Source organism: Silene latifolia, chromosome 1 (genome assembly GCF_048544455.1).
Source record: "Silene latifolia isolate original U9 population chromosome 1, ASM4854445v1, whole genome shotgun sequence".
Lineage (NCBI taxonomy): Eukaryota > Viridiplantae > Streptophyta > Magnoliopsida > Caryophyllales > Caryophyllaceae > Silene > Silene latifolia.
In genome coordinates this window covers 37,579,577-37,651,665 of record NC_133526.1, presented here as the reverse complement: position 1 = coordinate 37,651,665, position 72,089 = coordinate 37,579,577, and the positions used below count along the sequence as shown (strand labels likewise).

The 72,089-nt window shown below is 34.8% G+C and overlaps 2 protein-coding genes and 1 long non-coding RNA gene across 3 annotated transcripts; all 3 read left to right on the top strand.

Annotated features, from left to right (window-relative positions):
- Nucleotides 1–36,652: 36,652 nt before the first annotated feature.
- Nucleotides 36,653–37,224, top strand: LOC141587455 (uncharacterized). The gene is made up of 3 exons (XR_012519774.1): nt 36,653–36,721; nt 36,805–36,929; nt 37,145–37,224. It is a non-coding gene; the product is annotated as an uncharacterized LOC141587455 (long non-coding RNA).
- Nucleotides 37,225–37,555: 331 nt separating this feature from the next.
- On the top strand, nt 37,556–49,171 carry LOC141644184 (uncharacterized). Its single transcript, XM_074453656.1, has 10 exons — nt 37,556–37,731; nt 37,844–37,964; nt 38,068–38,183; nt 38,339–38,345; nt 42,681–43,566; nt 43,650–44,102; nt 44,373–44,631; nt 45,879–46,171; nt 46,798–47,310; nt 48,924–49,171. The coding sequence occupies exons 1-10, from the start codon at nt 37,556–37,558 to the stop codon at nt 49,169–49,171; spliced, it is 3,072 nt and encodes a 1,023-aa protein (XP_074309757.1).
- Nucleotides 49,172–49,615: 444 nt separating this feature from the next.
- Nucleotides 49,616–58,583, top strand: LOC141603785 (vacuolar protein sorting-associated protein 2 homolog 3). The gene is made up of 11 exons (XM_074422924.1): nt 49,616–49,864; nt 50,063–50,107; nt 53,202–53,236; nt 53,331–53,381; nt 53,527–53,631; nt 53,746–53,817; nt 53,954–54,025; nt 54,123–54,203; nt 57,280–57,315; nt 57,405–57,460; nt 58,198–58,583. Exons 1-11 carry the CDS (start codon nt 49,831–49,833, stop codon nt 58,247–58,249), a joined length of 639 nt encoding a protein of 212 aa, XP_074279025.1. The 5' UTR covers nt 49,616–49,830; the 3' UTR covers nt 58,250–58,583.
- The last annotated feature ends 13,506 nt before the right edge of the window (nt 58,584–72,089 follow it).

Sequence of the window (72,089 nt, the reverse complement as noted above, 5' to 3'; positions counted from 1 at the left end):
CAAACCCGAAGTCTGTGGAGAGGCTCGTACCAAACAAGAGTAAGGCCGATTCCTAGTCCATTTTCTCAAGTAGTGAAGGCCCTTGATACAAACAAGAGTAAGCATCGTGGTATGGATGACGTCAATCGCTATCCATCCTTAGGCCCAAATAAGAATTAGGACCGTTTAGACGGGATGATTGGTCGTGTTGGACCTTTAGTCCTTACTAATTGTTTTGATAATGACAGTAATGATTTGTATGTGGACTTAATATATAAACATATGCGTGTAATTGTGTGCTTAAGTTTTAATTTAGAAAGGAACAATTACAATGACGCAAGCTTGAAGTTTGGACCAAGGAGGTACAACTTCAAATACATTTGATCGATGCATTCAAGCAAGATCAAGATTGGAAATCAACCACGAGACTCAAGATGAGAGACTTGTGAAGAGACGATTCGTTCATCAAGATCTCTGAAGATTAGATAGTATAGGTCGTCATTCGGTAATGGTTTTACTTTGTTTGATTTAAAGGTTAGTGAAGTTATGACCTAATAGCCATAACTTCATTGCTAGACAAAAATGATGCGTTAATTTTTGGAAAATATATTTTTAAGTGATTTATAAAATAAGAGAGTATTTATTTTAATTGGAATTAATTAATAAGAATTTAAGTTAAATAAAATATTGGTTTGTAACACGATATTTATATCGTCATGCAACCTAGGGCTTTAACTAAATTCTATCTCGATTTGTTGTGGGCTATAGAAGCAAGAAGTGGACCGAAGGAGCCCTAGAGGCCGGCCAAACCCTAGGTGGCCGAACCCTAGGTGGGCCGAACACTAGGAGGCCGAAACCCTAGGGAGGCCAAAACCCTAGGGAGGCCAAACTCCTCCTTCCTTTTGCTTCTTACTTGTTCATCAAGTTGTTAGGGATTTATTCTTCCAGAACATTCCTATGCCCTAATTCCAGAACATTCCAAACCCTAATTCACTCTACTATAAATACTCTCATTCATTCAACATTAATTGTTGACACACACATCTACAAATTTCAAGAGAGAAAAATATTTTAAGCAAAATCATTTGAGCTTTAATTCTTATTTTCCAAATTTGCTTATACAAAAATTGCGCATCAAATTTGTCAATCACTCGAAGAAAAATCGTTATAGGATACTAAGTACACAAGGATAGTATACTCACTCGCATAACGTGAGATTAGTATTTGTCGTTGTACTTTTCTTATTAACGTAAGAGCAACCTAGAGTATTTAGCGATACTCAATCTGAGTTATAATCATATAGTTGATTATACGAGTGGATTGATAATTTTTGTAATCCGGAGAAAGGTACTAAAAATTATTAATCGAGAATAGTGGACGTAGGTTTCGACTTGTGAAACTGAACCACTTCAAAAATCCCGTGTGTCTCTCTTTCTCTCTCTCTTTATTATTGTTATTTCGATTTTGCATTTATTGTTAATAATTTAATTAGTTGATTTTAATCAATAAAATCAAGTAATTAATTTATATCATATATTTCGAAAAAGCGGTCATCGTTTTTAATACTCAATTCACCCCCCCTCTTTCGTATTCGATCAATAGACTCCTCAATTGGTATCAGAGCCTCGTGCTCTTGATAGCCTAATGACTAGAGTTGATCGTTTTTTTTTTGTAGTCTATTTATCGTCTTTTCCGCTGCATTTATTTTTTATCAAATGGATTCCAAACACCTAAAGTGTCCTATATTCAATGGGAAGAACTATGGTTTATGGAAAAATATGATGACCCACTTCATTAAGGGAAACGACTGGGAGTGTTGGTTGATTATCAAGAATGGTCCGAATAAGATCTTACTTGCAACCAGTAATGGCACTACCGTCGAAAAGAAAGAAGAAGACTATATTGAGGCGGATTATAAAAAGGCTGAGAAGAATTCAAAAGCAATAAGCTTATTGCAAAACGGTATGATTGCCACTGAATTCGATCGTTTCTCAACCAGTTCATCTGCCAAGGAAATATGGGATGGTCTAGAATTAGCCTATGAGGGAACCACTGTTGTCAAAAAGCAACGTATGGCATTACTAATGCGAAAATACGAGCTGTTTGCCATGGAGCAAAACGAGTCAGTTGATAACATGTCCTCTCGCTTTTCTAGCATCATCAATGAGCTAAAGAATTTAGGAAAAACTTTTGACTCCGAGGAAATTGCTAGAAAAATACTCAGAAGTATGTCTCGTAGATGGAGACATAAAGTATCTGTCATAGAGGAATGTAAGGACCTAACTTCATTATCCTATCCGGAGCTACTCGGAACCTTAATGGCTCACGAGATTACTCTGAATCAGGATGAGGAGGAAGTTAGCACAAGCAAAAAGATGGCCTTACAAGCTGAGTCTAGCAAGGTTGATGATTCTTCAGATATTGAAGATGAAACTGCGTTGCTTATTAAACGTCTTAAGAAAAGGTCTTTCTTTCAAAATCAAAATAAGACAAATAACAAATCAAAGTAAACTCCCAAGAAAACTTTTGAGTCAAAAGGGTCTTTCTCTAATAGTGGATGCTTCAAGTGTGGTGATAATGATCACATGATCAAAGATTGCCCTATATGGAAGAAAATTATAGACAAAAATCAACGTGACAAAACAAAGAGAGAATTCAAGCAAGTTATGATGGCATACTGTTGGGGAGACTTGGACTCTGAAGATGGTGAATCCGAAGAAGAAGAAGAAGAAACTGCCAACGTTTGTCTAAGTAGCGTCAGTCTTGACCTATTCTCCGAAAGTGACAATGAAAGCAATGCTTCAAATGCTGAGAAGTGTCTTGTTGGAAATTCAGATTCAGATTCAGAGGATGAAGAGGTAAGTTATCTTGAAATTAAAAAGCGAGTTAAGAAACTTTCTAAGGATAATTTAATTAAGTGTTGTGAACAATCCCTTGATCATTGTCATGAACAAAGTCTAGAGTTAAAAGACCTTAAGGAACAGATTTTAGATATTGCTGAGGAAAACCAACTTCTGAAAGCCAAAGCCAAAAAGCTCAAATCTAAAGTTATGGCTACTCCAGCTATAACTTCAGACATGACGAATGCTGAGAAGAACGCTCTTGAATCAAAAGTTAAGGCTAGTGATGCCATAACTTCAGAGCTTAAACTCAACATTAAACATCTTCAAGCTAAAGTTACGGCTAGTGATGCCATAACTTCAGAGCTTAAACTCAATATTAAGCATCTTCAAGCTAAAGTTACAGCTAGTGATGCTATAACTTCTGAGTTGAAGAAAGTCAATGAGATTTTAAAAGATGAGCTTAATGACAAAAATAGTGTGGTTTCCGAACACAAGAGAGAAATTGTATTTCTCTCTAAGCAATTAGAAGAAGCTAGTAAAAGTATGTCTCAACTTAAGGTACAACATGAAAATGAGAAACGCGTCTTGAATGAACGTTTTGATAAATTTCGTGAAGACTTTGAGAAAGGTAGTTCTTCCAAGGATTCAAATATAGATCATTCAAAATGTGAAAAAGAAATTGAGTCCTTGAAAGAATTACTTTTACATGCACGAAAAGTTCATGATAAGTGGGAAGGAAGCACAAAGGTTTTAAACTTCCTTACTGAACAATCTGATAATAACATGAAGATGGGACTTGGTCATGAATGCTATAGTCGTAGAGACCATGATAAATGCAAATCTAATCCTTCTGAAAATGATTTCAGAAAAAGAAAATACGTTAATCTTCCAGAATACTTGATTTGCAATTACTGTGGCTCTACTGGACATATACAAGTCAATTGTGTCAAACTTGCTTGGGATAAGAAAAAGAATGTTGAAACTGTTAAGACTTGCGATTTCATAGTGGAAGATGATGTCTCTACTATAGATGAACCTAACGACAACCAAGAACGCAATAATGAGTTTAGATGGACTTATGATATGGCTTTTGATTACTCATCTGTTCCTTCAAAATCAAACAAAATAAATGAGAATCGAAAGCATACATTCAAGCCTAAAGTTCATAACTCTAAACCTAAAGCGTCTCATGAAGGTACTAGACCTAGAGCTACTTTCGATAGAACAAAGCCTAGAGTACCTTATGTTCCGATTGTTAGACAAAGACCAAAACAACCCAATGTTAAAGCCAAAAGAATAATAAGACAAGTATGGGTTAGAAAGGATCAAATATATAGAATTACTAACCATAAAGGACCCAACTTAGCTTGGGTACCTAAAAGTTGTATTTGATTCATTTGCAGGTAGAAGTGAAAGAAAATAATCTATGGTATCTCGACAGTGGATGCTCGAGACACATGACAGGAGACAGAAATCTTTTTCTTTCACTAGAGCCCTTCTTTGGTGGCAAGGTTACCTTTGGAGATAACAAGAAGGGTATGATTATTGGAAGTAGGAAAAATTGGAATTTCAACCTCTCATTCAATCGATAAAGTATATCTGGTAAGTGGTCTTAAACATAATTTACTTAGTATTTCTTAATTATGTGACAAAGGAAATAGAGTTGTTTTTCATGCCAATGTTTGTCGTATCATAATTGAAGGTACTAGTAATGTTTTACTTGAGGGTCACCGTATGAGGAATGTGTATATGATTGACTTAAATGTTGTCAATACAAATTCCTTTGCGTGTATGAAAGCAACCTCAGATGAGTCTTGCTTGTGGCACAAGAGGTTTGCACACATTAGTCCAACTATTCTAAAGAAACTTAAGTCCATGGATTTAGTTGAAGGCTTGCCCTCAATTAAATTCGAGCAAGAGACAATGTGTGACTCATGTGCCCGCTGCAAATATGTTAAATCCTCTTTTAAACCTAAAAGAATAGTTAGCACTAAATGACCACTTGAGATGGTACACATGGATTTATGTGGACCTATGAGAATTAGAAGCCGTGGTGGATCAAAGTATGTATTTGTTCTAGTCGATGATTACTCAAGGTATGTCTGGCCAATCTTTCTTTCCTCTAAAGATGAAACTTTCGATGAATTTGTGGTATTAATGAAGCTTGCCCAAAATAGATATGATAATAAGCTTGTTTCGATTCGGACGGATCACGGCACGGAATTTGATAATAAATTATTTATAGAATTTTGTAGGGAAAATGGTGTGGGGCATAACTTCTCCGCACCACGTACCCCACAACAAAATGGTGTCGTTGAACGTATGAATCGAACCCTAGAGGATATGGCCCGTACTATGCTTTTGTGTAGTGGCCTTCCTATAAGCTTTTGGGCAGAAGCTGTTAGTACCGCATGCTATATGCATAATAGAGCTATGATCCGGCCTATTTTGAAAAAGACTCCCTATGAACTTTTAAGAGGGAGAAAACCCAATATATCACATCTCCGTTGCTTCGGGAGCAAATGCTTTGTTCACAATAATGGAAAAGAAAATTTAGGAAAATTTGACCCCCGAAGTGATGAAGCTGTTTTTCTGGGATATTCGGATCATAGTAAAGCTTACAAAGTGTTCAATAAAAGAACCTTGCGCATAGAAGAAAGTGTTCATGTTTGCTTTGACGAAGATAATGTGTTTAATAAAGTTGAACAGGAAGAAGAGGATCCAGATGAGCCCGATTTCTTTCTAGCAAGAAATGAGCCCTTAAATGAAGATGAAGATATTCAATGTATCAAAGATGAACTAGAAAATTCTGCAAACGATCTTAAGAGAAGTGATGAGTCCATAGTTAATGATACTATCGACCGTTCCTTAGATAAAGAAAAAGATCTTGAAGTTATACCTAATGATGTTGTAACTTCCGATCCAAATCATGATATTTCTAATGAAGTTAGTGATACTTCTGAAGAAAATCCCGAGTTCAACTCAGGGGGAACAAATCATGATTCCACGTCTGCAGATGGTGTAAGTTCATCAAATGATAATGAGCCTAGAGTTCTCAAAAAGTGGAAACATCAAAACTCCCACCCTTTGGACAAAATCCTAGGGGATCTAGAACAAGGCATTAAAACTAGAAGGTCCTTGAATAATTTCTGCTCGTTCTTTTCGTTCCTATCAACCATTGAACCTACCAATATTAAAGAAGCTCTTGCTGAACCTGATTGGATAACCGCTATGCAAGATGAGCTTCAACAATTCGAACGCAATAAGGTATGGCACTTGGTGCCACGACCTATTGATCGAACTGTTATTGGTACAAGATGGATGTTCAGAAATAAATTGGACGATGCAGGACTTATTACAAGAAACAAGGCTCGACTAGTTGTCCAAGGCTACAATCAACAAGAAGGGATCGATTATGACGAGACCTTTGCACCCGTAGCAAGACTCGAGGCTATACGTCTCATTATTGCCTTTACTGCTCATAAAGGAATGAAACTATTCCAAATGGACGTTAAGACAGCATTTCTTAATGGTTATTTGGAGGAAGAAGTCTATGTAGAACAACCTCCCGGATTTTTAGATAGCAAGTTTCAAAACCACGTTTATAAATTAGACAAAGCTTTACATGGTTTGAAACATGCTCCAAGGGCATTGTATGACAGATTATCCAAGTTTTTGTTACAAAATAATTTTACAAGAGGATCTGTCGATAAAACCTTGTTCCTAAAATCCGAGGGTTCAAATTTACTTGTTGTGCAAATTTATGCAGACGATATTATATTCGGTTCTACAAATGAAAAATTGTGCAAGTATTTTTCTGATCTAATGACTTATGAGTTTGAAATGAGCATGATGGGAGAACTGAAGTACTTTCTAGGCTTACAAATTCAACAAACAAAGGAAGGTATAAAGATTCACCAACAGAAATATATCAAGGAACTGATTCGAAAGTTCGGTATGGAAAATGCAAAATCATACGATACACCTATGGTACCTGAGAAGAAGATGACTATAGATGAACATAGTAAGTGTGTCGATGAGACTACATATCGAGGTATGATTGGTTCACTTTTATATTTAACTGCAAGTCGTCCTGATATAATGTTTAGTGTATGTGTCTGTGCGCGATATCAATCGTGTCCTAAAGAGTCACATATGATTGCAGTTAAACGTATCTTGAGATATTTAATTGGTACGTCTAATTTATACTTATGGTATCCACTTGAGTGTAATTTCGATCTAGTAGGATATTCAGATGCAGATTATGCAGGATGTTCTTTAGATAGGAAAAGCACTTCTGGGTTTGCTACATTTGTTGGACCTTGTATTATTACATGGGGATCAAAGAAACAAAATTCAGTTGCAATGTCTACTGCTGAAGCCGAGTATGTCTCTGCGGGACTGGTATGTTCTCAATTACTTTGGTTAAAGCAACAACTATGTGATTATGGTATAAATGTAGGTCGTATGCCTATTATGTGTGACAATACGAGTGCTATAGTAATTTCTAAGAACCCTGCCCAGCACTCGAGGACCAAACATATAGATATTCGACACCATTTTCTACGAGATCATGTAGAGAAAGGCAACATTTCACTTGAATTTTGTAGTACTGAAAGGCAATGGGCTGATATCTTGACTAAGGCATTAGCTAGAAAACGCTTTGAGTTATTGAGACTTGAGATTGGTTTAATTAGTGATAATTAAATCCGTCATAATTATGTCTGGGAACCTGAATGACTGGCTAGGAAGATGAGATTGTACGATTGTGTCCGTATATTTTTGTTGCAAATTTAATTATGTTAAATAATATTTATTTTACGTGTTATATCTTGCTTATGTGTACGGGAATATTTTATATTCTGCATAATCACATTCCTTACAAAAATTCGACAAAATCTACAATAAATTGCCTAAATATAATAAAGATATTTCTATCTTATTATATTCCTACACAAATCCTGCATAAACTCCATCACAAGATTTTCTTTCCTAATCTTACATCTAATAGGAGATAATGCCAAAAAAAAAAAGGAAAGTGCGAAAAAAAAAAGGGGGCACGAAAAAAAAAAAAAAGAAAGGTGCCGAAAAAAAAAGGCATTAAAGAAATAAGGAAATTGGTATTATTCTCTATCTTTTAAGGAATCCTATTCTTACCTAAACTCAAATTCCTTATGCTATATATACCCCTTTAATCTCTCCATAATTCTCATCAATTTTAATCATCTAAACCCTAATTACCTTTTACTACTATCTTCAAATTTAATAATGACTAATCAACCTACAACCCGTTTTCAATCAAAGAAACATGTTGTTATTAGAAAGAAGGTAAGCCAATCACCGCCAAGAACCCGCTCCACCTCACTGGCCGACACCCCACGCTCCCCACGGTCCGCCGTCGACCAACCCGCCAACCTCACAAAACGACGAAAATTGTTTAAGGGTAAGGGAAAGTTGGTTTCGGAAATTGAGGTAAGTTCAAAGACTGAAAATTATATACTTCAAGATGGTTCTTCACGAGTTATTTACGCACAGCATATGGATGATTACACCAACAATGGACTGAATAATCTTAGATTAACTCAAGTAGAACGAAGAGATGTCAATCAAGTTGCTCAATATCGCATTCACGCAGGACGAGTATATTCGATTGATTGGTTAAAGAAATATAAAGCACTTGGGTTCTTCAGAAATTTTCTCAAAGATCAAGGATGGGAAAATATTGTTGCTGTAAGTGGTCCTGTCTTTCCTATTGAGATATATTAATTTTATGCTTCTGTTCATTTTAAGGAAGGAAATTTATTTGCTGTGGTTAATGAGACTTCTATAAAAGTCTCACCTGGTGATTTCTGCGACTTGGCTCGAGTTCCTGGAGGAGGAATCGAAATCAATCCAAGCGTAGAATGGGGAAGTATATTACCTGAAAAAAGGTTGATAGTGAAACGGTATTTCAAACAAGATGCAACTTCGTCTGAGACTATCTTAACTGCGAAGTTGTCGCCAACATTGAGGTTCTTTTTGAACTTTCTTTGGAATACCATTGTTCCTCGAAAAGAAGGTAGAGATAAATTCGTGGCTCATGAGATGATTATTATGAAGGCTTGGCTTGAAGGAGAAAAGGTTAGTCTACCCTTGCTTGTGTTTCATAAAATTATACAAGCTAGTGTAACGGCTAAGATGGATGATTTAGCTTCTACTTTAAGTTTGCCTTATGGGAATTGGATCTCACGAATTTTAGAGAAGAAAGGAGTAATTGGGAAGCATAGTTATGGAGTTATCACAAATAACGAGATGAGCAATCTTTATCTATCTTATATGAAGCTCGTTATTAATGGCAACGAATTAGGTTTTGAGACAAAAGGAGAAAAAGGAGGAAAAAGTAATGTGAGCTTTGAGATGTTGGATTCTAAGATGGAATTGAATTTCTCTTCTATTCTTGGAAGGATTAATGAGCAAGACAAGAAATTAGAAGAGTTGTTTGATCTAATTAAAAAGGAAAGGAGAGTTGATACTAGTGGACCAAGTGAAGTGAGCTCGGCTCGTATAAACACCGTGTTGTCACGGTTTGATACACGACTCGACAGTGTTTTTAAGGCCGCCGTACGAACTCACTCCGAGTCTACTCAAATGAAGGAAGGTATGGCTAGTTTGGTTAACTTTGGTGATGAGCTTTTGCAATCTGGGAAGGAGATGAGGTCTGAGATGCAAACTATATATGAAGCAGTAAAAGCTATGACTTTGAGGATTGGTAACTTCGATACTCGATTGACTGCCCAAGCTGCACTTCTAGACCATTGTCATGCGCGACTCGAGGACTTGGAATATCGAACCCGTCCTAGGTCCAACCCGCCAAGCCCACGCTACCCTTGACCATCTTGCCCTAATCCATTCAACCTAGCCTTATCTTTTTAATTCCTTTGCTCACAATAAAAATCCATTCTTATGGATATTAGCTTTTTCAATTTCGCATTATTCCTTTTGTGATTGCAAGTTTATAATATTATTATGCTAATTAAGAACTAGATTGCGTTTAATATAATATGTTTTCATGATTAATTCTTGTCTCATAATATATTATTCTGGTCGTTTTATGTTTGTTCTTATCTTTTCAATGATGCCAAGAGGGGGAATTGTTTTTATGATTTGCGACCGTCTCAAGTTAATTCTCTCATGGCGTTCTATAGTTATAACTTTGAAGAGATTATTAGTTTCTACGCTCAACTGTTCTATAATTTGGGAAGTATTATGTTGAGAGGGAACTAGACTTAGACACAAATCATAGGAGACTTGTCATCATCAAAAAGGGGGAATTTGTTGGACCTTTAGTCCTTACTAATTGTTTTGATAATGACAATAATGATTTGTATGTGAACTTAATATATAAACATATGCGTGTAATTGTGTGCTTAAGTTTTAATTTAGAAAGGAACAATTACAATGACGCAAGCTTGAAGTTTGGACCAAGGAGGTACAACTTCAAATACATTTGATCGATGCATTCAAGCAAGATCAAGATTGGAAATCAACCACGAGACTCAAGATGAGAGACTTGTGAAGAGACGATTCGTTTACTGAAAGATTAGATAGTATAGGTCGTCATTCGGTAATGGTTTTACTTTGTTTGATTTAAAGGTTAGTGAAGTTATGACCTAATAGCCATAACTTCATTGCTAGACAAAAATGATGCGTTAATTTTTGGAAAATATATTTTTAAGTGATTTATAAAATAAGAGAGTATTTATTTTAATTGGAATTAATTAATAAGAATTTAAGTTAAATAAACTATTGGTTTGTAACACGATATTTATATCGTCATGCAACCTAGGGCTTTAACTAAATTCTATCTTGATTTGTTGTGGGCTATAGAAGCAAGAAGTGGACCGAAGGAGCCCTAGAGGCCGGCCAAACCCTAGGTGGCCGAACCCTAGGTGGGCCGAACACTAGGAGGCCGAAACCCTAGGGAGGCCAAACTCCTCCTTCCTTTTGCTTCTTACTTGTTCATCAAGTTGTTAGGAATTTATTCTTCCAGAACATTCCTATGCCCTAATTCCAGAACATTCCAAACCCTAATTCACTCTACTATAAATACTCTCATTCATTCAACATTAATTGTTGACACACACATCTACAAATTTCAAGAGAGAAAAATATTTTAAGCAAAATCATTTGAGCTTTAATTATTATTTTCCAAATTTGCTTATACAAAAATTGCGCATCAAATTTGTCAATCACTCGAAGAAAAATCGTTATAGGATACTAAGTACACAAGGATAGTATACTCACTCGCATAACGTGAGATTAGTATTTGTCGTTGTACTTTTCTTATTAACGTAAGAGCAACCTAGAGTATTTAGCGATACTCAATCTGAGTTATAATCATATAGTTGATTATACGAGTGGATTGATAATTTTTGTAATCCGGAGAAAGGTACTAAAAATTATTAATCGAGAATAGTGGACGTAGGTTTCGACTTGTGAAACTGAACCACTTCAAAAATCCCGTGTGTCTCTCTTTCTCTCTCTCTTTATTATTGTTATTTCGATTTTGCATTTATTGTTAATAATTTAATTAGTTGATTTTAATCAATAAAATCAAGTAATTAATTTATATCATATATTTCGAAAAAGCGGTCATCGTTTTTAATACTCAATTCACCCCCCCCCCCCCTTCTTTCGTATTCGATCAATAGACTCCTCAGGTCGAATGGGTTGAGTTGGGCCTAGGAAGGCCGAATAAAACGGTCTAGGAAGACCGAGTTATGAAAACCGACAATTGTCTTGTACAAATTATTCCCTAACCTTGTTCAAGTTTCACCCTTGCTACACGTAAGTGTATTATCCCCAGCGGAGTCGCCAAACTGTGGACAGCGGGGGTGCCCACGGGGGCGTTTGGGAGGAAGAGAACAAGCGTTTGCATTTTTGTTGGAGTCGCCACCAATTTTTATGGGAAATTGGAACCGTTCGAATACCTCGTGTCATGTCAAGACACAAAGTAGAGACATGAACACCAAGAACTCGTTACCCTTAGCATTCTATGTCTAGAATGACTCTCGTGGATGTCAATGAACACGGGTGTTCACGAAGATCTGGAGTAAGGGGTGAGGGTACGTATTAGGAAGCTCTTTTGATCGAACACCTAATCCCGCCCGCCTCGATAGCGGCCTCTACTAATGATTAGGGACATCATTTATACTCGATATATCGTCGATTATATGCATGCAATGCAACATCCAAGTTTTAATCCTAACATGTGAGAATTAGACTAAGTCGGTTAACACGCAATTTAGCATACAATTGGGTCAAAGTAGGATTTAATGCTCAATTACATGTGAAAACATACAAATGATACAAGAAATACGATAAATACAATGAAATAAAATTACAATAATGAAAATTACAATAATTACATCGGATTAGGCGATTTATGTCGAAAATACCTTTAAAACGGATAATTTGAGAAAAACGAACAAAAGAATGAATTAACGAACACAACAGAAGGTGATAATATGAATAATAGTCAATTATACGTAAGCTAATTAAACTAGGTCAAGCAACAACGGAGTTCAGGGACAGAACTCATCCTGGAACAGGCGCAGCAGGACTGCGCCCTCTGGAAGAGGCGCAGCAGTTGCTGCGTCTGTTCCAAGGATGAGTTCTGGCTGTGAAGCCGGAACTGCAAATCGTTAATGTAAATTGATGATTTTAAGGATTGATTAATACATTTACTCGGATGGAAGTGATTAATAGATTATTTGCATGTGATTGAAGGTCATAAAAAGCAATAAAACATGGATAAGACGGATGCAAATGAATTATTTACATGAATGAACGACTGATTAGTGACATAAGTGAATGAAATAGATTAAACATAACGAATTAATGACAAATTAATGACGAACATGCGACGAATATGACAATAAGCAGATGGAAATATATCAAAGGAGTGAATAACAGAAACCTGATATGAACAAATCGAATCTCTACAACCTGGATTGAGTTTAATGACAAAAACCCGCAAATATGAGATTATAAGGGATTTAAGTCGAATTTAATGATGAATTAGACGTGAAATTAGTGATGATTATATCGAAGAATTAACAAGAACAAATGAAAAACGAATAAAAGCAAACAAATTAACAGAGGATGAAGGAAGAAGAAAGGAAGCAGGAACTGCGGCAGCCTCACGAAGAGGCGCAGCAGGAACTGCGCTCCTTCGAAGAGGCGCAGAAGTTGCTGCGTCCTTTCTGACGGTCTGTCTTCTAGAAATCCGTAAAAAGAGGTTTTAAAGCACGGTTTTATAAATTGGTTTTAATAGATGTTTTCGACATAAACCTTACATTAATGATACAAAAAGTAAATAACAATAAATAAAAGAGAGATTATACACCCTCAGACTTACATGTTTGACGAAACGAGAAGGACTAAGTTATCGATTAGCGATGCTCGACTCGAACTATAATGCAAATACGAAAGTGCCCTCGTAAGAGGAAAACGATTAAGTTAATTAAGTTGATTGATGTGGAGTTGGTCAAATTGGTCGGTCATGCAAACGAGGCTGGTACTCAGAAGGATCCGAGCTTACGTGGTCGAAAGTTCAAGCACGTAGACGCCAAAAAGTAAGAACAAAGGTCTCGAATGCAAAGGGAGAAGAGAAGGGCGGACACTCGCGTGAGAAATATGAGGAGCGAAGGCTCCTATTTATACTAATCACGTGAAGGAATTAGGGTTTCGGAGACTCTTTGGAAGTGAATCTCGGAAAGATATGAAAAAGAAACGAGAAATACGCAGAAAAGGACCTGGGAAGAGGCGCAGCAGCCACTGCGTCTCTTGGAAGAGGCGCAAAGACTGCCTGCGCGTCTGTTCCCAAGTGGTTTCCTCCTGCGGAAGAAAGATTTCCGTGTTTAAGTTATGGTAGGACGGAATAATTTGGTTTCCTTAATATTTTATGTGAATATTTCGGGAAATTGTTTACCAAAGGATAAAGATTATGAAATATTATAAGATATGGAATAGAAATATTCGGAACATTCCAGAACATTCTGACTCGGGATTTAACGGTTATTAGAAAATGAAGACGGTTTTAGGCCCGGACTCCAAATGTACTCTAATTACTGTCAAAACGACCGTATCGGCACGTAGATGACAACTAAGAGGTAGACATTAATTTTTGAGCAATCACTTGACGATAAACTTACGAATTGTCACAAATCGTTCCGCGTAGCAAACATGCGGCCCAATCATCACCGGGTGGTTTGCGAGAGGTGCAGAAACGAGGTATCTACATATAGCATCCTTGGCTATAACATTGAAGATTTGTGAAGCATCGTTCAAGTAATGTTATAGCGGCTTGAGCTATAACATTGAAGATTCTTAAAGCGTCATAGTAACTGTAACAAGTTTCAAGTATGATGATCACTCAAGCAAAAGGCTCGATCAAGTATATAACAAGCTCAAGATGAAGAGTTTATGATCAAGATAAAGAGATGATCCTACATTGAAGATCTCCAGGAAGATTAGATAGCGTAGGTCATCATCTTATAACGGTATTTAAAGAAATGATTTTGGTAAGTAAAGTTATAGCTGTTATGGTTATAACATTACCTACCAGACTCAATGTTATAGGTGATTTAGCTATAACATTGAGCTGCAATATTAAAAACGCACGACTTGTTTTTTAAATTATTTTGAAAATAGTTTTTCAAATCTTATCTTTATATTCTTTAAATGAAAAACCTATTTTATAGTAGATTGAAGTTTGCACTTGAATTGGGTTATGAATAGATAATCACCCTTTAGTTAGGCCGACTTTGTGTGACAACTTATGGGTTGTTACTAGGTGGCTAACTAGTGTTTTGTGCTAACTCATAACCCTAATTTGTTTAACCTAATATCCTACTAGGGTTTCACGTTGGATGTAGTGGGCTTATGGGCCGTCTCCTACACGTGTAAAACTCCTTGTGCAAGTAAAGATTAGGGTAAATCTAAATAAGATTATTATTAAAGATATTTTATATCTTTATGGTTATTTAGATTTATTCCATATCTTCTAATAAGATATTACTAGGTTAAATAATAAGATTGGATCTCCTACTTACTATATACTTCACACGTGATCTATATAGTATCTAGGGTTTTATGGTAAAGATCTTAAATAAATATTTGTTAGAGATATTATATCTCCTTATATTTATTTTATGTCTTTTACCTAAAATATTGTTGGATTAAAATGGGAAAAAGATAGATCTTATTTATTCCTTAATCCACACGAGATCCACGGCTATATAGGGTTTAGGTAAATATCTTAGATAAAATATTTGTTAAAGATATTTTATCTTCTTATATTTATTTCATATCTTTTGCTAAGATATTATTAGAATAAATAAATGGATTAAGATCTTTTTCTTGCTTGGATAAGATTCATGGTAAATCAAAATAATATTTGTTAGAGATTTCTTATCTCCATATATTATTTTTATTTTATTCTTCCAAGATTTTGAGTTGTAAATGATTAAATAAGGTTTAACCTAATTTCTTCCTTGTGCATCAATCCACACGACATCTAGGGTTTCTTAGATGAAAACCTAGATCTCCTCTCTACTATAAATACTACACATGATAATTCATTTAAACTACTTTTCAATATTCGAACAAAACATCATTTGCAAACGTTTTTAATTTTATTATTCTTTTTGCAAGTTAAAATTGTTTTTGAAAAGTCGTGTGTTATCTTATATTGCAATTATTTCTAAGTATCGTCATAAGATAATAGCGCTTAAATATTGTTTCTTACTCGTTCATATTGTGAACACTAGAAGAACAATCAAGCACTTTCTTAGTAACTTAAGATAGTCAAAACCGAATATCTAGTGATATTCAAATTGAGTTATAGCTAGAGTTAGCTATACGAGTTGGGTTGATAATTTTGTAATCCGGAGAAAGGTACTATAATTATTAATCGAGAATAGTGGACGTAGGCTTCGACGTGTGAAGCTGAACCACTTCAAATATCGTGTGTCCTTGCAGTTTTTCTTTTCGTTCATTTCATTACGTTCTTAATCACTTAGTTAATTAGTTAAAGTTTAATTAATAAACTTTAAGTAATTAATCATTGATATAAAATAAAAAGTAGGCATAAGTTTTTAAATACTCAATCCCCCCCCCCCCTCCCCCGAGTATTTCGGGTGTGATAGACTCTTCAATTGGTATCAGAGCCTCGTGCTCTTGATTGCCTAACCGCAAAGAGGCTAGATCCGTCTATCTTTTTATTTTATTTTTATTTCGGTGCCTTACACGTGTGAAATGGATTCCAAGTATCTTAAGTGTCCCGTCTTTGATGGGAAGAATTATGGACTTTGTAAAAACATGATGACACACTATATAAAAGGACATGATTGGGAGTGTTGGACGATCATTAAGAATGGACCAACAAAATTTTGGTTGCATCTTCGGAAGGCGCTACCTATGAGAAAAGGAAGAAGACTATATTGAGGCTGATTACTAGAAGGCTGAGAAAAACTCGAAAGCGATAAGCCTGATACAAAACGGCATGACATCGACTGAATTCGATCGTTTTTCCTCTTGCACTTCGGCCAAGGAAATATGGGATGGTCTTGAGTTGGCCTATGAAGGAACGTCGGTTGTAAGGAAATATCGCATTGACCTGTTGATTCAAAAATATGAACTTTTTAGAATGGAAAAGAATGAATCACTTGATAGCATGTCAGCACGATTTTCTACTATAATCAATGAGCTCAAAAATCTTGGTAAAACTTTTGGCTCCGAGGATATTGCTAGAAAAGTACCTAGGAGTCTAACCAAGAAATGGCGTCCCAAGGTCACGGTTATGGAAGAAGTCAGAGATCTCACTTCTCTTCCTTATGCAGAACTTATTGGTGGTCTCATGGCTCATGAACTCGTCTTGGAAGACGATGAGGCCGAGGCCAGTAACACTAAGAGCATGGCTTTATAAGCTTCGGCTAAGGAAGAAGAAGATGTTGAAATAGAGGACGAAACGGTTTTGTTTGCTAAACGATTTAACAAACGAGTCTTCAGAAATAAGTAAGCAAAATCGTTCAACAACAATAACAACAAGTTCTCTAATAAGAAAACTTCTGAGTCAAATAATACATTTGATAATAGAGGATGCTTCAAGTGTGGAGAATCCAGTCATATGATTAAGGATTATCCCACATGGGAGAAAATTAAAGACAAAGCAAAACGTGAGAAGTCCAAGAAGGAATTCAAGCAAGTGATGATGGCATCATGCTGGGGAGATCTCGACCCTGAGGACGACGAAGCATCTGAAGAAGAAGAAGTTGCTAACCTATGTCTAAGCAACGTCAGTCTTTGACCTCTTCTCAGACAATGATAAAGATAGCGTGGACTCCTACTGCTGCTTCCTAGGAGATTCCGATTCAGAAGAAGAAGAAGAGGTAAGTTATCTTGAACTTAAGAAAAGTGTTAAGAAATTGCCTAAGAATGCTTTAATTGAATATTTTGAGCAATCTCTTGATAAGTGTCACGAACAAGAGATGGAATTGAAAGACTTGAAAGAACAAATTCTCGATATTGCTGAAGAGAATAATCTCCTTAAAGCAAAGGCCAAAAAGCTCAAATCTAAAGTTACAGCTAATATGGCTACAACTTCAGATACGACAAATGTTGAGAAGAAGGCTCTTGAGTCTAAAGTTATAGCTAATGAAGCTATAACCTCGGACCTGAAACTCAACATTAAGCATCTTCAAGCCAAAGTTATAGCTAGTGAAGCTATAACATTGGAATTGAGGAAAGTCAAATAGCTTCTTGAGTCCAAGGCTACGGCTAGAGAAGCCGTGATCTCAGATCAAAAGAAGGAGATTGAGACTCTAACTCAGCAATTAAAGGAATCTAAAACCGTTCTTTCAAATACTAAAAGAATGCATACCGAGACGGTACGAGTTCTTAATAATAAAATCCAGAACTTCTGTGACAATTATGAAGAGACTCATCCTCCCAAAGTCGTAGAGTCAGACCATTCCAAATGCAACAAAGAAATAGTCCTTAAAAGAATTAATCTTGCATGCTAGAAAGGTTCACGAGAAATGGGAAGGTAGCACGCGTATTCTAAATTTCCTAACTGAGCAATCAGATAATAACGTGAAAATGGGATTAGGGCACGAGTGCTATGGTCGTACAGATCACTCTAAATGCAAATCAACCCCTTCCGAACGAGATTTCAGAAGGAGAAAATATACAAATTTACCAGAATATTTGATTTGCAATTACTGTGGTCCTACTGGACATATCCAAGAAAATTGTGTTAAATATGCTCAGGATTTAAGAAAAGGAATCAATTTTGTTAAAGCATCTGACACTGCTTTCGAGGAAAGTAATTATACCCCATCTGAACCATGTACCAATGAAGAACGCAAGAATGATCATCGTTGGTTCTACGATATGAGCTTTGATGTCAAGAAGGCTACCAAATCAAAACAAACACCTAAACCTAAAGAGTCCTTCAAAACCAAAGCTCCTCCAAAACAACCTGAAAGACCACAACATAAGGAACCCACAACTCAACCTAAGACGGTTCCTAAACAAACCCATTTGCCTCCAAAACGTAAAGTTATAAAAAAGGTTTGGGTTAGAAAAGATCAAGTTTTTAGAGTGACTAACGTCAAAGGACCCAACTTAGCTTGGGTACCTAAAAACTGTATCTAATTATTTTGCAGGTTGTGGTGAAAGAAAATAACCTATGGTACCTTGATAGTGGATGCTCAAGGCACATGACTGGAGATGTAAAATTATTTCTTTTAGTTGAACTCTTCGATGGAGGTAAGGTCACATTTGGTGATAGCAAGAAGGGTAAGATCATCGGTGTTGGTAAAGTTGGAATATCCTCTTCTCATGCTATTAGTGATGTTTATCTTGTTAGTGGTCTCAAACACAATTTATTGAGTACCTCTCAATTATGCGACAAAGGAAATAAAGTTGTCTTTCATTCAGATTCTTGTCGAATAATAATTGAAGGAACAAGTAGTGTTGTGCTTGAAGGATATCGTAGAAGGAATGTTTATATGATTGATCTAAATAATATTCCTACTAATTCATTCACATGCATGAAAGTAACGACAGATGATCCGTGCCTTTGGCACAAAAGATTTGCTCACATAAATTCAACAACGTTGAATAAACTAAAGAAATGAGATTTGGTTGAAGGACTTCCCTCAATCAAATTTGATCAAGAAACATTATGCGACTCATGTGCTCATTGCAAACATGTGAGATCATCTTTCAAACCCAAGAGAATGGAAAGTACCAAGGAACCACTAGAACTCGTGCATATGGATCTTTGTGGCCCAATGAAGGTAAGAAGTAGAGGTGGATTCAGGTATGTCTTCGTTCTAGTTGATGACTACTCTAGATATGTTTGGCCTATATTTCTCTATTCAAAGGATGAAACTTTCGAAGAGTTTGCAGTTCTAATGAAGCTTGCCCAAAATAAGTATAAGTCAAAATTAGTTTCCATTCGTACGAATCATGGCACCGAATTTGATAACCATGCTTTTATAGAATACTGTAGAGAGAATGGTGTTGGGCATAACTTCTCAGCACCACGAACCTCACAGCAAAATGGTGTTGTTGAACGTATGAATAGAACATTGGAGGATATGGCACGCACGATGTTGTTGTGTAGGGCCTACCTTGAAATTTATGGGCCGAGGCTATTAGTACTGCATGCTATGTTCATAATCGAGCTTTGATTAGACCCATTCTCAAGAAGACTCCTTATGAGCTTCTTAGGGGACGTAAACCTAACATATCACATCTACGTTGCTTCGGGACTAAATGTTTTGTTCATAATAATGGCAAAAATAGATTAAGCAAATTCGATCGTAGAAGTGACGAAGCGGTGTTTGTCGGTTATTCTAATCATAGTATATCATATAAGGTTTTCAATAAAAGAATCTTATGCATCGAAGAAAGTGTTCATGTTGTTTTTGATGAGAATAATATGTTTGATAAAGCTAAACAGGATGAGGAAGAAGATTTGAACGAACCTGATTTCCGACTATCCAGGGATGAACTTCCAGAATTGGATGAAGTAGATAAAGAAATTGAGGGCACAAATGATGAATAAAGAAGCCCTTCGAATGATAAAGGAAAGAGAACTGAGAGTTTAGTTGATGATACTAAAACTTCTTCTCAATCTAAGCAATTGGAGGATAAAGTTATGACTGATGAAGCTATAACTTCAACTCCAAATCAACGAATTATATCCGATGTTATAACTGATTCTGTTATAACTCCAGGATTGGATTCAGGGGGAACAAGGCTTGAACCCCAATCATTCGAACAAGGCGAGACTAGTTCAGATGAAGATGTGCCTCCTATTTCTAAGAAATGGAAATATAAGGATTCTCATCCAATGGAAATCATCCTAGGAAATTTGAATGAAGGTGTTCAAACTCGTAGAAAACTTAACAACTTTTGTTCGTTCTACTCCTTTCTCTCAACCATTGAGCCAACAAATATCAAAGAAGCACTTGCCGAACCAGATTGGATCGTTGCTATGCAAGAAGAGCTTCAACAGTTCGAACGGAACAAAGTGTGGCATTTGGTTCCAAGACCTAAAGACCGAACGGTTATTGATACAAGATGGGTTTTTAGAAACAAGTTGGACGATACAGGAGTTATTGTACGAAATAAAGCTAGATTGGTTGTACAAGGGTATAATCAACAAGACGGAATTGACTATGATAAGACCTTCGCTCCTGTAGCCAGACTTGAGGCTATTAGATTGTTAATAGCGTTTGTTGCTCATAAGGGAATCAAACTTTATCAAATGGACGTTAAGACAGCATTTCTTAACGGTTATTTGAACGAAGAGGTTTTTGTGGAACAACCTCCAGGATTTCTTGATAGCAAGTTTCAAAACCATGTTTTCAAATTAGATAAAGCCTTGTATGGTTTGAAACAAGCTCCGAGGTCTTGGTACGACAGATTATCAAAATATCTTCTTGAAAGTGGTTTTAAAAGAGGATATGTCGATAAAACCCTATTCCTGAAAACTGAGGATTCTGATTTATTAGTTGTACAAATATACGTTGACGAAATTATTTTTGGTTCAACTAATAATCGTTTATGTAAGTACTTTTCAGATTTAATGACCTCAGAATTCGAGATGAGCATGATGGGAGAACTCAAGTTCTTCCTTGGACTCTAGATTCAACAAACTTCTGAAGGAATTATGATACACCAACAAAAATACATCAAGGAGCTAATCAAGAAATTCGGTATGGAAAATTCTAATTCTAAACCAACTCCTATGGGTACTGAGAAGAAGTTGACTTTGGATGAAAACGGTAAGTCTGTCGATGAGACGACTTATCGAGGTATGATTGGCTCACTTCTTTATTTAACTGCAAGTCGTCTGGATATTATGTTTAGTGTATGCGTATGTGCTCGGTTTCAATCGTGCCCTAAAGAAACATATATGATTGCAGTTAAGAGAATCTTGAAATATTTAATCGGTACATCTAAATTATATCTGTGGTATCCTCTTGAGTGCAATTTCGATCTCATAGGGTATTCAGATGCAGATTATGCAGGTTGTTCACTTGACAGAAAAAGTACTTCCGGCATAGCCACGTTTGTTGGACCGTGTATCATTACGTGGGGGTAAAAGAAGCAAAATTCCGTTACATTATCTACAGCTGAAGCCGAATACATTGCTGTTGGATTGGTATGTTCTCAACTTTTATGGCTTAAGCAACAATTATGTGATTACGGTGTTAATGTTGGGTGTATACCTATTTTGTGCGACAACACGAGTGCAATTATTATATCTAAAAACCCTGCACAACATTCACGAACCAAGCATATAGACATTAGACACCATTTTCTACGTGATCATGTAGATAAGGGCAACATAAGACTGGAATTTTGTAGTACAGAAAAACAATGGGCTGACATTTTTACCAAAGCATTAGCTAGAGAACGTTTTGAGATTTTACGGTTGGAAATCGGTTTAATTGGTGGCAACTAAACTTATCACAAATATTTTATTCTCCGTATGACTGACTAGATTTGACGAGATTGTATGACTGTGTCCGTATTTTCCGTTGCAAGTACATTCTTATATAATATTTTATTATTATTTTATGAGAATATTCCGTTTGCTAGTCTGTTATATTTTGTGTTGTATGCAAACCATATTTCTCGATATTCACTTATACATTCTAAGGTTTACAGCTTCATAAACCAATGATATTCATGATTGGTTTTATTTAGGATGTGAGTAGTACTCCTTACATGGCATGTAACATCAAATTGCATAAGCATGAAATTTGTCTCTTATTGCCTGTATACACTCGGTTTGTGGTGGTGACACATGTGGAGAGGCGACCCTTCCTTTACATTTTACCTACTAACCTCACATTATCCAAATTTGCCTTATTTTGACCTATTTATTCAACTACATTCCATATAGCCTACCCTTGTCAAGCTAGTCTTGTTGGTAAATTTGGAAATCTTGTTGTGGTCAATTTTGTTGCTTTTGTGATGAATATTGGAAGGAAGGAAGAAAAAGATAAAGATGGAAAAGCAGAAATCTCTTGTTACTCCTATTCTTATCATTTCCATATTACTTGAGAAAAAGTACTTGTTGATATGAGTAAGTTTGTGCCATACTTGGCATGGTGCATCATCTTTCATGTTGGGTTGGAAAGTGGAATATGGTTACTTTTGATTGTGATCGGTTCTAGCTTGACTTTTACCTCCACATATCCAAATTATTTTGCCCCTTCTTACCCAATTACCTCAGCTCACATTACTTTGTAAGTCCTCGGCATGTATTTTGGACCTCGATTGGTTGGAGTGTGTATGTACGGTCACTAGAGATATCTATCATGTTAGATTGCATGCATGCTTTTGTAGGTCGTAGTTAGGTGAGTGACTATTTTCATTCTCTCTTACAAAAATCTATACTCATCTTGGTTTGTATTACACACTCTATATTTCGAGCTTGCTTATGTTGAAATCGTTCTTGTATTATAATATGTGTTTTGATTAATATATATTTCTTACCTTGGTTGATATCATTCTAGTCGTCTTATGTATGTTCTCGTCTTCTCGATAATGTCAAGAGGGGGGAAGAAAATGATCGTGACTTAAGTATTTGCCTAAGCTTGATCCTTGTCAGAACCTTTAATCTCTTAAGGTCCTTAGATGCTATACTTTGTATATAAATGGTTTGTTCTTGCGTTCAACTGACTATGACTTTTATGGTATTATGTTGAGGGGGAACTTACACTTAGTCACAAATCGTAAGAGACTTGTCATCATCAAAAAGGGGGAATTTGTTGGACCATATAGATATATGATTAAGTTTTGATAATGACAAGTGTGTGCTTTATATTATATATACTCTTGCTCGTAATCGTTTGTTTAGTCTTTGTTAAGATTGACTTAGGTTTACAAGATTAAGCAAGTAATGTTATAGCATCCTTGGCTATAACATTGAAGATTTGTGAAGCATCGTTCAAGTAATGTTATAGCGGCTTGAGCTATAACATTGAATATTCTTAAAGCATCATAGTAACTGTAACAAGTTTCAAGTATGATGATCACTCAAGCAAAAAGCTCGATCAAGTCTATAACAAGCTCAAGATGAAGAGCTTATGATCAAGATAAAGAGATGATCCTACATTGAAGATCTCCAGGAAGATTAGATAGCGTAGGTCATCATCTTATAACGGTATTTAAAGAAATGATTTTGGTAAGTAAAGTTATAGCTGTTATGGTTATAACATTACCTACCAGACTCAATGTTATAGGTGATTTGGCTATAACATTGAGCTGCAATATTAAAAATGCACGACTTGTTTTTTAAATTGTTTTGAAAATAGTTTTTTAAATCTTATCTTTATATTCTTTAAATGAAAAACCTATTTTATAGTAGATTGAAGTTTGCACTTGAATTGGGTTATGAATAGATAATCACCATTTAGTTAGGCCGACTTTGTGTGACAACTTATGGGTTGTTACTCGGTGGCTAACTGAGGTTTTGTACTAACTCATATCTAAACCCTAATTTGTTTAACCTAATATCTTACTAGGGTTTCACGTTGGATGTAGTAGGCTTATGGGCCGTCTTCTACAGGTGTAAAACTCCTTGTGCAAGTAAAGATTGGGGTAAATCTAAATAAGATTATTAGTAAAGATATTTTATATCTTTATGGTTATTTAGATTTATTCCATATCTTCTACTAAGATATTACTAGGTTAAATAATAAGATTGGATCTCCTACTTACTATATACTTCACACGTGGTCTATATAGTATCTAGGGTTTTACGGTAAAGATCTTAAATAAATATTTGTTAGAGATATTCTATCTCCTTATATTTATTTTATGTCTTTTACCTAAAATATTGTTGGATTAAAATAGGAAAAAGATAGATCTTATTTATTCCTTAATCCACACGAGATCCACGGCTATATAGGGTTTAGGTAAAGATCTTAGATAAAATATTTGTTAAAGATATTTTATCTTCTTATATTTATTCCATATCTTTTGCTAAGATATTATTAGAATAAATAGATGGATTAAGATCTTTTTCTTACTTGGATAAGATTCATGGTAAATCAAAATAATATTTGTTAGAGATTTCTTATCTCCATATATTATTTTTATTTTATTCTTCCAAGATTTTATGAGTTGTAAATGATTAAATACATATTTGACCCGTCTTTCACTATAGACGGGTATGACGGATATATCCGTATATAGTGAAACTAATTGTTTTTTGGGAGTTGCTAAATCCCGCACACTATTTTACTCAATGCTACACATTTTTCCTCCTTATTCCGAGTGTACCCCTCTCATTTCTCACCCCATGAGTAAAATGAAAAATCCAAAAAATAAACACCAAATTGAATCTTGCAAATAGACAAACACCATACTCCAACGATGGTGGTTCGACGGCGATGAATTTGATTAAATGTTTAATTAATACTTCTTGTTTTGCTGAATCTTAATGATGTTAATTGAAATGTTGGGAATGGCCTCTTCTATACTAAAACTCGATGCATAGCTGCAAATTTACAAACAAAGTTGAATCTGGCAAATACTTCCGCATCCAAAATTAGAGAACACAGCATCTTAAAGTGCTCCATCATCAATTAAATAAGTATTTGCAGCAACTTGGATACTTGGATAGTCATTAGGTGGACTTAATTGAAATGGCAAACCCTTTTTGACAAATAAAATCATGATTAAACTCTTTCAATTTAATCCTAACCGTAATTGCTAAAAAAACCTTTTTTAAAAAAAGAAAACTTTAATTAAATCAATTAAAAGACAGTATTAATAAAATTGTTGACAAAACGAAGAAATTACATGCGGTATGTGCTAATTGCGATTCATAATTTTCGAGTTGTTAATGAATTGGTTAGGTTTGTGTGAGAGGGAAGAAGAAAACTCTTTTTATGATGAAGGGTAGTTATGGAATATTGGGGTAAAATGTGCGGGATTTATTAAAGGGGTGTGCGAGATTTAGCAATTGCGTTGTTTTTTTTTGAGACGTCACTCTCTATGACCCACTTTATTTTCTAACATCCTCTTTATGAAATTTCCCTTTATATTTTCACACGATAGAGAGGATTCTCTTATACTTCTGAGCGACAACAAATTATTCTTACGACATTTTATAAATTAAAAAATAATTTAACACATTACATGAAAATTAATGGGTGGACATTTGGCACAAGCGCCAAAGTTCAACTTCCTCTAATTTTAGAGAAAGTAGTGCTCTTCCTCTTATTAAGAGGATCCTCCATGTATGTTCCACAATAGAGAGGAGTTTCTCTTAAGAAGAGAAAGAGGGTTGAGAGGAGGCTCAATCCTAGAGATGGACAAGAGCGCGGGTTGACCCGACCCGCCCAACCGGGTCTACATTTCCTAAGCCCGCTGGCCCACTCATATGGCCCGCCCAGCCCGCTCCTATATCCGGGTCGATCCCGGGTTCCCTCTACCCCGGTCCACACTGCCCAAACCCGCCTAGCCGGCTTGGCCCGCCCTCTTTTCTGCCCATTTTTCCCCATTGGGCCGGTTCAGGGCCATCACCTCCCAACCCGCCCCACTCTTCAGCCCGCACCCTCACAACCCGCACTGTAGGCTTGAGCTCCCCACTCCCCAACCTGGTCCGGCCCATGCTGAACCGGCCCACAGTCCAGCTCTACTCAATCCTCACATAGCCCCATGCTCTTATGAAACAGGGTCTTTTTTTTGAAGGAAAACGCCTAAAGGCGCTACTCAAATAAAGAACGATCAAATACAACAGCAGGCGGCAACCTTAGCCGAAGGTGGCAAACCTTGAGACCAAACAAATCTATCAGTAACTCGGAACTAACTGAGCTAAAGTATGAGCCACACAATTATTCAATTTTTAGTGAGTGTATTCAATATTCAATTTTCTTATATCTTATATAAAAAGAGAATAGGGGGTTTGCCTATTTTTACACAGCCTATACCCTTTGACTACACATATATTTACAGTCAATGCCATTTAATACTATTATTTTATGTTTCTCTTAGGTTCCAATTACACCGCCTGAAACTTTTTCTTCATCTATCATTCCATTCTAATTCATGTATCTAGAAACTTCTCATCTATCATTCTTATGGGTTCCAAAATTGATTATAATTGATTTGAGATTACAAGCTTAGGAAATTTGCCTTTGTTATTTTTTTTCAAATTATTTCAGTACAAGTACAAACAATTGAACTGGAGAACAATTACACCAACAATGGCGGAAAACAAAGATAAGAAGAAGGTCATCATCCTTTGCGGTGATTATATATATGGAAGATTATGAGGTTCTTTGCTTATAATACTCAATTAATTTTTTTTTATTGCTTATTCTTCGAGGAATCGTTGTAATTTTTCCGGGTAATTTTTTGCTTTTATATATTTATTCTTTAGATTGTTCAGAACCATGTTTTTTAATGAATTACTTTTGTATATCGTTTTTTTTAATGAATTACTTTTGTATATCGTTTGGTTTTCGTTATAATTCCATTGTTGTTGCGTTGTCGACATTCGTTGCCAAAGAGTTATCCTGTTTATAGGAGTTTTTTTTGTCGTTTGAGATCGCATATATGAGGTAATTCATTTATGCTATTTTTATTTACGTTCCAAGCTGTAAATCGAACACAATATAGTTGACAATTAGTATATGTTGCTCTGAATATAGTAATTTTTCTTATATGCATAACAAGTGTTCGCTAAATGTCCCATAGAAAATCTCCGCCATTAATTAGGTAATTGAGTGAGGAAACTACGAAAAAGAAATAATTGGACTATTGAATGTGAACAACATGTTTAAACAGAAGAATGTAGACAAGTAGGATTATACTAACATGACAATTCCAAAAAAGTATAGCCAAATTTGCTTATACAAGGATGGTTAGTCTATAGGGTAGTCATCCTTTCTTTTGTTCCTTTGTTATAAGTTTTATAAGTGGATCCAATATGGTCAAACATCACATAATTCATTTGGTTTGCTCTTAATTCCACTAACAATAAAACAAAACATCTTCTAAGTTGTAGTTATCGTCAATTTTGCGAGGAATGTAGTTTAAAATAGTTTGTGTTACGATGCCTTAACACCTGTCTATGTCGTAGTTAGTTCATATTTGATTATTGTCGTTTAGTTGCTTAAATATTTCCTTTGTATTTGATTTTCAGATTTAGTTTTAAATCGACAACGAAAAGTGATTTTGGCGAAGTGGTACTCTCCTTATGCTCAAAAGGAGAGGAGTAATGTATTACTTACATAATTTAGCTACAGTGTGTCTCCGTATTTCATTCAATCGATTGTCATTGTTACAGGTTGTTTTTTAGTGTTATCCGTGAACTTGGTGATTTGCTTGCTTCTCGGTAAACAATGCTTTGCAAATTTGTGGACTTGAGAGGATTAAAGGTTGTCTACAAAAGGTAATCTTTCTATTTTTGCTTTATTTTTTGGTAGAAGAAGATTTTGTTGCTTATGGGTTATTTTTTCCTTTATTATCGTGCGTATTCTTGATACTTATTTTATTTGTTTTGGTAAATGAGGACTTTTGCACTGAATTGACACATTTAGGAAGTTTTACGACATAAGATGTTGCACAATCTTCCAGAGCAACTCACTGTCTTGCCAAAACACTTTGGTTATCCGGTCTAGCCTCCTGACAATGATAGAAAAGCAAATCGTATTTTATGTGGCTGGATTGAATGCAAGATTGTCATCTTGCTAAGTTTTAAATTGATTTACCTCATTTAATTGGTTATGACTAATTGAATCTTGCCTTGTTTCAGCAAAGTTAATAAAAAATTATTGGAAGCCTACATCAGTTATAATCGTCTCCATTTCTAATTTGAGACTTTCTTAGTTATGAGATGTGATACTTCCTAATGTTATTGAACTACTTCTATTGTTTTCATATTACCTTTGTACCATTATTCACGATCTTTCTTAGTAAATTTTCTGCTACTGGTACACTATTATCATTAGGGTTGAGCAAAACCGGTTACCCGGCCCGGTTTTGCAAACCGGTTCGGTCCCCGGTTTTAAAAACCTTAAATTTCTTCAACCTCACCCGCACCTCTTTTAATCCGGGTAACCGGTTTTTGTGAAATTTTCAAACCGGATTTGAAAACCGGTTACCCGAACCGGTTTTCGAACCCGGTTTTTGGTTGAATGCTCTTGAATGGCACAATAAACATGCTGCCAATTTGACTTTTGAAGACATTGGTTGTCAAATGTTAAAATTACTTCATAAAAAAGTCATACATATTAAAGTTCAAAGAGTCATAGACATGTAAATGATGTTCAAAACTACAATTAAAGAGTCACACATCTAAAATTACTTCATAAAGAAATAGCGTTTTGATGTTTTGGGCTTAAGTCTTGGCTTGGGTGTGTTTAATTCATAGATGAAATTATATTTTTGAGAAAAACGTCAATCCGGTTTTAAAAGCGGTCTCCGGTTTGATTTTATTTAAACCCGCACCCGCACCTCATTTATGCTTAAAAATTCGGTTCGGGCCCCGCACCGGAAAAAACCCGAATTTTTCGGTCTCCATTATTCGGGTTTCGGTCCGGTTTCGGTTTAAAAATGCGGTTCGGTTTTTTGTGCTCAGCCCTAATTATCATCTTCATTAACAACCTCTCACATTATAACAATGTTTCTCATAATTAAGAAAGGTGAGAAGTTAAAAGTAAAACAAAAAAAAATACTATTTTCCGATTGGTTAGTTACACCATGTACGATTTGTAACAGTTACATTATTTTTTTTATGATAATCTTTATTGTAGAATCCCATCTAATTGACCATATAACCTTATTGTGAGATAAACCTGCATGTTTTTGTGTATGGTAATTGGCACAGCGCTCTAATATTAGAATGCCTGTTCAGTCTTTCATGTCTCCTGAGACACCTCGTATTTTATATGGTCAGGAGCAAGCAACAATTACAAACCTCGTGACAGTCAGTGAAGACACAAGAGTTGGCGGACATTCAGAAGGCGCTCATTTTCACGGTGTTCACCTCTCTGATGCTGGAACTTCTTTAGATCATTTAAAGGTATTTTGTTTGTCCACTAGATCTTTTAAAGGTTTGCCCTTTAATATAAGTCAATAAACCACATTATTCAAAACACTCAATCAACGAAAAATATTAATACAAGTGAGCCTAATTTGTTTTCTCCTTCCCGCATCATTATATCAACTTCCATTTTTTTTTTGCAGAAATCCAGGGCCGGAGGTGACAGCCTAACTGTAGAAACATGTCAACATTACCGTTCATTTTCTGCTGGAGAGATTCCAGATGGAGACACGCGGTTTAAGTGTGCTCCACCTATCCGTCATGCTGAAAACAAAGATAAACCATGGGAAGCATTGAAGGTATCCATAATCTGTCCCAAAATGCAAAATGCAAAATCAAAACTAGAATCTTAACTTTGTTAATTCCGAGGTTGAAATTGTCTCCATGGTGCAGGCTTTGGTGTAGTATAATTATTAACTAAATTTCATAAGGGTATTAGAAAAGACACTAGAGCTATTTGTTTAGATTAAATTTGACTCTTAATATATTTTAGGTCACCAAACCGTAAACAGTAAAAAAAGTATTCCCTGGATTAAAAGGAGATATGTCTTCTAGCTAGATCTGGTTTTTTGATTGTGGTGTTGGTTTTCAGGTTAATGATGTGGACATGTTGATTTCAACTTTGAATTTTGCAGTAGCTATATTGGATCGACATATTGGACCGACGACCGCTCATAAATATGCTTTATTCATTGGTAAGATTGTGATTATTTGCCTAACTAATATTCTGATTTAAGTTTTGTTCCTTAATCAATTGCCTTTTGCCATTTCTAATTGTTTACTATGATTTTCTTATAATACATTCAAAGTGGAACTTCGAAAAAGGACTGAGTTGGTTCTTCGAATATATAGCTTGTGCTTGGGAATACGTTGCTAAACATAAATATGTGTCAGAGAGATATGGATATATCCATTTCATATCAAAACAAATTCGTTATTTTTTTTACATTATATTACTCAAGACAACACCTTTTAATATGGCAAAACCTATACCAAAAATTAGTTCACATAGAAATGGACGTATTAGTTCACGTAAAAGTGCACGTAAAATACCAAAAGGCATTATCCATGTTCAAGCAAGTTTCAACAATACGATTGTAACTGTTACAAATGTACGGGGTCGGGTTGTTTCCTGGGCTTCTGCGGGTACTTGTGGCTTTAAAGGTACAAAAAGAGGGACGCCATTTGCGGCTCAAACCACGGCAGGAAATGCTATTCGTACAGTGGTGGAATAGGGCATGCAACGAGCAGAAGTCATGATAAATGGTCCCGGTCTCGGAAGAGATTCATAGGTAAGCAATCATTATACACAAATTTACTTACGCTTGTGTTTGTTGGAGATGGAATATGCTTCTGAGATTCATTGGTTAATTTCTAATAAATTAAACTTGTTCTATTTACAAGATATCGAACAGAAGAAACCAAGAGTTTGTGGCTAAATCTACAATCTGCCGAAATAGAAATTCAGTAGAAGAAAAAAAATAGAGGTAATTTTACGTGACTCTCTTTTGCTCCTTGTAGTTATTTAATGTCCTTGCTTATAGCTCACAGAGTTTATGCGGTTTAATATTTAGGATATTTTTTGGAGCAATGCTTAGGATTTGTAATCTTTTTTCTTTTTTAGCTAACATAGTACAGAGTATTCACTATTTCATCATTTTGCGTTTTTAAGTTGTCGCTTTGTTATAGGGTTTAGTATCGATTTGTTTCTTTATTTATTTTTTGGAATGTGATTTCTTTGAATACATAAGTGAAATACCTAAATAAGCAATTATAATTCATGGGTTCCCGGAAGAATTATAAATCGTAAATGATAGTTTATAGCCTAACTTAACACTAAATATTCCCATCTGTAGTATCCAAAGTTGTTCTTCTTCGACCTTTAAAATGATAAATTACAGCCTCTATTCAGTCATGGATTAATAAACCTGCTTCTTTTGACTGCGTCCATTCCCTATATCATTAGCTGCACTATACACTTTTATTACCCAAGTATATTGTCACTAAGCGGATCATATTGTGTAAGGCACTAATTATGATTAGACATTACTTTTATTCAGTGAAAATTATTGCACCTTTTTCGACATGCTAGATCTGGGACATGGAGATTATTGGGAGTTCATCAGTTTTGAAATTTTTCGAATAATTTCATCACGACGTTCACTGAAGTGTAGGCCAAAGAAGATATATTTTTTGTGTGTTAACTTTATTCATAACATTTTTATAACAGTTAAGACATTTTTTACTTCTTAATTAATACTTTATCTAAAAAGACAAATGCTGCCATGTTTCAGTCCAATAAATATGGTTGTTTTTGGTTTTTTGTTTTCTTGCAGTTAATTTTTTTGTTGTTGTTTTCCTACTGATTGTGACTTGTCATTACTTAGAACTTGGGGAAGCTGAGATTGAGAAGTAGACCTGATACATTTAATCTATGTCATGCAATATCTTATCATATATGTCAATATCTATATCTATCTCTCTATATTAAAATTATAAAACAATAACCACTTAACATTAAGTTTTACCCGTGTCTTCCTCTCGTGAGTTGATTTCCCGCCTACGCCTAAACCCTACATACTCTATAGTCTATACTCTTATCATATCATTCTCTACTGCATCTGCCGTCTTTCCCTTATTTTGTCTGCTTCCCCTTTCTTTCTCATGGTTCTTCTCCCTCATCCTCTATACCCATCAAAGCTCTTCATAATCTGCCACTATGGATTGACTAATTAATCTCTTCTGTAACCGTAAACCTTACATACTCTATACTATTACGGAATCAAACTATCAAAGAGGTAAATAGTTTACTGTTATTTTTCCGTATTAACATTTTTCAATTCGTTATTGATCTGTAACTTTAATTCTTATATCAATTACTTTGAAATTTTGTTAATTCCACATTGGGTTTGATATCTAGTGTAGTAGGTTACTTCTTTCATTTCACCAACTAATCTAATTAAATGTACGATCCTCACTTTCAGATCATGGGCATCAAATTATATTTGTCTTGAGGTATTGCTCATGAAGGTATCATCTTTCAATTGTATTGCAGAGGTTGTTCTATGTTTTACTTCACATTGTTAGTATAATCCATATGAGCATTTGTGTATTGAAATTATGCAAGTCTCAACACATCTCTCCCTAAACTCTATTTTGTGATTTTTCTCACCCAATTTCTTATACTCTGTATACAATTAGAAGATATTGTGCGGTTGTGCCTTTTGATTCACGGCCTTCACAAGTCACAACCACTCGACAAGTAATCTTGCAAACGCAAATAATATGGGACCATTCTTTCTCAAGACAAAATATAAGGTACTCCAATTTGTTATTTTGTAGATATGTAAATCCTAGATTGCCTTTCTGCCCAAGTTCTTAAGGGGTTGGATATTCATGGGTTGCTTAATACTCTGTTTGTTTTCATAATAGTTAACTTTTAATTATCTAGATTGACATTTGAGAATACTTTAATTTCAGATTTTGGTGAAAGTTGATTTGATGTAAAAAGTAAGTACTGAGTCGATTATCCTTTGATAGTGATCTTGGTGATTGAGGGATTTTATCAACTCCCATCTTAAGGTAATATGTGATATTTTTGAAATAAATTATTTTCCCTATTGATTATTTTGAATTTTTTTATACTAATTGATTATATGCCAATGGCTGATACGAGAAAATTGTGATGAATCCGGCTACTTCATTACTTGGGAAGATGTTGCATTTATATTAGGGATACACTGCCTTTAATGATATAAGATTTCGATTAGTTTATTTTTATTATCTTGAGTTTTTAATAATTCTACTTGGTTACTAAACTTTTGGAGTACCAAAGTATTAATAATTATCACAAATTATAGAGTAAGACGATGAAATACAAATTATCATTTATGGCGGATCACAAACTTGTGACATCTCATACCCGTTAACCGGTTTACTTGCCAAGCCTATCAGCCTATGACACAGAACAAATCCAACCTACCCAAAAGAAATGGTAACCCAAAGAAAAATGTAGTTGACTACAGTCATCGTTTATAATACACCCACAATTATACTTTTATTGTCCCTTTATCACCAAAATTTATTCCAAATTAGTTTGTGATTGTAGTATGGTAAATAGGTGAACCGTCAATATTTTCCCTAAATTATACTCCCTCCGTCTGACTGAATGATGTTGTCCCAATTTTATGCCACAAAAGAGGAATGGAGTACTTTTTGTATTAGCTCCCTTAGTCGGGAATGACAATATTACTCCTTACAAATTACTCCGTACAAATTACTCCGTACAAATTACTCCCTCCGTCTCAATCATTTTATTACCTTATTTATTCTTTATGAGGAGCTATTTTAATCAAAGGTAAACAAATGATTAAGACGGAGGGAGAAATAAACTTTTGCCATTAGTCAATCTTATCAAGTTCTGTCTAGAGTCACAGTGTTTATTTGATAGATATGGTTCTCCTTTCCCTCCTGATCAAATGAATAATTTTCGTTAAATTCTTGCCTTTTGTTGTTAATGCAGGTTTAAAATCTATTCCGTCAATGCAAATCATCACTGGCATGCCATGATTGTCATTGATGGTACTTGGAAAAATGCATAGAAAATGATGACTGCAAGTCTTCCACTTATATCAAGTTTGAAACAACGTACATTTTAATTGCAATTACGAGGTTTAGTGGAAGGTGCATATACGATTCAAACCTCATTTTGAAGAAAGAGCCAGAGGGTGCATGAGTACCATGGAAGTTGTTGCACCGGCTTTGAGAATCCTTGAGCCTGATGGAACTCAGTTTGAAGCTACATTAATTGAAGTTTTGAAGTCGATGGTTCACCTACAGTCCTGGTATCTAAAGAGTATGAAACCACGCCTAAGGTCGTTGAAGAAAGGGGTTGAAAAGAATACAACTGTACAAGTCGGTAATAAGTGACAGTAAAGTAGTTCGTGCTCAAGAGTTAAATAAGCTAATTAGTGTCACAAGTCAGAATAGGATAGATATGACATTGGTGTAAAAATCACTCTGACTTTTACCTCTTCCATTAAAAATTTGCAATTTGCATGTAACTAGATTGTTCGATGTATGATATTTGGACTATTTGCGTATTCTTGGTAAAACTGAATCATTTTCTCATTTTAAAGTTATTTTTTGCTTTGCACGACAAATACTCCGTGTCAACTAAAATTTACATGGAATTTTTTATTTACGAAATATATGGTTTATAATTAAAACTTTCACCCTGGAGTACGTCTTTTGTTCATAGATGGTGGGATGATTCTCAGTTCCATCATTTGAAACCAATTCACTTAAGCAAAATCTGTATTTGTTTACTCACTAACCTTTTAATTACTTATATCATCTATATGATCTAATTACTGGGGAAAAAATAATACAAGTACCTTAGGAAAAAAGTTGGTGATAAATCTAAGTAGAGTGTTGTTTTGCTAATTTATAAATCTGAGTACAGTACCTTATTTCCATTTTTTAACTTTATAAAAGCATGTAAAAGTTTATCCCTTAGAAATTCGAATTGCACCTGTTTAAACTTATATTTATGTTAATGGTATGACAAATTATTGTCAAAATATCAACAAAAAGTACATAAACTAAATACTTAAACGAGGCGGATTAGAGCATATTGGGTATTTTTAGAGGTTTTCATTAAGTTTAGGGGTACCAATAATGTTTTTGAAAAACGAGGGGTACCATGTATAATTCGTGAAAATAAAAGGGTATCATGTAGAAAAACGCTAAAAAAAATTGTGACTTTTTTTGGTACAAAAAAATTGTGAATTATTTAAACTTACCAATTATCATAATGTTCTTTCTTATTTGTCCATTACAATTCAATGAATTAATCGATGTTGGCTTTTCATTACATATTTTCCAGGTAATATAAATCGTTTATATAAGAATTATAGTAATATAATATTGTATTATAAAATTTTAAAACTTGCCTACATAAATTGTCTATGCACGCCCGTGCATCTTTGCACGGGTCCTAAACTAGTATATGAGAATTGTGCGAATTTGCTTATCTCACTGCTTGCTTAATAAAAGTTTTTTTTTCCAGGTGTGGATTTTTAGTAAATTTATTTAAATTAACAAAATGCAGTAGCATACTACATCGAAGCGAAGGTCACTGCTTTCGTCATCGAAATTGTTTCATCTTTATCGTTATCCTTTTTATACTTTATTATTTTAAAACAAATATCATATTCTTTCGCTATTGTCATGTTAGGCGGTTCCGAAGATGCTGAATGCGAATCTGTAGATAGTGTTATGATAAAGTCTAAAGTCTAATAGTCATGGACGCCACATAGTGTTCTAATATTACACTTCGAGGATATGTTTGGTTCTTCTATTAGCATAAAATTGTTATCGCCAAAATCCACCGTCTGCATTTAACCCTCTTTGTTTGGTTCTTATCTTGCATTCCTTATAAATTGTAGTCTTCATACCTCCTCTTTATGCACTTCCTCTTTTTGATATTTCTTTATTATCTAATATATATAATAATATATAGATACATACACATAAATGGAAGCCATAAGAAAACCTCTTTCGGAGATAACACAGCCTAGCCGAAATGTTACTGTTGTTGTTACTCTGGATTCACTTTTTTCAGAAACAACATCTATTTCTGGCACCGTTAAGTATCAAAGACTACTATTTAAAGACAAAGCGGTAAGGAAATTACTTATTTAAATGTATATGTAGCAAAACCTTAGTTATGCACATGTATACGTACTAAAAGTTTATGGTTTCACATGATGGTAGGAATTTTAGAAATTATTTTATCTTTTTGTTATTTTTTTTTTGTTTCTTAGGGTACGGAGATTCCTGCTACTCTTTTTTATGAAGATATTGCGTTGTTTTCAGAAAAATTTCACGTAGACAGAGATTATGAAATTACCGACGCCGTAATCACCCCAATACGCGAAGACGTTAGACGAGGTTCACAACTTTTTCAGATGATCATCAGGTCTACGACCAAGGTTGTTGAGTTAGCTCCCTCAAACATGGTTTCTCCTTCGTATATTGTGCCTCTAGATTCAGCTACCGAATACGTAGAACATCAAGGCAGGATCGGTATGTAAACGACTACACATATTTTAATTTAACGTAATATTATACCTGTTTTAATTTTTTGTTTTGTTTTTCAAGACATCATTAGCCTTGCTCTTCGTGTAACTTCACCAAGAAAGGTGTGACCAAAACGTCGGGACACTGAGTTTGATGCGCGTGATATTGTTCTTCTTGATAGAAGGTAGTACCATTAACTTTACTAATTTAAACTTTGTATATAACTATCAGTTTTGCTAAGTAAAATATATTTTACCCTTATTTCAGCATGAAGCCTTCAACGTTAACTGTTTGGCAAGCCTTTGTTTCAGTCGAAGCTCAAGCGATTTCAAATATTGTTGTTGCACACCCTACTGTTCTAGCAACACGTGTTTCGGCTTCTAAATTTCGTGGTATAAAATTCACCTCCATATTTATTTTATCATATGGAAATTTTATTATTTATAATTTTCGACGACACTTTTCATTTTTTTGAATTACTACTATAACTTCCGGTCTTATTTAAAATTTTGTTTCAGTTAGTTCAATTTTTTTTTTCTTTTTTCATTTCAATTTCTGCGAATTTTTTTTTTTTTAAAAGTGACATAAAATCCGTATACTATTGCAGGTGGAAGTTGGAACACAACTTTCTTTTCTACTATCCGATTAGATTATGATGGCCCCGAGGTAATTACTCTTAGACAATGGTTTGTTCTTATTAATTTTTTTAAAATTAAACTATTGTAACACTCGTATATTTGTTTTCATTTGTTTGATAGGAGTAGTTTAGAGAACCAATTATTTATTATATTCTATTTGCTTATTTGCACTAATGTAGGGAAACAGAAAACGCTGCAGAAATAGTTCGAATCGTAACAGATTTGGAGTCAAATGTTGGTGAAAGCAGTAGGACAGTTTTACCTATTGCTGCACTCGGTTTTCAAGAGGTGTAGCAACTTTCGACTATATCGTAGTAATAGCTATCTCGCTTTTCTTTTGATTTGTATTAGATGTAAATAATTTTTACAAAATTATAAAAATGTTTCAGGATGGTGCAACGGTTTGGATCAAAAGTAAAGTGACCCACGTTATCAATTCGGACAGTTGTGTGTATGCTTCATGTAGTTTATGCAAATATGGAATAGAAGTTGCGATTGGAGAGAAATTTTCATGTTTTAGGACTAAAACACAGCATATAGAAACATCCGAGTATAGGTGAGTAGGTTTTGAAATTTAACGTCTCCTCTCTTTACGGTTGTATGTTACTGATATTTTTAATTTAGAATTTATTGAATATGAGTTAGTTTTAATTAAAATTTTTGTATAGGTGTAATCTTAAAATTTGCTTCGACGATGAAAGTTCCGCTATAAAATTAACTCTGTTTCAAGAACTTGCCGAGAAGGTCTTAAAACGGACAGCATCACAAATTTCCTGCCTTTCACACGAGGTTTATTTTTTTTTCTTTCTTTTTTAAAAAACAAAAGGTAAAAAAACAAAAAAAAAATAAGGAGCCTTTTTTAATTATAATCTTCTTATTTTTTTTAATGTAGGAACGCCTTTCGTTGGTCAGTGATTTTATCGACAATATTATTGGCCGACTGTTTACCATAAAGTTGTTAACGAAACAGTTTGGAGATTCCAAGAAACAGCTAAGATTTAGTGCCCAGTATGTAGAAAAAAAAATAGAAGAATAGAAGACGCTTCTACTATACGATATGTTGTCATAACGTACATACTTGTATATAGTCATCAATAAATCAGGTTTGGTTAGAAACTCATCTACTGTGTGTAACGTTTTTTTTTGTTGTTGTTTGTTTTAAGGTGTGTGGTATGTGTGTGGTGTGTTTAGGTTTGTAATTTGCTTAATTATCTCGAGTTAGATGTAACATATTCGAATAAACACACTTCGGGCGTAATCCGTTTCTCATGTATCTTTTACGCGCACATTTTATATTAAATGTTTTTTTTTCACTACTCTTCTATGGGAGAATTTTTCTACATTAACCTAACATTCTCGGACCATTCATGTCTTTCGGGATTTTTCTATAATTTACATCTTTTAATAACTGATTTCATGTATTAAAGATTTAGAATTCGCTAGCGATAGTTTAGCCTAAAGCATTTTCAAGGTGGAATTACAGTTTTAATAAAAGATGCAATATAATAAATTTAGAACGAACTACTATGTACTTAGGAAAAGGCAATCCATTGTAGATAAATACAGCTATTTATCGAATGTAACTTGTAAATTACGCTACTTAGCGGCAGGTACAAAAAATTATAATGGTGTAGATTGCGACCCTCGCAAGCTTTATACTCTCACAACTCTGTCTCCTCACTTGCCCTTTTACTTGCTCCTTTTGAGATGTCACAATATTGTGATTAAATATTGCCGTCTCAATTGAGAATACTTATCTGAAATATTGCATAATATATATTTTCAGATTTCGAGAAGCGGCACAGACTTTTTGACTTACAATTACTATACTACTAGTGTAAATCCCGCGCAAATGCGTGGTAAATATAGGCCTTTTAATTTTTAGTGTATTAGTTATAGATTTTAGATTTATATCTCACGAATTTTTTATAAAAAAATAACTAATATTAAAATTAATCAAAAGAATCGAATAATTCCATGAATTGTGTTTTTTATGAAAATATTTTAACCACATCAAATTTTTTTTAAAAATCTTTTTTTCGTCACGAAGTTAATAATAGAAGATATAGTTTTTATGTATAGATTATTTTAAATGGAAAATTAGTTTAATAAATGAAAATCTAATTTGTTTCCATATATAAATTTGAGCACTCTGGAGAGAAAACTTTAGAGAAGTTGTATTCTCTTAATATATAGGAGGATTTATACTTTTAAAATTTGCACCTCATTAATATATATTTATCAGTTCACTCCAGGGGCGAACCCAGAATTTGGAATTTGGTGTAGCAAAATTATACACTACACAAAACAATTTTTTTATCGGTCTAAATTTATGATATCGCCTATATAAGCTAAGGGAGAGTAATAATATACAATACGGTTTTACTATACTTATATGATATGATATACGATTTCAATTATACGAATTTTACGTATATCTTATATGAATTTCAATGTAAACTATACGGTTTATATAAAAAAAAGCGTACCCGATTTATATTAAAAACGTATCGGATATGTATCGGTAAAATTTAAAACCGCATACATCAATTTCCGATACGGTTCTATTTATTCAAAAGAAAAAATATTAAAAAAACATTGAATATGCTAATTACTAAGCCTTATTACTCTTATACGGTTTTGTTATCCCCTACACCTATTTATAAACCCTTCAATCTAATACTATGAAAAATTATTAGTGGTCTTTAACCTATACCAAGCTGCTAAAATAAAGTAAAGATTACTTCAATAGGAAAAAAAAAAAGTAAAGATGAATAAAACTTTAAACACACACAATAAAGTTAATGGAAAAAAAACTACATTGAAATTAATTAAAGTGCTATAATAAAGTTTATGGAAAAAAGCTACATTAAAACTAATTAATGTGCTATGGGAAATTGTAGTAATGTTAAATGAGTAAATATTAAGAAGAAAATACGGATGATTTAGAGAGAATAGGATAATTAATGATAGGTTAGTGGAAATTTAATGGTGTAGCAAATTTTAGTTTTCTCTTAATTTTTTTGGGCTTTGGTGTAGCAATTGCCACACCTTAGACATACATGGGTCCGCCCCTTGTTCACTCCATTGTATTTTGATATGAAACAAAAAAAATTGAAATGGAAAACTAATAAAAAAATTTATTTAAGTTGTGAATTTTTTTTAGTGAATGTTTTTTGTCACGAAGCTAATAGTAAGCATGTGTCAAGTTATTCTCTACAGTAATAATTATTGCATTACTGAAAAATTTAGCAACTTATACTTTATAATTTAATATTAGTTTTATTTTATTTTAATGAAAAAATCATAATTATGAATTTATTTATAAGAATATATTCATTGAAAAGATAATAATGTAATGAAAGAAAATTTTATTTATTACCTTATTTAGCTAGATGCTTTTTGGAGGGAAAACTAAGAGAATTTTTATTCTCTTAATAGTAGGGGGGATTTTGTCATTTCTTCAAATCTTATCTGGTGAAGCCTTATAAGACAAAATTCTTAATTACATATATTTTGTTTTTCTATCTTTCAGGTTTCTATAAATTGCATTATCAATGCGTTCATGTGTATGTAAAAAATAGTCCAAAGAAAAATTCCTCCACAACTTAAACCGTCAACAAAAACAAAGGATTTGAAGTTATATTTATATTTTTGCCACTTCAAGGTAAGCAAATATTTTCTTTTTGTTTTGATTTTAATATAATTTATGATATTAAAGTTTAAATTAATAAAATCTTTAGTTATTTTCAAATTAGGTTTTAATTTTTGTATCAATTAAACTTTGTCGCACTAACTGTATTTATTTATAGATATAAGGATTAAATAAGATGCTCTCGACATATTTAAGAATACAATTTAAATGAATTTGTGATGATATAATGTCGAGAAGTATAGAGAGTATGTTTTTATTTGGGAATGTCTACAAATAGAAATCACCACTCTACAAATGCTAAGAGTTGCACTTGTTATGAAATTAAAAGTTTCGTTTTCAGAAATAATTATTTGTACAATGACAAAAAATTACATTATATTTCAATTTAAATATTTTAATAATTTTTTCTCAGTTGCAATATCTGTTTTTTTGCTCTGGTTATAGAAGCGTATGCGCTGACATACGTAAAATTTAAATTTTTTAACGTAGACTTCAATGTGAGTATGTTGTCGGATACTGCTTCAACTTCTCATGCCCATCAGAAGTTAGAAGACAATCAGCATGCCGATTTCGTCGCAATTTGTTTAAAAGATTTGGAACATTTTTACTTATTTGTGAATTTTTTTCATTACCATACGTATATGAGAGTTTTGGTAATACTTTTTTTTACTGACAACTTTTAAGTAGAAAAAGACTGCCAAAGAAACCATATGTACTTCCTTTGCCCAGTTTCTGCTCATATTGTGGGGCGAAATTGTTTAGGAACGAGTCTATAAATTTTTGTTGCAGTCAAGACGATATTCGGCTTGCACAAAATGTTGTTCCGGAAATTATGCGTCATCTTTTTTTAGGAAATGACGCAAATTTCAAATAATTTTCGAAAGTTTGTGTTGTTCTACAACAGGTCTTTCGCTTTTACATCGTACAGAGTAAAAAAGGATCACGAACTTGCTCATAGAAATCGTGGAATCTACACCTTTCGTGTTCAAGGACAGTTTTACCATTTCATAAATGATGTGCTTCCAACACAAGAATAACCACGTTATATTCAACTATATTTCTTCGACACAGATGTAGAGCTTTGGTATCGTTTAAAAAGTTGTCCTGATCTAACGCGTATTGTCGTTAGTACAATGAGGATTATGGAAATTAATCCTTATGCTAGTTTTTTTTTATCCTTGAGAGAAATTGGTATTCATGAGGAAAGTCGCATTGTTATTCGAGCTGATCTAACCCAGGATTAGCGCACTTATAATGCACCTACTGCATCTCAAGTAGCAGCAATTTGGGTTGAAGATGAAGGTTCGTCTGAACCTCTGAGACATGATATTGTTGTATATGCTCGGTTAGGGATAAGCCTTCGTGTACGACATTACTATGGTTGTTATGACCCTTTACAATATCCTCTTCTTTTTCCTTACGGCGACACTGGATGGCATAGATGCATTTACAAGTGTAACACTTCACATCGTCGTAGAGAAGTTTTTTCGGGGTGATAGGGTGATACTCCCCTCCGTTATAATTTACAACGGTTATAAGCAAGACTAATTGTTTCCTATACAAAAATTCTTGTTTACATCCGTTATTATTTATAACGGAGGTATAAATCCAACCCAACTAACACCTTTTTTCGGGGTGATAGGGTGATACTCCCCTCCGTTATAATTTACAACGGTTATAAGCAAGACTAATTGTTCCTATAAACGAAGTTCTTGTCCAAACTGCCGATGATTTAATTGAAGCTGAGGATCAAGGTTTGTCTCTATTTCCTATCTAAGTACTTATTTTTTTTACCTATAATTACAGCTCGAGTTTAAAAACAAATATATTTTTACTTTTCTGTACTACAGTTGCAAATTCTTCGGAATCGGAAAAAAAAAGTCTCATGTATAGAGTATTACTGTTACCGCCTAGAGATTCGTCCTAATGATTCGTCTATTTTACTGCGTAGTAGTCGTCTTCTTCAGAAGTACGTTGTTGATATGTATATTAAACTCGAATCAACCAGACTTGATTTCATAAGAGCAAATCAATCTGTTATTAGAGCTGAACTTTATCAAGACGTTATTGATAGCTATAATGCAGGCCAATTATATGGCTTTAATATTGAACAGATTTATATTCTTCCAGCAAGCTTTATAGGGTGTGGCAAAGACTTACGTTCTTGCTACCTTAGTTCAATGTCTGTCGTACAACGTTACGGCAAACCAGATATCTTTCTAACCATGACATGTAATCCTAGATGGCCAGAAATAGAACGCGAATTACTACCACATGAGGAAGCACAAAATAGGCCTGATCTTGTCGCTCGTGTCTTTCGAGCAAAACTTATTGAGGTTAAGAAAGAAATTGTCGGAAAAAAACTATTTGGTAATGTTGCTGGATACGTATATGTAGTTGAATTTCAGAAGAGAGGAGTACCGCATGCACATTTCCTCATCATATTGGATGCTAATAGCAAAATACGATCCCCGGATCAATATGATGATTTTGTGTGTGCTGAAATTCCAGATGTGTTCGAAAATCCTCACCTTCATGCTGCTTTAAAACATATGATGCATGGCCCTTGTGGTAGAGACTTTCCTACAAATCCGTGCATGAAAAACGAAATATGTAAAAATCATTATCCGCGTGATTATGTGGATATGACGACAAATGGTCGCAATTCATATCTATATATCGAAGACGACGAAATGGTAGAAGTGCTGTCGTTCGTACAGCTACACTTGATAATAGGTGGGTTGTGCCTTATAATCCTTTTTTACTGGCAAAATACGACTGTCATTTAAATGTAGAAGTATGTTCAACAATAAAAGCAGTCAAGTATCTATACGAATATATTTATAAGGGACATGATCGTGTTTCTTTTACGGTTGAAGATGGTATTGAACAACGAGATTATGATGAAATTAGTGCTTTTCAGTCCGCACGTTGGATATCACCACCTGAGGCAGTTTGGAGAATTTTTAGATTTTGCGTGAATGAAATACATCCTAATGTCGTGCCCTTTCAAGTTCATCTTCAGAATATGCAAACTGTACTCTTTCGTCCGTATGAACGCCTTGAGAATATTGCCGACGATGATAGCCGAAAGAGAACTATGTTAACAACTTTTTTCGAACGAAATCAAACTGATTCTTATGCACGTACTCTACTATACCAACAATTTCCGGAACAGTATGTTTGGTTAGGGCAGAAAGACGAGAAGATTTGGCTTCCGCGAATAAAAGGTTTTTCCGTTGGTAGGTTAGTCTACACCAACCCTACAGAAGGTGAACGATACTACTTGCGATTGTTACTTACAAATGTGCGAGCACCCCAATCATTTGAAGATTTACGTACCGTCAATAATGTTACACTATCTTCGTTTCAGGAAGCGGCATATTGACTAGGCCTTCTTGAGGATGATAATTCGGTTGAAAACAGTTTATTAGAAGCTTCAAATTTTCAGATGCCATTTGCTTTAAGAAGATTATTTGCTACATTACTAATTTACTGTACGCCTAAAAGTCCTAGGATTCTATGAGATCGTTTTTTCTCAGCATTATCAGAAGACTACAAATTAGCATTTCCAGAAAGTCCAAGTAAAGTTCTGAATCTTACGCTTAGAAGTATATGTTTCATCATAGAGTCAATGGGAAACAGTCTCAACGATTTTAACTTTGGAGGATTAAGATTATTAGAAGATGAAGCCGTTGATATGCGTAGGTCTAAAGAATTTGAAGAGCAGCTTAGCATTCCTATTACACTAGAAGAGCTTAATGATACGTGCATTTTATATAGTCTTTATAAGCCTATTATGTACGTATTTCTATGCGATTCCCGTAGTTTCACGCTACGAAATGCCCCGAATATTCTACTTTGGTTCGTTTGGCTTTTATTGCAGGAATGGACCCGAAAGTAGCAGAATCGAGCTTTTTATTGTCCTTTTAGCTTGAATTTAGGAGATGAGTGGACTTGGAGCGGAAATACTAATGCCTGGGATGCGTGAAGTCTTCTTGGAAGCTAGATCAACGAAGCAATGAGCTGGCTAAGTGGTAGATGCTCGATCGAAGACTTTTGCTGATTTAATCTATTCGATCGAGTAGATTACATGTGAGAAGATCTCGATCGAATAACTTCTATGTTCGATCGAGAGGTGCTAAATAGGAGTTCCTTGATCGAGTACTTCTATGTTCGATCGAGAGGTTTTTGCAGAAAGTTGCTCGATCGAGTGGTTCTGATATGCTCGATCGAGTGACTAGTTATTAGATGCGAGATTTTATTATCTTACGTCGTGTTTTAGGTTTAATAAATGTCTCCCTTATAAATAGGAGACATAATTAGGTTTAATTATCTTTCATTGAGCATTAATCAGACGTTACTCTCTTCCTTTCCGGATCTGAACTTTTGTAATTCCTTCTTCCCTTTTATTCTAGTATTATTTCTCTTCCTTTCATCTCTATACTATGCTTTCTATTGTTTTATCTTTCTCTATTGTTTCATTAGCTATTATGCATAACTAATCCCTTAATGCTAGGATTAGGGGAACCATGGTAGTATAACAGTGATGCGATAGTTGGTTGAGAAGGTTTTGTTGTGAGAATTGTTTCATAGCAATATAATTGTAATTGTTAGGTTGAATGCATGCAACTGAATCAATTAAACTGGTTAACTTCAGACCTAGATCGAGAGATTGGAATGAACAGACCTGCTATGAACAATAGATTACACTAGTGAGGGTGAAAGCTAAGCTAGTAGTATTTTAGGGCGGATAGCGGACCGAGAGGACCTTTTCTTTACCCTTCTCACATCAGACCGACTGATTTAACTTTAGCTGATTTGTGTGATATCATGGTGAACCGACATCCTGACATCTCTCTCTATATTTTCTCTCAATCCTTTGCTTTTAATTCAGTTCATTAGTTTAGTTTAGACAACTCAAACCCCCGTTTTGTGACCTTAGACAGACTAGAATAACGAGTAGATAGTGACCGCCTCCCTGTGGATACGATACCCGACTTACCTCTACTACATAAGTTAGAGCCGGTTGGTTTGATTTTTGATAGGGTTGCAACAGCCGTGTCACTTAACGTAATCAACTTGCTGAATGTTGAACAAAAAAGAGCATATGAAATAATATATAATAGAGTTATGGAAAAAAGACCAAGTGCATTCTTTGTAGACGGTCCTGGTGGTACAGGCAAAACTTTCCTCTACTCATCGCTTCTCGCACAGTTGCGCAAAAAAGGCTTTATTTCTCTAGAAGTTGCAAGTTCAGGAATTGCAGCGTCAAATATTTCTGGTGGTAGAACAGCGAATTCTCTCTTCAAAATTCCTCTTGATCTTGAAGAAAACCAAGGTAGTAAAATTTCAAAACAAAGTGCGCTTGCTGAATTGATTAGAGCATGCAGATTAATTATCTGGGATGAAGCTCCAATGGCAAAAAGACAATCAATTGAGCACTTTGAAAGAACATTACGCGACGTTTGCTAAAAAAACATACCATTTGGAGGAAAAGTTGTTGTGTTTGGTGGAGATTTTCGCCAAGTGTTGCCGGTCATTCCAAAAAGTACACTTCGCGAGGCTATCAATGCGAGTTTGGTTATGTCTCCGCTGTGGCCTACACTTGAAAAGATCAAATTAACTATCAATATGCGTGCCATTAATGACCCTTGCTTCAGTGATTTTGTTTTGAATGTTGGTGAAGGATGTCCACCCTATGAAAATGGTAAGGATATAACACTACCAAGAACCATTGTGATAAACAACAGTCAACATTTGTCATTGTTACACCGCCTGATTGAAGCTATCTACCTAAATGTAGATGATATTAACTTCAACTCATTGATTACAACGAGAAAAGTTATTTTAACCCCAAAGAATGATGACACTTAAGCTATAAATTCCATATTGGTTTCTCGTCAACGGAGAGAAGCATTTGATCTGAATATAAAAGCTTTGATGAGGCTGTTGATATCACTACAGAACAGTACCCGATAGAATTTCTGAATACGTTAAATCCAGGAGGACTTCCACCACACCATTTGGTACTGAAGAAAAACAGTCCGATAATTTTACTAAGGAACCTTGATCCAACTTCCGGACTTTGTAATGGAACAAGACTCATATGCAAAGTTTTTTCAAGAAATATTATTGACGCGAAAATTGTTGTTGGACATCATAAAGGAGAGCGTGTTTTTATACCTCGGATACCTCTACAACCATCTCCGACTGATAAATTTCCCTTTAACTTTAAGAGAAAGCAATTTCCAATTAAACTTAGTTTTGCGATGACTGTTAATAAAGCGCAGGGGCAAACTTTGGATAAAGTAGGAATTTATTTACCTCAACCGGTTTTTTCACATGGTCAGCTATATGTTGCCCTCTCTCGAGCAAAAAGAAGTTATGATGTTGTTGTTGCTATAACATCCCAAAGTTCATCTGATATTTCGCTTAAAACCAAAAATATTGTCTGCTATGAAGTATTGCGACATGCCGGTATAATGTAAGATAGTTATCTACTTTATTTCAAAATTTATTTATTTTGTATGTAAGAATATCTCTTTGAATACATATTGTATAGCGAAAGTATTTTGTACTCTTATGTGTGTATGTATTTATATAATTTAGTTTTCACTATCATATCTTTTTTTTAATGTTGATCACAATTTGTTATGTTAGATGATTTATGACCTTATTTTTGTTAATAAACAATTAATTTTAGCAATACATATTACTATAACTTAATAAAAGAATTTTATATTTATCAATTATATACGATAAGAAATATTATAATATACATTTTTTAATATTTTATTTTAATTATTTTAAGACACTTTAATCAAATACAAAATACGGTTTCAAAATCGATGCAAACAGAATACTCCGTATATATCTTCTATCTTGGATACCAATTAATATATTAAGGATAGGTTATGAGTCATTCGACACAAAAATCCTGACACACTACTGTTTAACACGTACTGGATACGTGTGTTAAACATAAAGCCTTTTGTGCTCTTATATATATATGTGCATATCTTCTACTCCCTCCTATTCATAATAACTCTCGTCCTTTCCTTTTTCATCTATTCATATTGTTCCGGGTGTAATTCCAGAGCAGTTATATGTTACCACCCGTGCTTGTAGAATGACGTCTTTGGTTGAATCCTCCTTGCGGTCTCCTGAAACGATGAACAAACTGAGGGCTCGGCTTTGGACCGAGCGAACTCACTCCGACGCTCAAGTCAGTAACTTAGAGAGGTAAGTTGTTGTTACTTGGCAAAGTACGTATTGTAGAGAGATAAGGAAGATATTACCAGATGAATAGTGATTCTTAGGTTCAATTCTGGATCTCCTCCTCAATGAGAGTTGAGGAGTATTTATAGACTTTCACCTTTTGTCACGTAGTGGCCAAGTGGCCAAGTGGCTAGCAGGTGGAAAGACTGATCTACCCCTCGGCCGAGGGACCCATGGCAGGCCGGCGGGCCCTGTTGACTCGCCGCCGAGGGGTCTTGGATATGAGTTCGCGGATGTGTGCCTCGGCTGGCTCATTGTCCCCGCCGAGGCACAAGAGACAGCCGACAGTGTGGCGTCGGTTAATTTGTCTAAGCCGTTGACTTCTTTGTGGATATCTTTGACCTTGCTCAATATCTTTGGTCGGTCACGGGTCAGTGAAATATGCCCCATCACATATAACTCTCCCTCTTTCCTTATTTAGTAAAATTTTATACTTATTTTAATCACCTCACCCCACAACAATATCCCACAATACTCATACTTTATCTTATTTTAATCACCTTACCCCACAACAACACTTATTTTAATCATCTTACCCCACAATAATACCTTCTATCTCTCCAATTACCTTATACCACTTCAATACTTTACAATAAAATAACCCTCCCCTTAATTTGCGTGCCCTTTTGAAAGGGGAGAGTTATTATGAATAGGAGGGAGTATAATAGTATATAGAATATTTATATAACCGACATGCACATAATGGGTATATCTATAACATTATAATCTAATGCTTTTTCGTTTCTTATATTTTTTGTTTTTAACATATAACAATTTAACTAAGGACTTTATTGTTTTATCTTTTTCTATAGAATTGATGGATACATCTCGCGTTTGTGTTGAAGTTAATCTTAAAACAGTGTTGAATTCTATTTTAAATAAGATCAAACTAGCACCTGCAGAATATGGAATACACGCTGTCACACACGATGAAGTAAAAACTTATGTTCAGATACATGGAGTTGGAAATCCTCCCAAATGTGTTAAATTTATTGGAAGCTCTTCAAGGCTTATTGGTCCGTCAGAGCAAAACTGCACTCGCAAAGACGCAAAGCAATGAAATTTATTTGTGATATGTATGACATCGATGTTCTTGATTTCAACTTTTATGATCTACAATATGTTAAACATAATTATCATATGTTAGAACAGAAATACAATCAGCTAAAGCGTCAGACGGCATATGCAACAGTTGAGGCCGTACCTACTTTGAGTGACGAATTTACTGGTTAATGTAATTTATTAGAAAATGTGTTGTTTTAAATAGAAGTTTATGTATAATCAGAAAGTAAAACATGTATATTTTGTACGTTATTAAGAGTGTTTGAATAAAACATGCTTTTATTGTATATAACGTTTTCGAAAGATTTTATCGATATGCGATTGAAATTCAATTGTTTGCCGCCACGTGCGTCGCACGCGGCCTTTCAACTAGTTTTTTTAAAAAGAAAATTGAAAAAAAAGTGGAGAAAAGACAAATAAAGAGAGGAGCGGTGTGTTAAACGGCCGAAAAAACTCAAACCTGGGAAGCATGAACTTTCCTTCCACAGTTCCACAGTAGATAACACGCTCCTTTTATTTCAAAAAAAAAAAAAAAAAAAAAAAATCCCGTTTTCAAATTTACAATTCCCTGATCGCTCACTGATCCAGTTGATCCCCATCCATTTCCACCAAATTTCCGCAAAATTCAACATCATCATCAACATATACCACATTACCATGAACCTTTTCAAGAAAAAACCCACTGCCAAAGGTATTTTTAAATTCCCCTTTTCTCTTGCACCTTATTTTTCCATACACATTTCGTCTGTTTTAACTTTATTTTTGCAATTCGGAAGTATTTCAAACTTTCAGCTCACTTTATTTTTCGAAATTAATTCTTTCTGTGTTTTTTTTTTTATTTTTTTAATTTTGTTGAGTTTGTTGTGTTGATGTGTTGTTTTAATATCAGAGGCTCTTCGGGAGAGTAAGAGAGAAATGGCCAATGCTACCAGAGGTATGCTTTCATTTTTTGTTGTTGTTGTTGTTGTTGATTATCATGTTGCATTTTCAGGCTGTTGTTTTAATTATTATGGTTTGTATGGCTGTTATGTTACCCACTGAGTTTTGTTTTGATGTTAAGATCGATCGTGTTTTGGCAATGTTTTAGTTAGTTAGTTTTATTTTTGGAGTATTTGATTGTGGTAACTGGTAACAATAGTCGCATTGAGTCTTGTGATAGGATAATCAATTAATCTCAGTCAGGACTCAGATACTTGGGCTCGCGTATCTTTAGTGTGACGCCGGATTTGGGAGAATTGGTCTTCAACTCCTGATGAATGTCGTTGGCATACCGGCTTAATCGAATGGTTTTCTATGTTTATTGAATGAATAGTTAGTTAGCTTATAACAAATTTACAAGAACTAGTGTGTAGCTATGCTAGATGGTACGTATTCACTTTTAGGAGAGGCTTTCCACAACTGCTGTGCCGAGAAAAAAAAAAAACAATGGCGAATGAGGATTACCCCAATCAGTATCATCAAAATACAAGCATATAGCATTCTGTAAACATTAATGCTATGTGGACAATTAACAACTGACTCAACTGTTAGACTATGTATGAAATGTATTGTTGAGTAAGATTCATATATGATTAGCGTCCGACAGTTCTTTTATACGGATAGGGTTCAAGAGTCATTCCCTACACCGTAAGACAATTTAAGGTTGCCTAGATTAGGAAAACACAAGTTTTGTTGCCTTTCAAACCTTGATCATTAACTATCAAGTATCTACACTCTGATTGTGGTAAAGTCCAGAACTATAGCAGGCCATTCTTGCCCAAGGTTATATCTCATCTGGCCAAGATCTTTGTTTTCTGAGTTTATTGTATGAATCATTAGCTTATAACTCCGTAAAAGAACTAGTGTATATATAGACATAACAAGACTAGTTCTAAAAAAGGTAGAATGGATTACAACTCATTTATGTTAATGTATAGCTTGACTGTAACTATGAGTGAAACTAGAAAGGCTGTAACAACTAACAAGAGTGTTGATTTAGTACATTCACGAGCATGTTCTTGATGTATACGTGCAGTAACCAATGTAACAGTAGCATCTTCATCTTTCGATCAACAATGCTGACTGTACTGTAGTAACCAGTGACGATATGTACTCTTTACAGTAATACTGATATAAACAGTGAAGTCCGTATTTGTTTAACTGCGTAATATTTTAGGTAAAGATCACCACTTTGTTGAAGGTTATAACTGTGTGCTTATGAATCCCTGCGAGGATGGGGGTCTCTTTAGTAGACTGGGATAATCTTCGTGTTGCTGCCCGACATACCGTTAAGGAATGGGTTATATAGACAGGATCACAGGAAGGATATTTGAGACGATGATAATCCATTTGAGCTAAGCTCAAGTATTTTATAGATGGACGGAAAGTTTGAATTTTCAGTTAATGTCGAGGGAGAGGAGGTAGGAATTAGGATAGAACAGCCCTAAATTCCTAGTATCCTTTGAACATTTAGTGAGGTGTGACTGTGTGGGGATAATGTCTTGTCAAATAAGGTTATGTATGAAATGTCTTGTCAAGTAAGATTCAAATATAACCAGCGTCCAACAGTTCTTAGTTCTTTTGTATCAAAACAGTTCCAAGTCATTGAATGAATCATTAGCTTATTAACTCCGTAGAAGAACTTGTATGTATAGCTATAGTAAGATTAGTTCTAGACAAGGTACAATGGATTGCAGCTCATTATATTAATGTAAGCTCATTATATTAATGTATATCTAGACTGTAACCATGAGTGAAACTACGAACGTTGTTACAAGAGTGTTGATTCTGTACATTCTCGAGTATGCTCTTGATGTACACCTGCAGTAACCAATGTAACAGTAACATCTTCATGGTTCAACCAACAATGCTGATCGTAGTACCAACAATGCTGATTGTAGTAACCCAGCATATCAGTGAGGATATTTTTGTTAGAGAATTGTCGGATAATCCACTCATCAGTCAGAAATACAAAATATGGAGTATATTTTATTCTGCAGTTTTCTACGAACTTTTTTTGTCAAAACTATGTACATCCATGTATTTCTAGAGAAAACCATGTGTACCCATTGTTTTTAGGTCAAAAACCATTTGCGTCCTTGGTTTGTGAGAATTTATGGTTTCTCACCCAGACTGTGGTTTGTGAGAAATCGTGACTGGGTGAGAAACCGTGGTCTCTCGCCCATTGTTTCATAGTGAAAACCATGTTTCTTCTTTCTATGTGATTTGTAGAGAATGATTTGAATCGGGGGTTTTTTGGACCAATACCTATATTTTACAACACAAGAACTTCTCTTCTCTCTATGTGATTTCTAGAAATGGTTGCAAGTTCTTGATGATTCTAATGATTTCTCATTGGATCAATACCCAAGTGCACATGTTTTTTCACAAACCATGGTTTCAAATGGTTGTCTCCAAGAAAACCATTGGTGAGAGACCTTGGTTCCTCACAAACCATGGGCTCAAATGATTTTATCCGAAAAACATGGTTTTCTACCTAAAAACAATGGGTACACGTTTTCTCTAAAAATACATGGATGCACATCATTTTGCTAAAACCGTCTATAGGAAACCCCCGAATAAATTATCTTTCGTATTTCCGACTCATGGGTGGATTATATGATAAGTCTCTAACATGTACTCTCGACAATAATGTTGATATAATCAGTGAAGTCCAGTTGTCATTGGACTGGGTATTAATCTAGGTAAAGATCATCACTTTCTTGAGGGTTATAATTGGACTGGGTATTAATCTAGGCAGAGATAATGTTCACGTTGCTGTCTTACATACCATTAAGGAATCGGGTACATAGACAGTAGGGATTTTGACGATGAGAATCCATCTGAGCTAAGCTCCAGTATTTTATAGATGGACTAAAAGTTTGAATTTTCACTTAATGTGCTGTTTAAACCTAAATTCTAATCATGATTTTAATGTGCCGCAAGATGACCTCATCTAAGATCTTCCGTTGAAGTTGTGACATTTCACAGTAAGTTTTTGTTTATTTGAGTTATGATGTATCATTGTTCTTGTTTTTTTTTTGCTTCAGGTATTGAGAAGGAAATTTCATCACTGCAATTAGAAGTATGTTGATAATTTCCATGTTGCTTTTGTGGGCATTTGATCAAGCTTTGTGAATACTTATATCTGACGTGTGGTGTAATATTTGTGCTGACAGGAAAAAAGGTTGGTTGCTGAAATAAAAAAGACAGCAAAAACAGGCAATGAGGTAGTTTTTACCTATCTATCCCTCCTCACTCCGAAAGATGGATAAATGTCTATTACAAGTGTTATACATTGTTTAGGTTTCAGTATGCCCTTCTTTGCATTGATTTCGTCATTCTACTCAATTCTTATGTTTTTCAATATCGTAGGCTGCAACCAAAATTCTTGCTCGTCAGCTAGTAAGACTTAGAAAACAAATTTCTAATCTGCAAGGTAGTCGAGCTCAAATGAGAGGTATAGCGACCCATACACAGGTGCATCTTGGGACTCTCTTTTCTTCTATTTGAATGGGTTCTGTACTTCTGTTGACTGTAAGTTCAAGTTTTTTGAAATCGTTTTGGTAAACATATCATCGTCCTTTGACACAGGCTATGCATGCTCAAACTTCCGTTGCTTCTGGCTTGAAGGGTGCTACGAAGGCAATGTCAGCAATGAATAAGGTGTGGGCATGCAATTTATATTCATAGGATACATGGCGTCCTTGGACAAATCTATTTGTTACATTTTTGGATTACTAGTTATATTCTAAGGACTAAGGACCTTGACTTAATGAACAACCTTTTTTAATTTTGGCAGCAAATGGCACCGGCAAAACAAATGAAAATATTGCAAGAGTTTCAGCGGCAGTCTGCACAGATGGACATGACAGTAAGCTTTACTCTCGCATTCTTTTCTTCACTTTGTTACCTAACAGTTACAGAATTTCTCAAACTCTCAGGTAAGATAATTTTTTTGCTCTATATAGACTGAAATGATGTCAGATGCAATTGATGATGCCCTGGATAACGATGAGGCTGAAGAGGAAACAGATGAGTTGACAAATCAGGTTGATATTTCTTCTTACCGCCCAATAATTGCTCCGTTCAGCACATTTTACTATTTCCTAAATTTTCACAACAAAGTAGTAATAGGAATATTTATAATAGCTGGGCCTCAACCATCACCTTAAGGTTTTGGTTGTGTTGGTTCATCTATCATGGTATCAGAGCCAGTGTGACCAAAGGTCACGGGTTCAAATCCTGGCAACCTCAAAACTCCTCAAAAACCTCGAAGTGGAATTCCAGCACACGGTACGGGGGAGCCGGTGCACAACCAACCACTCTTTAAGCCCAATGTGCATTTGAGTGAGGGAGCGTAATAGGAATATTTATAATAGTTGAGTAAATTTGTAAAATGTCTAGTTTTTTTTTTTTTTTTGGTGAGACAAGCGATAAAGACTAAACGTGAATGCTATAAGGTTCTGGGGAAATGCATGAGTGATGAGAACTTTGAAAAGTACAAGGAGGCTAGACGAGCCGCTAAAAAGGCCGTACGAGATGCGAGGGCAAAAGTTAACCAAGAAGTGTATGCCAGGTTGGACACGAGAGAAGGAGAGAAGGATATCTATAAACTGGTTCGCATAAGAGACCGAAAGACGAGAGATATCGGGAGAGTTAGGTGTGTGAAAGATATGGACGACAAGGTTCTGGTTCAGGATAACGAAATAAAGGCTAGATGGGGTTCTTACTTTGATAATTTATTCAATGGACATCAGGAACAAGGTTTTGGGGATGTAGAGGTAACCCCAAGCATGGTTAATCGGGAATTTGTGCGTAGAATACAAAAGAGTGAAGTTAGAAAGGCGTTAAGGAAGATGGGGTCAAAGAAAGCCGAGGGTCCGGATGGTATACCCATAGAAGTTTGGAGGTGCTTCGGGGAGAAAGGGATCGAATGGGTAACCATGCTCTTCAACAAGATTTGGAGGAGCAACAAGATGCCATCGACTTGGAGGAGAAGCACTCTTGTCCCTTTGTACAAGAACAAAGGTGATGTTCAAGAGTGTTCCAATTATCGGGGAATTAAACTTATGAGTCATACAATGAAGTTATGGGAGCGGGTAATCGAGGAAAGGCTTAGGAGATATGTAGACATCTCGGAAAACCAATTTGGATTTATGCCTGGGAGATCGACTATGGATGCGATTTTTATCATGAGACAGTTGATGGAATACCATCGGGACAAGAAGAAGGACTTACATATGGTTTTTATTGACTTGGAAAAGGCATATGATATGGTACCAAGAGAAGTACTTTGGTGGGCTTTGGCGAGAAAGGGTGTGTCGCGAAAATATATTGACCTCATAAAGGACATGTATGAGGGGGCTAGTGCAAGTGTTCGCACTAATGTTGGGAGAACGGAAGAATTTCCTATTACCATCGGGGTGCATCAAGGTTCCGCACTTAGTCCTTTTCTCTTTGCTATAGTTATGGATGAGTTCACAAGGGATATTCAGGACGACATCCCTTGGTGTATGATGTTTGCTGATGATATTGTGTTGATTGATGAGACAAAAGAGGGGGTGGAGAGAAAGTTGGAATTGTGGAGGCAGACTTTAGAGACTCGTGGGTTCTGAGCAGGAGTAAGACAGGCTGAGCAGGAGTAAGACTGAGTATTTGAGGTGTCAGTTCACTAAGGTGGCGGGGTTGAGATCGACAGAGGCGGGGAGTATTATTTTCGATGGGAATGTTGTTGAGGGTTCGGATTTCTTCAGATATTTAGGATCTATTATTCAAAAAGATGGGGAGTTAGACGGAGATGTGGCTCACAGAATTAAAGCGGGATGGTTGAAATGGAAGAGTGCTTCTGGGTTTCTATGCGATAAAGATATGGCCCAAAGATTAAAGGGAAAATTTTATCGCACGACAATTAGGCCTGCCCTACTTTACGGCTCCGAGTGTTGGGCCGTGAAGCATTGTCACATTCAAAAGATGAGTGTGGCGGAGATGCGCATGTTGAGGTGGATGTGCGGATATACAAGGAAAGATCGGTTAAGGAATGAGGTGATTAGGGAAAAGGTAAAAGTGGCGCCAATAGAGGACAAGATGATGGAAAACCGACTAAGATGGTTTGGCCATGTGAGAAGGAGACCTATGGATGCACCAGTTAGGAGGTTGGAAACTTGGAGAACAGAAAAGGTCCCTAGAGGCAGAGGAAGACCGAGACAAACATGGTTGAGAGTGATAGAGCACGATATGAGAGTTCTGGGGCTTGAGGAGAGTATGGTGACGGAGAGGGCACAATGGAGGGAAAGGATACATGTGGATTTTTAGTATTTGTTGTTTTTTTGACAGATTTAGTGTTTTTTTATTTAATTTAAAGAAATTAATTTATTTATTTTTCTCTCCTTTATTACACACTTTTTCAATAACCACTTGCTTATAGATTTTACCTGGTTCATTCCGGATCCTTAACTCTATTTCGGTTTTTAAAAATCGTTTTAATCTTTTCTCTCGATTTAAATTTTAAGTTTTTATAAAAGAAAGACGGAATTCGATTTTAAAACCCCTAAGTTCACCTTGACTTTCCATTACATTTTCGTTCTTCCTTTTTGTTTTTCATCTTCCCTTTTTTTATTCGCATTTTGAGGCGTGCGTTCACCCATGGACGGTTCGAAAGGATGATTCATGTCAGCCGACCCCAAATCATTTTGGGATTAAGGCTCTGATGTTGTTGTTGTTGTTGGTTCTTTTTTTTCCCTTTTTCTCAGTTTATCTGTATTCAGGTTTTAGTTGATTGGCTTGACCCAAGGAGTACAAGTTTCATCATCTTACAGATACTAATTAAAATAGACTTGTAAATGGGATGTAGTGTTGGGTTGTTGCGAATATCGTTGGGATGTTTTCAGCTCTTGAACCATGAAAGCGTGTAGAAGGTTACATCTTCATTAGATAATGTCTTAACTTAATTACACATGGTTTTTTTTTTCCTCAATGTAGAAAGAAATCTCAACCAATTTCTTTTGAATTTGAATGTAATAAAATGTGAAGCCTTAAGTGTTACTGGATCTCTGCGTTTCAATCCTTTTACTATAAACATATTTTTTGTTTTTCCTATCTGCTGATCATATCTGTATCATTTTTCAGGTGCTTGATGAAATTGGAGTTGATGTTGCTTCACAGGTTGGTATAGGAAGAAATTTTTTATATGTTCTTAAAAGTTATAATTTGGACACAGTAATGATATTTTTTATCGTGGAAAATCATTGCAGTTGTCAGCAGCTCCAAAGGGAAAAATTAATGGAAACAAAACAGAAGAAGTCAGCACGTAAGTGATCGCCTCAGTGCACCCCTCTTGTTCTTATTTCTTCCTGTAAGGCTTCCTTAGATTGAGGTAATGAAGGGAAAAGTTGCGGAATATATGATGTAATGGAGGTGGATAAAGGGGACGAAGAGAGTCATGGTTGCTCTGTTAATGGGTGTAATATCTACCCACCTCTTCCTCTTATGGAAGTTGTAATCCCACCATCCCCGTCCCCTCACCACCATTACTTCCCGTATTTTTTTCCTTTATATTGTGCTTAATTATCCCCGATTCCCTGCAATAATTACTCCAATCCAATCGTGCTCTTAGTGTTTCATTATCATAATATGTTCTTTTTTGTATGTGTAGTTTATATTGTCCATGGGGTAAAGGCAAAGATAGAATAGTTGCTTCTTGAAGTGAGATTAAGCTTCAATTTAGTACCTCTGCTGGTTCATTGATTTTTTACTTGATTAGTTTGGCATCTCATTTTATCTAGAAATCACATTTCATATCCTGATTAGTGGCGGCGGGCCTTTTATAACGATAAATTCTCAAACACAGATTTAATACCCTGATTGGTCATGCATATCATATATCATAGCCTATTGCTCATCTTGGAGTGTAGTTGAATTTTGCTTTTCTTCCTTAGTAGGGGGAATTCTTGTATTATGGTCTGGATACTATCTTACTCTGTCCTTAGTTTGTGCCGTTTTCTATATTTGCAATGACATGCCGCATGCGTTCTATTCCATCTTCAGGTCAGGCATTGATGACCTCGAGGAGAGATTGGCTGCACTTCGAGGGACATGAGTCTTTCAGATAAAACCAGCTGCTCCACTGAATATTTTTAGTCAAATTTCCGAGTTATTATCTTCCTCGGCTAATCTTGAATGTGCTTCGTAACAAAGGCGTATCCGAGCGTCGTGTTTTCTTCCGTCAAGTCATGTAGTGTATACTGAGTTCCTAACCCATAAACTGGGTTGCTCAACTATGTTTCGGATTCTGATTTAGTAGTATCTTAGGCAACCATTCTAATCAGTTGATCATTGTCTTGTATAGTATATAGTATACGAAACTTGTGCCTTCTGCGTTCTTTGTGGATTTGATGTTTCCCTTCGTTGAGTTGTGTTGTGTTGTGTGGTAATTGGAACCCTTAATGTTTCGGTATAGAAACCGTAAATGGACGCTATCACGGGATGGCAAAATAGAAAGGTTAAACCAACTTAACCAAGTTGCGCCATTCCAACATGAAGGTATGTTGGCTAACCTGGTGAAGGTGGTTGATGATCGTCTTCTGATTCAATATTGAATATCCGGTTTAAGTGTTGCGGAATGCTTCAAGAGAGAATTGATTCATTCAGATGTTTCGATATTTTGAATTAGGGATAGAAATTTGATGGATTTTATATTTGAATTAGGGATAGAAATTTAGACCGGAATCAAAACCCCATCTTTTGCTATTCCGTCACAAGAAATCCATCAAAGGACACTTGCCAGGATTTTTGGTTTGCGTCATTTGGTTGTAGATTAGGCGGTGAAACCTGCGTAGACGGTGAGGGAGTGGCGTTTTGATCACAATAATGGAAAATCTTTTTTGATTGACCTCGCTAAAATTGGAAACAAACCCAAAACACACTACTCATTTGAGAATTTCAAATTCTATGCTAACAACTAACAAGATTACCAGTACTTGCGCTAAAAACAGTCTGAAATACAAACACAAATTGAGCAAAACAAATGACAACAATTTTGTTGGAATTTTTATTCACTCAACCGCAAAATAACATATACGGAGTACAATATTAGTTCAATTAGTTTCGATCAGAATACTACATGACGCTTACATAATACTAAACTCATATGGCTTCTGCTTACAGAAACCTGATAACATAATACATACTCAGTGCAATACTATTCTACAAAAAATATAATGTAATAAGCAATAAAATAAGGGGAAATATATCTCATGATTCGTGATGCTGCAATGTTGATTTGTTGAGAACAGAAAACAAGAGCCTGTGATTTGATTTATCCCAGCAAATCCCGACTTCATCGTCTGGAACAAGCCCTCTTCTACTGACGAAATCCTTTTTCCAGTTGTTCATCAGTCCGTAACATTGCGAGGACGGCCACTTCTTCAACGTCAGCTTCAAATCAACTCCCTTGTCAACGTCAAAGACAGTCACCCGAAGGCCATCTGGCGTGTCGATCAGAAATCGACTAGACTCATTGAGATGAGGAAGAATGTGACTGTTCATTAATTCTTTTCTGATGAGAAGTCTATGTTGTGCATTGCAGTCACTGGCAGTCAGTACTTTCCTCATAGTCCAGTTGATGTCAGCCTCAGGACGATACATCCTTAATGGGACCGCCTCGATAACAGTACTTTCGGAACATTCACTGCTTTCACCAGAGTAAGAAATCGAAGAATTGATATCACCCTCTTGGGCAAAGAAATCGAAGAAAGGAGCGTCATTTAGTTGAACGCTGAAGAATTGAACTAGAATACCGGCACCAAGATCATTAGAAGACGGTTTGGTTTTGTGCTTCTTAAAATTAGGGTTTTGAACACAATGAAACGGAAAAGAATTGGGGGTGAAATTGTGTTGGGATTCCGGGTTGTAAACAACAGAACAATCAGAAGAAGAATCAGGTTGTTTTCTCTTATTCATTATTGAAATTAATAGAGAAATTAATGTGGATTGTTGAAGAAAACAGAGAAATATGAATGAACGAATGGATTGTTGTTGAAGACGGAGATGAAGAAGAGCGTAAACTGAGAGAGAATGAATGAATGGAAGAATTGCAGTGAAATATGAAAGAGGAGAAGCAGATTATATAATTTGAGAAACAAATTAGGGATTCAAATTATGGCGGTCAGTTGTGTGTTCGTCTAACGGTAAACTCCTCCTCCTGCTTCAACTTTGCGCGCCTTTTAGCTCCAGTTGTAAACGCGTCTTTTCCCTTCTTATTTTTTTATTATTTTTATTTTTTCGGGACTTAGATTTTTATTTTTATAATATTTTTAAAAAAAATAAAGGACTAGTTCATTAATAAAATAAAGGACAATATTTCTTGTATATAAGTTCTCAAACAATAAATTACTGAAATAATTACTTAATTATAAGACTAAATGTGATTACAAAACAAAAATTTCATGTCATTTCGGGTGATTTAACATCGGTTTACGTTTAGATTGGACTGGCCCAATTCGGGTTCAGTCCTACATTTGAATTTTTCAATTTGGGTTGAGTCGGTCAAGTCATTTGTGTCGGGTTGGGTTCCCTACGTCTAACATACATAAACGTTAGACCTCGAGGAGATTTGACTTGTTAGGTTGGAATGATAAGATGGTGGGCGAAAAAAAATGCAAATGGCGAATATGGTGGGTAAAGACAATGAAGATCACGGATAAGACGGGTGATGATGATTATGTAAGCGAAAGTGATAAAGATGAGGGGGAAAAAAAAGCAAAACTGTCCATCGTAGTATTTGTTAATCATTTTTTTGGCAAATTGGTGTTTATTAGCAAAATAATTAGGGAGTTGGGGTTGGTTTGAAACTATTTAGATTTATGGTGTCCACGTCATCAGTTTTTATTTTTTTTTCCAGTTTTTATGGTAAGCCGCTAAGTATCTTAGCGGCTTACAATTTTTTTTATTTTTTTTTAAAATTTTTTTTTTTTTTTTTTTGAAAAAAAAAAAAAAAAAAAAGTGAATAGTAAAGCCGCTAAGAATCTTAGCGGCTTTACTATTCACTTTTTTTTTTTTTTCAAAAACCGTCACCTTCTAACACTGATGACAGTCTATTCTAGAAATGAATAATCACCAAAGCCGCTAAGAAAGTTAGCGGCTTCCTTATTTCTCTATTTTTCATAAACTTATGACATTTATTATCAAAAAAATGACAAAGGGACAAAGCCGCTAAGAAACTTAGCGGCTTTGCCTAAAAATTGGAAAAAAAATGAAACTGATGACGTGGACACCATAACTCTAAATAGTTTCAAACCAACCCCAACTCCCTAATTATTTTGCTAATAAACACCAATTTGCCAAAAAAATCCATTTGTTGTTAAGCCTTTTTAGGACTGGTTTTGGGCGAAGAGGGGGACACTCATGACTAAGGGGAAAGATGTTTGAGGACATTGACTGAAAAATGGGCTTTTCAGGCCTGACCTATCTATTAATCAAGTCTGTATATGCAGAAACGTCGACAGTTACCATGCGATGTTCCCAAAAAAACATGTCCAATTCCGATTACAATTGCAACTTGTCTCCATGCCCAAGTTTAACTCAGGTATCGCCCCCACTATCGGGAAAAGAATGAAGAATCTTGTTGATCCATATGAGCACTTTTCATAACTTATTAGAGAAGATTTATGGTAAATATCAATAATATGAGTTACCTAAGAGATTTTAAAAAAAAATTGTATCATTAAATTTCGTAACTTTTACCAAATAATGTCGAAAAATAAAATAAGGATCATAATGAGGTAAAATAAATCATATTTTGCGAAACAGGTTTCAACAATTAGCTTGGCGTGTTTCACGAAGGAAACAAGCCATCTCCCATGGGCCATGGTGTGTTTGAGTCAATACACACCAAAACTAAAACACGGTATAGGGGGCGATCTCCCCTTCTTGAAATACGTCATACGAAGTTGTATGTTTCTTCTTAACCTATCATTTCGCTCGATAAGTTTCATCTGAAATTGTTTCATTTATTTTTTACTTCTAAACTCCATCGTTAAAAATTATAATATTTTTTCAATTCAATAATTAATAATGTCTATATTATAATCTCAATTTCTCATTATTTGACTTTTATTTCAACGGTTTTTCACTTTTACTTCAATTTACAAGAACCACGCACATTTAACTGTTTCTTATTTTAATTTCTTATTCTATGCCTAGTGAACGTAGGTTAGAAAAACCGTTATTTCAATTACTATCTTGTAAGAACTACTGAACTACTGGAGTGTAATAATATTTGATCATCAATTTTATAAAATTATTTCCGGTACCAAAGCGGACTAAATTAATATAGGCAAGTCTCTTTTTTTTTTCTTTTTTTTTTTTTACTAAAGGCGAGATTACCAATTTAAGTCCAACAAGTTTGTTTCATTTTAAATTTTTATTTCATTTTATTTATTAAAATGTATTAAAAAAATTTACAAATAGAGCAAACTAGGGAAAAAAAGACGCGGAAAATATAGCGCGCGAACTGAAACTAAAGAAATAGTACCGTTAGATAAACACACCGCCATAGTTGAACAACTTCCTAAACTCAGAACTACATATCCCTTATTTCCTTAACTTTCCTTGTTTCATTCTCATTCTTTCTACTCATCTTTCAATCTTATATATTCTGTTTATCACAATTCTGCAATTAAATCATTCCATCTCTAAATTACTCTCTTATTCATCTCTGTTTTCGTAACCCTAGAATTACTATTTCAATTTTTGTGATTTCCTCATCAATTTCACCCATAAAAATTACTTGATTATTTTCAATCATGAGTAAGCGAAAAGAATCTGATACTTGTTCTGATTCTTCTGATGTTTACGACCCACAACCCCTTCACAGTTTCACCCCCAATTCTCCGATTCTATGCGTTCAAAACCCTAATTTAAAGAAGCAGAAAACAAGTCTCGCTATGGAATCGGAACTGTCTTCGAATGATCTTGGTGCAGATGTTTTAGTTCAAATCTTCGATGCTCAACTAAACGGCGCCCCTTTCTTTGATTTCTTTGCTCAAGAAAAAATTGAGGGTTTCGTCATTCAACCAAAGAAACCAACAGTGGCTGATGTTTCACCAAATTCGCCAGTTTCTTACTCTGATGGTGGCGGCCCTAGTAACTCCGGTGAAAGCAGTGAATGTACCGAGGAACTTATAGAAGCGATCCCACTAAGGATGTACCGTCCTGATTCTGGCATCGACTGGACTGTGAGGAAAGTACTGACTGTCAGCGACTGTAATGCACAATGTAGGCTTCTCATCAGAAAAGCAGTCGTGGAGGAACATATTTTCCCTCATCTCGAGGAGTCTATTCGATTACTAATCAACTCGCTTGATGGTCTTCGGGTGAGTATGTTTGACGTTGACAAGGGAGTTGAGTTGAAGCTGACGTTGAAGAAGTGGCCGTCTTCACAATATTACGGACTCATGAATAACTGGAAGAGGGATTTTGTGAACAGAAGAGGGCTTGTTCCGGGAGATGAAGTTGGGATTCGTTGGGATAAATCTAATCACGGATTCTTGTTCTCGGTTCTCTGCAAATTAACACAGCAACTTAAGGAATTGTGAGATATTATTGGATTTGTTTTATTATTTACATTCTTTCTTTTAAAATAGTATTGTATCTATTACTTTGTAGTTCGTATGTTATAAGGTCGGTCTTTGTAATGGAAGACATATGAGTTTAGTTTTGTAGGTCTGAGTTGTTATATATGGTAGATTAATGTAGTATTTTGATTGTAACTAATCGAACAATGGTTGTACGGAGTATATGTTACTTTACAGTCGAGTGAATAATAATTTTAACAAATTGTCGTCATTCTCTTAGTTCTGTTCTGCACAAGCGGGTTTTGTATTCAGGACAATTTTTTGCAGGAGTAATAGCATAAAATCTGAATTTCTCAGCTTGGTCAAGGACGTCTGTTTTCACTAAATGGCAGTTCATCATTGTTCCAGTAAAAAATTGAAAGACGTAGAGTGGCTACTAAACCCGGAAAACGTGATTCTCCAGGTGCGCCCTCTTCCTCTTTCTACCATTTTTTAAGGCTCTATACGCTTGCCCCTTGGGATGAACTTTGAATATAGGCCGTGTTACTCAAACTTAGTTACCCGTGTGTGGAGCGGGGCTGTCCCTGCTAGCTCTTTAAGATTGTGTGCATTTTAGTACATAAATTAGTACTTAGCCATGCTTGCTCAGTAATTAATTACTGGTTATTTAAACCTTAAGTCAACGGTTCAAGTCTTGGCCCTCTTTAAATTTTTCTCCTAAAGACGCCATTGGTCTGACACGACTTTTATTGTGAAAATTTTCTTTTGTTGCCTACAAGAAGTGTATGTTGAGTTGAAAGGAGTGTTTTGTTGACAGGTAACACCCTGGCTAGTACCCTATAAAAGTGAAGGGTGGATTAATAATGGAGGTAACTGGAGTGTAGGGAAGAGACAACCTCTCTGCTTAGGCCGAGTCATGCTGAAGAGAAGCAGACTATTGTTCATGGATAAGGCGACTGCTTCTGGAGATTCTGACAGATGCCGTGATTCCAAGGATCATTAGAGAATATTCTGCAGCCTGTACAATAATCATTAGCATTGCTCACAGTCACAGGATACCCACTGTTATGGATTGTGATAGAGTTCCCGTGGTCGACGCAGGTACGTTAACCATGCTTCATATATCCGATATAAATCATACAATTTGTTAAGTATGCGTCATATATCCGATGTAAATCATACAATGTCTCTTGAAAGATGATCTTAATACTATTAACCCATTTAATTAAATATATATTCCACCCTTATATGAATACAACAACATCGAAGCCTTAATCCCAAAATGATTTGGGGTCGGCTGACATGAATCATCCTTTAGAACCGTGCATGGGTGAACGGACTGAACGCACACCTCAAAATGCGAACAAAATAGAAAAGGAAAAATGAAAAACAAAAGGGAAAGTGAAACATAATACAAAAGTAAGGTAAACTTACAAGTTTTAAAAATCGAAGTCCGGATTTCTTTTATAAAAACTTAAAATTTAAATCGAGAATAAAGATTTGAAAACCGAAGTAAAATTTAAGGGTCCGGAATACCTTAAAAGTGAACCCAAGTAAAAATATATATGAAAGTTGTTAAAAAAAGGTGTAATAAAGGAGAGAAGAACAAATAATTTTTTTAAAATAATTCATATATACAGGTCAGTGATCGTTCTCAGGACAAGCCGTCTCAAATGAGAATGTGTAAATTGTCAACATCTCTTAAGTGTGTTTAGTTAGGTAATGTCCTACCTAAGTATGTTTACAAATGTGAACATGGAAAGCAAAAGAATATGATTCTCCAGCTCCGTTGCTTGAGTGAGAGGCCATCGCTCTTTGGTGCACTGGTGCAAGAGTATGCAGTATGCTAATCACAAAAGATGGACCGGCTCAGGTTATATTTTGATAAGGTAAGCCATTTATTCAAAACTAAGCATTCTCCTTCTTCCAATCAAGTCCAAATCAAATTATGGCACTCATACATTGAGAATCCTTTTACAAGGGGCATATTTATGTTGAGATTATGCAGTACAGATTTGATAAATTTCGGAATTTAAGCTAAAAATATTACAGATTACAATAAGAACAGTCCAAAATACAAAAACCAAATGACCAAAACTAATGACAAATGACAACATTTTGTTGGAATTTTAATTCACTCAAAATACTACATCAAGCTTACATATTTAAGAATTCAGAGAACAATCTCCTGTGATTACAAAAACCTGATAAGTGATAACGTATGGCTTCCATTATAATACTATTCTAAAAAAAAAAGAATGTAAGCAATAAAATAAAGGGCATAATATCTTATTATTCATTATGTATCAATGTTGATTTGTTGAGAAGAGAGAACAAGAGCCTGTGATTAGATTTCTCCCAACAAATCTCAACTTCATCTCCTGGAACAAGCCGTCTTCTATTCACAAAATCCCTCTTCCAGTTATTCATCAGTCCGTAACATTGCGAGGACGGCCACTTCTTCAACGTCAGCTTCAAATCAACTCCCTTGTCAACGTCAAAGACAGTCACCCGAAGGCCATCTGGCGTGTCGATTAGAAGTTGACTAGACTCATCGAGCTGAGGAATAATGTGACTGTTCATTAATTCTTTTCTGATGAGAAGCCTATGTTGTGCATTGCAGTCACTGGCAGTCAGTACTTTCCTCACAGTCCAGTCGTAGTCAGCTTCAGGACGATACATCCTTAGTGGGACCGCCTCGATAACAGTAGTCTCAGAACATTCACTGCTTTCACCAGAGTTAGTAGGGCCACCACAATGAGAGTAAGAAACAGGCAAATCTGTTGAAACACCAACCTGCACTAAAGTTGTTCCTTGGATCCCTGCAGAATTGATCGCATCCTCTTGGGCAAAGAAATCGAAGAAAGGGGCGGAATTTAGTTGAATATTGAAGAATTGAACTAGAATACCAGAAATATGAAAGAGTCGAAGTAGATTATATAATTTGAGAAACAAATTAGGGATTTGTGTGTTCGTCTAACAAAATATGGCGGTGAGTTGTGTGTTCGTCTAAGGGTAAACTTATCCTGCTTCAACTTTGCGCGCCTTTTAGCTGTATAGTATAATATAGTAAACGCGTCTTTACACTGAGTTATGTTCAGGTTGGATTGGCCCAATTCGGGTTTGGTCCCATATTCAAGAGGAGCTGCTAAAGATTGTCGACACTTTTACTAATTATCGTCGACATTTTTAGTTGAAAAGCCTGTGCGATGCACGGGGCTCTTATTAGGATCATCTGTATAAATATACTCTATAGTTGATAAAAGAAGTTCAATTATGTTTAAATCATTGATGAACAAAAGTTCGTGGTTGGTGTAGCCGTTTAGTTGATCATCAATGAACTATTAGTGCTTCTAGCATAGAAGTTTTGTCATTTAGTAGTTATCATTTCAGTTGTGAAACATCAAGTAACATGGTAAAAGTATGTAATTAGTTTTTCCATTATTGTTATAGGTATCACTGTTTTTAATTAAATACAATAGTTATCTCCATAAACATAGTGCAACTCACCAAATGAACCGCTCTTAATAACTGAGACAGACCTTTATGAGTTGCAAATTATTTTAATCTATAACAACTACGTAAAACTAAATAGTGTTACGTAAAGCAACAAGTATCATAATTATCAATATTTAGTGTGTTTAGAGAAAATGTTAGATCTCCTATAGTATAAGTTTACCTTGACTATCTACAATTAAGAGAGTGTTTTGCTCTTTATATACTTCTTGTAAAATCAAATCCATACCGAATTCCAATAAATTTAATAGTCTCTAAACAACAGTACACAAATATATGTGATTCTATTACATAGAATGTATGAGGCTCCCATTAGGATCATTCTTCACAATATGCATATTGAATGTTCTAAGAATTCAAACGTTGGTTTACATTGTCATGGTTTGGTAGTAGAAGTCAACTAAGTTGATAAAAAAAAAGTCCAACTATGTTGAAATCGGAACACAAAAAACTTTAGGGTTGATTGTTGATGGATCATCAGTCCCTTTAACATAAAAGCTACTGTTTTTGGTATTAATTATAACAGTTGTATAGCATCCGAAGAGACATCAGTTGAATTATGTAATTGCTTATTTTTATTGTTGTACACCGATTTTAGTTAATTTAAAGCATCATTCCCAAAAATGTGGTTTAATTCCATAAAATGAACACGTGATAACTGAGACTGGTTTTATAAGATTCACAAATTAGATTAACTTACAACATTTACCAATATTCCATTTTGTAAGCATACGATAATGTAAATGTTGAATGGTGGTATGCAAAATAACATGTATCTCAATTATATATGTAGCCTGTTTGGAGGATTTTTGTTAGATCTCTAAACAATAAAAATTTATTTTTGACTATCTGCCATTAAGATTGGTTGTTCCCTATGAACTTCATAATAAATATATACAATACGAAACCTAATTTTTTAGATGTGAGATATATTTTTGAGTGAATTAACGGTCAAGCTTTTCAAAGTTTGACCTCCAAAAAAATAAATCAGGAGGTTTGTGTGGATTGGAGAGAGTAGGATATTAGGATACTACTCTTAAACTCGATTAGTTTTAGATTAATTCTATTGAAATTATAACCCATTTTTGTTTATTTGAAATGTTATTTATTAACAAAATTAATTCTCATTATCTTAGATTTTTATTTACTGTTCACAAAAGCAGAATGCCTAGGGAGTATCAATCTGTTTTGTCTTATCTACCCACGTGAGTAGTACTTGATCCGTCGCAAGCTTGTCCGTCAGAAGAAAGACTTGGTGTCTACTCTTTATTTATAATAACAAAATGAACAAATTTTCACAAAAGAGTTTCAATTTTAAGAAATGGCTTCAAATTACTAAATATATATGTACAATCGTTTCACTTCTTAACCAATATATATGAGTTTGACCTAATTTATTACACTAAGGAGTACTTTATATTCAACTAAACCCATATGAGATACCTCATAGTTAACCATTAAAAAAAAGGACTATTTCCACTTTGCTATCTTGAAGTTTAGCCTAATTTCACTTTAGTCCCCTGAGGTTTGCATAATTTCACTTTAGTCCCCTGAGGTTTGACTACTTCCCACTTTAGTGACCTATACATAACAAACTTGGTATTTTATACTCCCTCCATTCATCTTTTATCTTCCCACTTATCTAATATACGTGGGGAGTATTTTTTTGAAATGGAATGGAGGGAGTACTAAAAAAATATTTTGAATATAAAGGCATTTTTTTGCAATATTATGTTGATTATACTATTTTGTAATTTGTATGCAGTTTAATATCCAATTTTGCACTTTATTTTACTTAAAATGTAATTAAGATAAATGTTGACTATTAAATGTTTGAGGTCACCAAATGAAATTTTATTCAAAACTCAGGTTACCAAAATGGGAAGTAGTCGAAACCTCAGGACACCAAAGTAGAATTATGCAAACCTCAGGGCACTAAAGTGGAATTAACCTGAACCTCAGGGACCAAAATAGAAATTTTCCAAAAAAAAATGAAAAGCTACAATAAAAACTATTGCACTTTTAAATATACAGTCAGTATATTACAAAGTAATAAGTCCAATAACCAGCCATACGCAAACCGCGGTAAATAATTAAGTGAATAAAAACACATATATGAATTGGAATTTAGAAAGTAAAAATTGATGTAACTGCATAATTTTGTATATTTGGCAGTTCAATACATTTTTAACGTCTATTATGGATTTGATATGAATTTGAAACCAGTTTGAAGAAAAAATTCGGTGATATAATAGTAGATTATATATAGTTCTCACAATTTTTCTATATATTTATCGTACACTGATTTATTCATAGTTAGCTGGTTCTTGGATTATTAGTCCCGCATAAAATAAAAATTCTTGACTTTGTTCATTTGTATTTAATTTGTTGGCTCATTTGACAAAATCGATATGAGACTTATTTAATATTTATAAATGGTAGCTCAATTTTTTTTAATTTGATGTGAATATTATTGGTAATTTAATCATAAACATTTGATACGGTATAGTAAATCAGAGTTAAAACTATTTCATGTCATCGTTGAAGTTGTTTATTTCTACTATTGTCATTGTAAAAAATTTTCTCTGCCAAATGTTAAGTAAATGTTAATCTTTACTTTTTTTTTCCTTTTATGACATGTTACTCTTTCCTGAAATATTTTTTTAAAAATAGAAATAAGTTTTGTCCTAAGGTTTTTGTAAGACAATTACGGGTTTGGTTATAATTAACAATGTAAATCTTTTAAATATTCAAAAACGTTTTTAAATAAAATTATCTTTGTTACTACACGAGTTTTTCTAAGTAGTTAAAATCGAACAAATTAGATTTTTGACAATATTTTTATTTGTAAGAAATTAGGATCCTTTTTTTTCTCACAAAGATTAATTGTGTGTTTATAAAATATACAATTTTAACACTTTTATACGTTTATTATATGTTTTTTTTTTTTTGCTTTATAAATGTTTCTAAAATAAATATTCTTTATAGAGTTATTTTTCTATTATTATTTTAGTAAAGAATAATCAATAAATTATTAGATCCACTTCTATTAGTATTATTTTTCTCATAAATTATTATATTTACTTCTATTATATTAGGATTACTTTTTCATAAATTATTAGTTCTACTTTGATTAGGATAATTTTCTCATAAATTATTAATAGGAAAAATCTAGATTTACACTTATTAGGAATTCTAAAAAAGTTGGACTCTCTAATATCGCTCGAAACGTTCCTGCTTTATATATATGTATTGATTTTGCATGTTTGCCCTCCATAACACAACTAAATTTCCGTCTCACTAAAAAGTAAAATCTCTCTAAAAAAAACAGCGGGTTTTGCAATTAACACAATTCAATTTCCGTTTCACTAAAATCTCTCCAAAAAAAAAGACGGTTGCTCAAAAAAAAAAAAGAGCGGGTTTTGTAATTAACAACATGAACAAGAACGATTTTAACAACGATTTCAATAATGAAGCTAGTAATGAGGTGAGTTTACGATTTAATTTTGTTTCAAATTTATGTTTTATTAGCGATCGATTCCCGAATTAGGATAGATGCCTTGATTTCAGACGGAATTAGGATAGATTTGTTGACGGAATTAGTCAAAAATGGATTCTAAAAATATATATTGATGCGTGTCTTTTATATAAGGTTTTTACCTCATTTTTACACGCATTTCTGTACTTTTTATGTAGCATCTAGCTACAAATACCCCCGAATATCCTACTTTGGTTTGTTTTATGTAATTTGTAGGAATTGACCAAAGAGGAGCTAAACCAAGCCTTAATCCGTCTCATTTGCATGCATTTATGGAGAATGAGGAGCCGGAGTTTGGAAATCTAACATTTGGAAGACGCGTGAGCTGGATTCGGGAAGTGTTTCAAGGTCTAACGTGCTTAAACAGCTCGATCGAGTAGATTTTATGCTCGATCGAATGCTTTATATGCCTAAGGTTGCTCGATCGACCACTTTCGGGTATGCGCAAGAGGAGACAAGCAAGAAGTGCTCGATCGAGTGGTTTATTTCCACTCGATCGAGAGGGTTGGTGCTAGTCTGCTCGATCGCGTGGTTTATTTCCACTCGATCGAGTAGTTTGTCCTGCTTTAGTTTATTTTCCGCCTAATTGTCTGATGGGCTTTTGTAATTAGTCCATAGATTAGGTTAGAAGGTGTTTTTCGTATAAGACTGAGGAGTGAACAACGTAACTCCTCTCTTCCTCTCTTCTCTTGGATCTGTTTACTTTTTTACTCTATACCTTACTACTGTTGATTGGATCTTTTCTTTCTTCCTATACTTTTGCTACTCGGATTCAGATTGTATTGGTACTATTATTCTACTTTAATCTCTTAATTCTTAATCATTGTTTTAATTCCTTCTTCCTCTATTTGTTATCGTAATTGCTTTTATTCAAATCCTTATTAGGTTTATCATTATGTTTAGTTTCGATTATTTATTTGTTGTTATTGTTAATTCGATGATAATGAGTAGCTAATTCCCCCCTGCTAAGACTATAGGGGATCCATAATTATGAGGGAATAGTAATCGATTTATTGGGTTAATGCTGGTATGATCTTTGTTGTTTAAATGCTGCAATTAACTGTATCTGTCTAATTGAGTCGACGCGATTAGACATTTATATCTTAGTGATCCTTGACCTGGACCGAAAGGTTGGAAAGGGCGAGACTAGTAGCGAGCAATAGGGTATTGTAGTGAGGGCGAAAGCTAAGCTATTTACGCTTTAGGACGAATTGAGACCGAAAGGAGATATTCACTGCTCCTGAGACCGTATTTGCATTGACCTGAGACCTAAATTACTTGACTGAATGATTATGGTGAACCGTCTGTCT

Coding starts and splice junctions, on each gene's coding strand:
- LOC141644184 (XM_074453656.1), top strand. CDS start 37,556: ATGTTTCAGGATGGTGCAACGGTTTGGATCAAAAGTAAAGTGACCCAC. Junction 37,965..38,067: donor TTTCCTGCCTTTCACACGAG/GTTTATTTTTTT, acceptor TTTTTAATGTAG/GAACGCCTTTCGTTGGTCAG. Junction 43,567..43,649: donor ACAGCTACACTTGATAATAG/GTGGGTTGTGCC, acceptor CAATAAAAGCAG/TCAAGTATCTATACGAATAT.
- LOC141603785 (XM_074422924.1), top strand. CDS start 49,831: ATGAACCTTTTCAAGAAAAAACCCACTGCCAAAG. Junction 53,632..53,745: donor GTATAGCGACCCATACACAG/GTGCATCTTGGG, acceptor CCTTTGACACAG/GCTATGCATGCTCAAACTTC. Junction 57,461..58,197: donor AAAACAGAAGAAGTCAGCAC/GTAAGTGATCGC, acceptor TTCCATCTTCAG/GTCAGGCATTGATGACCTCG.